Source organism: Adiantum capillus-veneris, chromosome 11, assembly GCF_014529385.1.
Source record: "Adiantum capillus-veneris isolate H3 chromosome 11, ASM1452938v2, whole genome shotgun sequence".
NCBI classification, from domain to species: Eukaryota; Viridiplantae; Streptophyta; class Polypodiopsida; order Polypodiales; family Pteridaceae; genus Adiantum; species Adiantum capillus-veneris.
Genome location: NC_140941.1, coordinates 118,093,249 through 118,165,337, shown reverse-complemented (window position 1 = coordinate 118,165,337; position 72,089 = coordinate 118,093,249). Strand labels below are relative to the sequence as shown.

General features: G+C 41.6%; 2 protein-coding genes and 1 pseudogene across 4 annotated transcripts in view; 2 read left to right on the top strand and 1 right to left on the bottom strand.

Moving 5' to 3' along the window:
- Positions 1-3,990, top strand: part of LOC147447904 (zinc finger (MYND type) family protein / programmed cell death 2 C-terminal domain-containing protein) — a 9,757-nt gene extending 5,767 nt beyond the window's left edge. For 2 of the 3 annotated variants that reach the window (XM_086523807.1, XM_086523809.1), the window contains exons 3-9: positions 734-867; positions 942-1,039; positions 1,136-1,224; positions 1,420-1,692; positions 3,264-3,334; positions 3,418-3,532; positions 3,609-3,990. In XM_086523807.1, coding sequence (XP_086379933.1) covers positions 734-867; positions 942-1,039; positions 1,136-1,224; positions 1,420-1,692; positions 3,264-3,334; positions 3,418-3,532; positions 3,609-3,755 — 927 coding nt within the window. In that variant the 3' untranslated portion in view covers positions 3,756-3,990. The remainder of the gene's footprint in view (positions 1-733; positions 868-941; positions 1,040-1,135; positions 1,225-1,419; positions 1,693-3,263; positions 3,335-3,417; positions 3,533-3,608) is intronic. The other variant, XM_086523808.1, reaches the window with a different exon arrangement.
- An 8,345-nt stretch (positions 3,991-12,335) lies between these two features.
- Positions 12,336-12,834, bottom strand: LOC147447903 (uncharacterized; annotated as a pseudogene).
- Positions 12,835-28,496: 15,662 nt separating this feature from the next.
- LOC147447902 (putative xyloglucan glycosyltransferase 5) lies at positions 28,497-59,798 on the top strand. Its single transcript, XM_086523806.1, has 6 exons — positions 28,497-29,033; positions 29,109-30,371; positions 30,546-30,854; positions 56,586-56,876; positions 58,481-58,594; positions 58,734-59,798. The coding sequence occupies exons 2-6, from the start codon at positions 29,655-29,657 to the stop codon at positions 59,373-59,375; spliced, it is 2,073 nt and encodes a 690-aa protein (XP_086379932.1). The 5' UTR covers positions 28,497-29,033; positions 29,109-29,654; the 3' UTR covers positions 59,376-59,798.
- The last annotated feature ends 12,291 nt before the right edge of the window (positions 59,799-72,089 follow it).

Below are 72,089 nucleotides of genomic sequence, written 5' to 3'. Positions count from 1 at the left end.
ACCTTCCTTTGGTAGATCTTCCTTATGCTTAGCTTTGAGCATGGCATTGACGTGAGCTTAGGCATGCCGCATTGGTGAGTCTACCTTCTAAGATGTTTTGTGAAATTTTTACTTCTGGAGTGAGCCTAGGCTCATCTGAACTAGTAGATGAAGTGCTCTTTTCAGTGTCCTTGCCTCATTAAGATATGCTGAATTTGTCTTCAGTGTTGTCCTTGTTCTAGAATCTAGACATCTAAGATGAGGGCTGAGGCACAAAGTTGAGTGCTCATGCCCCAAACAAAAACAATCATTTTACCCTTGCAGCATAAGTTTTTGTTTTCCATAATGGCTTCCTTGTTCAGAATTTGCTATACCAGCGCCCAACTTGCAAAAGTAGATTCAGCTTCCTTTGCGACCAAAGGTTAAAGAATGTGATCCTCCTACAAATCTAGTGAAGTTTGATGAGCACATGCAGAGTTCATGAAGACAGCACTAGCTACATTTCAGATACAATTGGACTTAGTGCTCCACTTCAAAAGCTCTAAAGGAATATTGGAAGGTTAAAGTGCTTTGTGATTGTAGTAGCTGCAACAACGAAAACGGACCAATTTCCGCAAGAATTTCCGCATTTTCCTTTCTTGGTTCTTCATAATACTGTTCCAGCTATCTTGTGGTTTTTTGGTACGTGTCCATGTATTGATAATCTTGCTGCTTCAGTAACGTAGTGGCTGTCTGGTTTCAAACAAGCTGCCAGGTTTATGCAGCCATTGATGGGAGGGAGGATGCCTTCCATCGGACATTATTCATATTCATGTGCCCAGATATGAGTTGCCTCCGACAGGACAAGGAAAATCAACGTGAATCAATTCAAGAAAAATCATGTCGCAGGTATATATTTTGTGAATGAGGGTCTTGTCAAGGAGAGTTCTAGGTTGTTATGGCTGACATATTAAATTGGAAAGCGTGAAGGTTTTCCGATGTCAGTTACGCCGAATAAATGAGTTTTATTGCAAAGATCCTCCAAATAACAATGGACTAGATGGTCCCATTGGTAAAGCAGGTAGAAGAGTTTCCTTTTCCTTCAGTTCTTTACAAACTGAAAGTATGGGTCTTTCAAGTAAAGCATTAATGAATTTTTTGGGTCCTTGCATGCTAGCGCCCCTTTGTAGCTGGTGTGGTACATGGAAAGGGGAGAAAATCTGTGGTGCCTGCAAGAAAGCTGGTTATTGCTCACGTCATCATCAGGTGCCAATTTTTGATGGCTATGTAAAATTAGTCCGAACAATTTTAATATGTTTTTGTGCACAACCAAGGCATGAATTTTCTGCATAGGATTTGCATGTATTGTACCCTTATCTGCACCTGCACTGGTTGTGAACACAGTTTGGTAGTGTTGTGTTTAAAAGATCACCAACTGTGGCATGTGTTTTCTGTATGTAGCTGGAACATTGGAAATCTGGCCATGCTGCTGATTGTAAAGCTGTAGCTAGCACACCCATTGAGAAACCGGAAGACAAGGTATCAAAGGCTGAGTCAAAACCTTCTATGGAGCAGGTTGATGCTAACCATCCTGCGTGCAACAAGCTATGGCCCGAGTTTGAGATTGTCGATGAAGAGGAGGGTAGTGATGAAGAGTCCGCACCATCTGGAAATATGGCATTAATTGGTAGCGGGAGAGAGGATGAGATTTCAAGACAATTTCAAGAGGTAGAGGTAAGTGTCCCTGGCTCCTTTGTCTGTCGTTGACATGTTGGTGCCGAAGAATTGTATGATTTATGTTTGTGAAGTGGTTGTGTTGTCCATGAATCTCTGTTTTCAAACAATTGTTTTGTATGTCTATAGTAAGGCGTTAGTGGCGACTGGATTTCTTTGGCTGATTGCCATGAACAATTGCTATTCGGGTGCACATCTATTGTGAGGCTTTAGTGGTGTTGACTTGATTTTTATGCCGGTTGCATGATTGAGTGTGTGTTTATGTATCATGCTTGTATACTTTTCTCTCTAACCTTTCTCAATTGGTGCCTCTCTCTCTCTCTCTCTCTCTCTCTCTCTCTCTCTCTCCCCCCCCGAGACACTTATCTTTTTGATATAATTTACAAGTGGGAAAAACTCTCTCAGACGCGCACACACACACACAGAAAATGATGGGCATGTTAGATGTAGTGAAATTGAGAGAAGGTAGAATTGAGCAATTGCACTATCAGAATCCCTTGTTCTTTCCTTGCGCTAATGAATGTAACTTTGCGTTATTGATGGTTCTTTTTAGATACTTGAGAGAGACAGAGAGATGAGGTAGAAATGTAGAGAGATAGGGAGAGAGGAGAAGAACCCAACCAACCCTCTCAAGGGCCCCCCACACTATTACCGATGTGGTATTTGCTTTAGATTGCATAAATGGAATGCAGTTTTTGAATGCAACAGGCTACTCGACTCGATGGACGATGGTAGTATGGTACTGCCTGTAACTCTTCGACATGAAGCACCACTAGGGCTGATTTAACTTGCTGATGAGTTCGGACTCGATGTGGGCTGCGGATGGCTACCACGGGGTAGATCTAGGTTTGCACACCCGATGTAAGAGGATTTAAGGGCTGAATGTTGGCTACAAAAATGTAGATCTGCAATGCTGAAAATGCAGCAAGTGTGGCACAAGAGCAACACTGAAAATGTAGTGGATGATAGAGCAATCGATGGGCAATACCGATTTGGCAAGCGATGGTGCCCAAAGAGAGGGCGCTAATGGCTTCTAGAAAGGGCTCATGAACTGCTGTTAGGGCAAGCGGCAGGATCTGGAAATTGCCAGGAAGAGGGGGAGGCAATCTTGTCCAAAAAGGCTGGAAGAATGGATGAGGGCGACGAGGCTTCCAAAAGTGCTAGGAATAGCAGCCTACAGGTGGAGCAGGGGGTTAGAAAATGTGTAAGAGGTGAGGGGACAGGGTGCCTTTATCCTGACTTGGTGACCCACGTTCAGTGGCTGCCCCAAGTGTGCAAATGTGCACAGTAGTGAGTTTCGGGCACTGTTTTGGCTGTTGCTCACTAGGTTGGAAATTGGACTGACACGTTCCTCTAGCCTAAATCTGCGTGTCGTCTTGTTAGATGCCCACTGAAGTGATGGGTGCCCTGATAGCGTGAAAACGTGTCAAACTTGATTCCCATCCTTCTCTCTCTCTCTCTCTCTATGTGGATGTTTGCTTGTATTGTTAGAATGCATTGGTCGTTTCTTTCTTGTTTCTTTCCCTGGTCATGCAATTGTAAGCACTTAACATTAACGCTGTTCACTGAAGCCATCTTTGGAGCAACAACATTGGGCTAGCTTTCAGGCTCGCATTAGCCGTGCTCCTGGTCAGGTTCTCAGGTGCATACTGTGATTCAAGTTACGGAACCAAGATTTGTTACAGCATCTGACTGACCTTTTCTAAGAGGAATGTCTGTAACCAGGTATTGCAGATCAAATGATGCAAAGCCATTGTGGGCCAGGCTGGATGAGAGACCGGCTACCACAAACATCCCACACTGCCCCAACTGCAAGGAACGACGAATATTCGAGTTCCAGGTTAGATTCTCATTCCTTTTGGCAGCCGCGACATTTTAGAAGAGAAATCAGTGTCTAAATTGGTGCATGTAAACAGGTATTACCTCAGTTGCTCTACTACTTTAGAGTTTCAAATGATCCAGATGCTCTCGACTGGGGTACGCTAGCAATCTACACTTGCGAAGCCTCATGTACATCATCAAAAGCCTATATAGAGGAGTTTGTGTGGGTGCAATCAGCTTAAAAGTGATCTACACTTTGTAGAGGAAGTTTTGTAGGCACAATCAACATTAAGGCAATATTCACTCACTTTCCCATTTATTTCGGGCAATTTCATGCTGTATTATGGCTTAGTGTGTACATTTTCTGTTTCCTTGTACCAGCCTGTTACGTGTTGAGTGAACTAATGTTACGATTGCTAGGTCTTCTCATGTTCAAACAGAATTGAAGATCCATTTAAGTACTTTTGTTCTTGATAATTCTGGTGCATTGGTCAATTTAACTATCTTGAGACTAGCAATTATTTCGTTGTCGCCCATTGTGACCTATATGTATTTGGATATGATGCTATCCAGTTAGTAAATGTAATGCAGTGCAGGTGTTGTGCAACCTTGTAGCATTGCACGTCTGCATGGCTAGTTTTGGCAAAAACTTTCAATTTTTTTGTTTTGTCTAAACCACCTAATATTTCTAGCATGAAGGTTGAACAAATTACCTTTTGGTTTAAAGATCTAGAACTGATTATTGTGGGTGATAAATATGGTGTGCATTCCAAGCTAATAATGGAAGAGTAAAATGTATGTAAGACAACTATCCATAGATGTACATGCAATGGCAATGGAGAAAGATTCCAATATCAATTAAGACTAGTCAAAACCCAAGAAACTTCCACCATCAATCAGGCATCCCAATGAACAAGATGCTGAATTGACTGATTGTGAGGAACAATTTTACTAGGCCATAGATGTGGATGTAGCTATAATGATAGGTCAAAAGACGTGACTTTGTGAAATTTATATGTAAGATGGGAACAAGACCACAATTATTTGTACATCTTGGGCTAAATTCCGTGGGGAAAAAACAACGAATTATCTACATAAGCTTCATCCACAAAACACAAACCATCTAGCATGGAAAGGCCTCGTGCTTGTTTGACCTTTGAGGTAAGCCGTGAAGGAGAAGCATACAAAGCCTAATATTAAGAGAACCACATATCAACCAGCAGTTACTTGTGCTTGTCCATGTACCATCATGCATTAAGAAAAATTGCATGTTGCACATGCAATACCTTGTATTTCTATCAAAGCCTGGAGTCCCTTAAGAAAGGATTTGGATGGGCAACACTTATCTAACGACGACTTGTGACTACCTCATATGGACCATTTATCAAGCTTACGCAAGTCTATCAGTAACAATACAAGATTTAACATCCATAATAGCTTCATGTTCTTTATCTCTTGAAGATCTAAGATGATTAAGTTTAGTGTGAATTTGCACCAAACGTCTAGTGGTTGCCACTATTTCTCTAAGATCTCCAAAATACATATGTTATTGATTGTCTGCACACAAGCAACAAAGAGGAGCTAAGCAACATCAAGATCCTCATAAATTTGTAAGAGCAAGGGATTCATAACTTGACAAATCATTGAAGCGAAAGAATGATGTTGTAAATAACTATTGTTTATAACTTGACGCAACACTATATGGGGCAACATCTAATTAATAAATGGATATGCCAAAGAATAACCTAACCATAAGGGTCGTGATCAGAAAGACATCAATGATTGTCTCTCTAGACCATACAAGTATAGGGACTCATACTAATGTGCAAATGCAATTGAGCACATTAATCATGCCATACATTATGACAAAATGTAAAACCACGAAGACCAAGCATAAGTGTCTCCCAAAGATCAGATGTTTGTAAATCCAAAAGCAAACAATTACATTCCATGCATTCACATGCCTTATCATACAAAAGTTTTACAGATGGTACCTTGACCCAAAACAGTTGTTGATTAAGCTCTTGAAAACACACTATATGTGGTTACATTTTATTTATATATGCAAAAAACAAAGCCATTTTGACAGGTCACATAGTCCCTGAATATATGAGGTATGTGCATGATGAAGAGGACACAATCTAAAGAATCCATTTTTCATAACTATAATCCCTCACTTTGTACACAACCTCAATAGTGACTACACTCATGAAAAGAACATACACAAAACAACAGTTGACATTTCACTAAAATTCATACTCTAGTCTAACGAAAAAAAAGCAGGGTGCATGCAATATTCCATGGCAACTATTTCTATGTGTGCTTGACATTTTTATAGCTCTCATGTGAAAAAAAAAATCATTGTGACTAGAATTAAATATAGAAGACCGTGTGGGTCAAATATGCAGCATCCTTTGTGTCTTCAATTAACAATTACATAAAAAATTTAGTTCATTTAAACATTCAAATTTGCAATGTCTTATGTTTCATATATACTAGGTCTATGACTCCATTGCTTAAGATAATACTAGTTGATGGTTATGCAAGCCACATTGATGATTTATAATTTTTTAAAATGAGAAATTACAAAATGCCTATTAGTTTGAAACCTTGAAAAATGCTTAATTGACAGGTGTTGGCCTATAGATACATTATAGACCTTAAGTTTTTCCCCACAACCTCATCATGTTAATGAAAGAGGCCTTGAAAGACCAAAATTTTCCTCTTAGTCAACGTTTTCAAGATTTGGCTTTTTTTAAGAGAGGAGACGCCCTTGGAGGGAGTGGATGCAAATCTTTTATTGAAAAGATTTAGTAGATCAAGACATTTGTGATGAATAGATTAGCACGATCTAAATGTGATTGCTAAATACGTTAGAATGATCGTGATTCATATATGAGATCTTGATGGAGATAATGATGTGATTGTTCAAATGACTAATGTCTTTTTTGCAAGTGCAAGATGTGTGTAGTCTGATTTATAGGACCATAGAGTCAATGCATAATGAGCTAGTTCTTGTCCTTTGTTTTTTTTGCAGGCATATTCGAGGGTGATTATGCGTGCAAGAGTAATTGAGGGCGATTGCTCTTCTTTCAAGAGGGGGTATGTCACAAATGTGATGATGTGGCATTCTAGTGAAAGAGGACTTGTTTAAAGCACTTAAAAGTGGTTTAGACAAATCTTTAACCTCAAAATATGATGATGTGGCACTTGTATGGACATCGCAATGGATTTTTAAAGAAATTCCAAAATTTTAGGAAAGTGTTTTTCTGGTGCTATCTTTTCATATTGAAGCTTTTTGGCCTTGGGCTTTGAAATAAGAGCCTTGGGAGCCCTCTTTGACCATGTACAATGCATAGATTGCAGAGGAGGTGCTCCTCGACTGTTGTTCTTTGCGAATCATCAATAAGAAGAATTATCAACAGGTGTGCCAGTCTTTGGGACCAGTGCATATGGGAACAGAACTCCATCGTATCATGTCAACTCTCTATTTGATCCATGTGGAGGGGCTAGCATGATCTTCAACAATCAAGGGAAGCTCTTATGAGATGCCTTCTAAAGTGAACTTGAGTATGAATTGGAGTGGTTGCATTTGAGTCTACAGAAGAAGGGTTGAGAGAGAAAGCAACCCATGATGAGGACCGATGCAGACAAGTGTCATAGTTGAAGGTTTGTGATTCAATCTCGGACATAGAGGGCCATGTGAAGTAAGAGGGAGTGAGATCAGCGGATGGTGGTGGCAAGGAGGTGGCGAGAGGGAAACTTGAATGTGTATAGGGTGGTTGATGTGAGGTAGCTTATGTAAACATGAGAGCCACAAATGGTGTGCAAGCCATGGTGGGATATGCAGCAGAGTAGGATACATGTGTAGTAGACAAGCACGGTGAGTGTAAGTATAAAGAATTGAGGAGTCTAGTAGGTATAAAAGCTATTAAGCTAATACCATCACATACCAACCGCTCACTAACTTTAATCTCATTCTTTCTTATTGATAATATAAAACAACAAGGAGCTCACACACACATAGTCCATGTAGAGAATGGTTTTCTACTTATGTGCTTCAAGGAAAGCTGTAGTCCATCTTGGAAACAATTTTGTGTGTGACATTGTAGGTATTGGTGATGTGCAATTGCGGTTTGCTAATGGATGTAGCTTCACTTTGAAGAATGTGAGACATGTTTCAAAGTTTTTGATCAGCACTGGGCAACTTGATGATGAGGGTTATCATACCTCTCTTGGAGATGCTTCCTGGAAGTTGTCTCTTTGATTATGGCAAAGGGTTTCAAAATGGAACTCTTTACATGTTTCTAGTGTTAAAAAAAATGTTATATGTATAGCCGACAGCCAAATACCTCTGTGTGGCATTGTCGGGTAGGTCATATGAGTGAAAAGGGAATGAGAGTATTGTCTTGTTTGGGTTATTTATTGGGTCTTGATTATTATATTTTTAAGGTGTGTGAGCATTGTTTGTATGGTAAACAAACACAAAGTTCTCACAAAGCAAGTGGCAATAGAAGAAGTAGACTTGATACATAGTGACATTTGTGGTCCTATGCCTAGTGTCTCATTAGGGGTGCTTCTTATTTTCCCACATTCATAGATGACTATTCTCGCAAAGCTTGGGTTTATCCTCCTAAGTACAAGGATCAAGTGCTTGATGCATTCAAAAAGTTTTGTATGTTTCAAAGTTTCTTCAACACTTTTGTGATTCAAAGGGATACAAACGTGAGTTGACTGCTCCTTACAATCCTCCACAAAATGTTGCAAAGAGGATGAATAGAACAATAGTAACTAGAGAAATCCAAATCTATGGTTCCAGAGATTCTTTGGTCTAAAAAGGTTAATTCTTATGAATATCTTTGAGTTTTCGGTTATGAAGCATTTTGCCATATTCGTAAGAATATGTGTAACAAGCTTGACCCCAAGTCAAGGAAATGTATATGCTTTGGTTATGGCGAGTCTAGTGAGATGGGATATCATCTTTGGGATCTAAAAACCAAAAATATTGTTCGAAGTAATGATGTGTACTTCAATGAGAAGAAGATGCATAAGAAACTTATACCTACTATTGAGGTTCGGTGTGTGGTGATTCAAGAGGATGGGATAGTGCATAACAAAGTATGTGATGTACCTGGAAAACAACAACCATGTGGAAAACCTTCATGTGTTCGAAGAAAGATTGGAACAAATTAATGTGCCTGAGTTTAGGAGATCTAGTCAGGTTTCTTGTCCATAATATTTTGTTCCATCTCTTGACTATGTGATGCTGATAGATTACAATGAGCCTTCATACCATGAGGAAGCTATGTCTACAAATAATAAGCTTAAGTGGAAATTGGCTATGCAATCTGAAGGGAATTCTTTAAAGAATAATGACACTTGGGACTTAGTACCTCTGAAAGAGGGCATTAGTGTTCTTCCTTGCAAGTAAGTCTAGAAAATGAAGATTGCTTCCATTGATGATCAGCCAAAGTACAAGGCTAGACTAGTTGCCAAGGGTTTTAAGCAGCAAAAGAGTGTTGATTTTGATTGATCTTTTCACCAGTTGTGAAGATAACCACTCTTCGCTTAGTGCTTGCCATTGAAGATATGGAACTTGTTCAAATGGATGTTAAAACGGCATTCTTGCATGGGGATCTTCGTGAATACGTTTATATACAACAACTAAAAGGGCTTGTTATTAAAGGCAAGGAAAAGATGGTTTGCAAACTTAGAAAGGCTCTCTATGGGACAAAGCAAGGATCCCGTCAATGGTATCATAGGTTTGTTGCTTCTATGAGGTCTCAAGGTTTTAGAAGGAGTGATGAAGATCATTGCCTCTACACCAAAAAGGCTATGGATGGTGGTAGTCTTTTCATATTGATCTTGTATGTAGATTACATGTTTATCACCGGGAAAAGTACAAGCACGATAGATGCATTGAAATCAAAGTTTCATAAGAACTTTGAGATGAAAAGGAGAAGCCAATCACTTTCTTGGTATGAGGATTGTCAGAGATGGGAGCAAGAAAATGCTTTATCTCAAATTGAGTACATTTCCAAGATACTTCAGCGTTTTAATATGGAGAGAGGAAAGGTATCTAATATCCTCTTACCTCCATATGTAAAACTTAGCCAAAATAAGTATCCTGAATTAAACGAGGATAAGGCTGAAAGAACAAATGCTTATGCTTTGGGAGCAAGGAGGCATGTGTAGAAGGATACAGGAATGTTGATTATGCAGGGAATATGGACAATAGAAGGTCCACTATTGGCTATGTTTTCACATTTTCTGGGGGTGCAATATCATGGAGATCTTGTTTTCAAGATTGCATTGCTCAATCAACCACTGAGGCAGAATATGTGGCTACCTCTAAATCTTGCAAAGAATCTATTTGGCTTGCTCGTATAGTGGGAGAATAGGGCATTAATTCTGTAATTCTAATGTTTTATTATGACGGTCAAAGTGCTAGCACAAGATCTTGTGTTTCATGTGAAGACAAAGCACATTGAGATCAAGTATCATTTCATTCCGAGATGCTTGATGACAAGTACATCCAGCTTGTTAAGGTACACACACATGACAACCCCGCTGGGCCTCACGAAAGGTTTACCTCCTGAGCATTTTTCATACTATCATGACGATGGGTATTGAGTAGAGCCATCATACTCTACTTACCCCTTTCTCCGCTTATTGGCACATTGGCCTTTAAGTGGGAGGTTTCTAGTGATAAAGGCCATTAGGCCAGTACCATCAGAGGCTAACCGCTCACTAACCCTAATCACATTCTTTCTTATTGATAATATAGAACAATAAGGAGCTCGCACATAGTTAACTCCACCAAAACCTCTCTCTCTCTCTCTCTCTCTCTCTCAAAATCCAAATTTCTCAGCTCTTGCATCCCTTCCACATTGCACAATAGACTCGGGACTGAAAACCCTTGATTTCGTGAGATAATTTGCTGATGTGGAAAATTCAAACATTGCAGATAAACTATAGGTTCTAGACATCCAACAAGAAAAGGCTGTTAATTTGTGACCAAGGCATGGGAGCCCAACCACTAGAACTTTCCCTGACCTTAAAGCCCCCAAGGCCTCATGACAATAACTCCAACCATCAAGGCTCCTCGAACATCATCAAACATCCTCCTTGTAATCAAACGAGCAAACCATGGTGGTCATCAAAGACAACATAAAGGCAATAAGGGCAATCACCATGCTCACATCCAATGCAATTTCTACCATAAATCTGGGTATTTAGAGAGAAATTGTCATCAAAGAAGAATTAAGCCAATCGCAAAATCTTTATTAGCTTCATGTATCAAAAATTCAATGCGGGTAACTTTGCACTATATAGAGCTCTTGCACTATGATGGCACCGGCGAACCTTTTTTGATGAAACCACCACATCCCATGTAACTCTATGCTAGCTTTCTTGGTGAGTCCTCTTCACATGATGATATCTCGTTTCTTAACATTGTTGCTACACATCATTTGACCTATTATCTAAAATGGCTCAAGAATATTACTATTCACTATATCTTTGCAAGTTAGCCTAGGAGATGATAGCACTCAACTTGTTCTAGCTTACGGTGATGTTGAGATTACTTTGTTAGGAGGTCGCAAAGTCGTCATTCCTCAAGTGTACTTTGTGCCAAGTCAGCCCAAAGATATTATTTTCACATATGATCTTATAGATCAAGGCTAGAAGATGGATTTTTGTGACCTTGGCTGCCACATTCAAGCTCGCAGCCCTTGTGGAAAGCTCCCAACAAGGTAAGCACTTTCACCTACTCAAAAATTCCTCCAATGTTGCATATATCTTTACTACACTATTGTGAAGGAAAAACTCTCAAGTGACACTATATGCTTGGACATATCTCTCAACAAGCTCTTCACTCATTGAAAGATCACAAGCTGGCACTTGCTCTTCCCAAACAACTCACCCCCATGAGGTTTTGAAGGGTGTATAATTGGTAAAGCCACTCAAAACCTTTCCTCAGTCCTGCTCTTGAGAATGGCAAATACAATGCCCAAAACTAAACTATATAACTATGGCACCAAACAAGAGCATGCATTCAACTCTAAAGGTCAAGAATCCGGACATCCAAGAGTTTTAAGGGGGACATGTCTACCTGCCCAAACCACATGTGTATCAAAGAGCTTCTACACAGCCTGTAAAAGGCAAGATGAAATAAAGATTGCGGCCCGCACACAAGTAAATCCAAGTGCACTCTTGAAGCCACAATGAGCATGCATGTAGACATAAAGGTGCTGATCTAAAATGTTGTTGAAACAACCCTCAAAAGGCTGATCCACAAATTCAAAATAAGTACCCTAAACCTTACTAGAAACCTAACGAAGAAGGGGTCCAACTGGAACCAAAACCCCAGTGAAACGGGGCATGGAATTTGCCCTACTAGCTGCACATACAAGAGCCCAATGTGGGGTTGAACTGGAGAGCCTTGATGAGAGTGGTAGCATAGTATGACAAAGAACTCATAGAATGAAAAGTGGTCAAATTTTACTTTCATGCGCCATTGTAGCCTTCATCGAGATTTTTTTAATGTGGGAGTTTTGCTACTGTGCGATTGCAAGGTAGGCTGCCATGTGCTCTTTTACTATCTTCTCCACAAACTCCCCCTTTGGTAGCACTCTAACCTGAGCTTGTCCCACTTCTTCATTGCTCAAATTTTTTTCAAACTTTGCCTCGTGTGTTTTTTTGCTAGCTTGTGCCATTGACCTTTACATTGCTCTTGATTTGGGTGCCTTAGCTCTTGAGCCCAATTCTACTTTGGAAGGGTGCCCTATCTTCACCATGGGGATGTGCAATTCAAGGCCGTGCTATCTTTTGAGATGTCTCTCCATCTGCCACTTGACCAACTCAAAGTGAAATCTCTCCAAACACTCATCGCTTGCCCAACATTGCCGTGCTAGTCTCCCATCTAGCAAGAAGACGTTCTACATATGGAAATGGCATCATGGAGGGTTACTTGCTACTTCAAACCCCTTGCTACGGTTCTTTGTGTAAACTTGCACCTTCTTCTTAGCATCTCCTTTCTCCTCATCGTTCTTTACTTTGTCCTTCTTCTTTGCTTGTTCAAAGGAAATTGTTGGCTCCTTGTTGCTACTCATGGACTTCACAACCAATTCCTCATCATCAACAATCCTTTTCTCCTCATGCACCTCAAACACATTCACGAGCTTTTCTTTTGGGTCGTGGATTGATCGAGGTTGGTGTTTGTACATGGTGTAGATCTACTCCATGAGGGGTGTCCTTCCCTCTTCCTCTCTAAGTTCTTTTTCTCAGTCGAGGGCTACTTCAAAGAGCCTTTGGAGGCATGCCATAATGATCACAAACCTTCCTCTCCTTTCATCTAGACAACAAGGATTGCAAGCATTAGTTCAATGTGAATATATCTCACTAAGAGTTGATCGCTCAGAATAGGTGTTAGGATAATGTACGACAAAAAAAAAAAGACATTGCAAGATAGCTGAGCAAATGCCTCATGGACTTGGGGCAAACAAGGCCCTTGGAAAATGCAATAAAAGCATGATGAGAAAACCAAATAATGGGCTACCAAAATTATTCAAACACATGCATACCTTTGTGACTATGCGCATTGGATTTTGTTCCTCGTAGACACCATGCAACCATGCAACAACTGATAGAGCTTACACATCTTAAATGCATTTCCCTACACAGTTGTGCTTCCCCTACCTTGGCTACACACAGTCGTTCGCACATAGTCATTGAACGATCTCCCGCCTCCCGACCCCCACCTCCCTCACTCATGCAACATACCTCCCTCGCCTTGTACCGGAGTCTTTGCATGCAACCCCTCAACCTCATGCAATGAGCTCATCCACGTCAATTGCCAAGGTGGATAAAAAACATCAACAATCGTGTCCTAATTTACAAAATCTGTTCGAGTTTACAAATTTGGACATGTGAATGGTGCTTGATGGCCTCCCATTCCACGCCCCAATTTCCATCCCTTGATCCAACCATGAAGACTTTATTGAAGACCCTAGAGGCATTATGAGAAGCAATGGAGGAGACGAGAGGAATTTGTTTTGGGGTTTTGTGTGTTTTGGGTTTTCTTTTTTTTTTTTTTGGGGGGGGGGGGGGGGATGCTTGTAAGCTCACTCTCTAGAGTCTAGCCTTTCCCTATTTTCTATTAAGGCACATTTAAATGTTAGATATAAATAAGATATAAATTTATGGTTGAAATTTGAAAAATTAAGGCTACAGCCTCCATCCGACCATCTTTTCATAATTATGGAATTAAACTAACTATCACATCATGCATAGAAAAGGGATATTTCAATATTGGTTTTAAATTCTTGCAAAATGACGCTGTCATCACCTCCGTCACTTTCACTTGGCAAAGCATCACAAACACAAGACAATGAAGGACTATAAGTACCAGTAAAACGGCGGCATGGCCCTTCTTAGCCTCAAACCCTTTCTCCTACTTAGCATCTCTCTCTCTCTCTCTCTCTCTCTCTCTCTCTGCATTGTTCCTCAGTTGCACGAAGACTACAGCTATTGACACAGAGAGATAGGAGCTGACCACACATAGGGGAAAAATCATTTTTCCAAACATTCTCAAAATTCCTTTCCTTGAGTTTGCCAAGAGGAAATTTTAGAAAATTAGGAGTATTTTTTGGATTTTTATACTATTTTTTTCTATCTTGGGGCGGAATTTCTCCTTTTTCCCTTGCCCTCAACTGGAATTTTTGAAATTGGAAACGGCACGATATTGAGTTGAGGCACATTTTTCCCAAACACTGCTTCCAGATCACAACAATTGAAGAGAGCATGCAACAGCATTACGGCTACCAACCTAGCTAGTAGCTTTACTCTCTTTAAGAGGAAGCAAAGAGCTCGATTTGGATTATAAGCTTGACATATACTCAAACACCACGAAAAAGACCAAGCCAACATTGCTTTAAGCCTCCAGGTGCCTTCACACCTCTAGGCTCTTACATGTATGGAGCATGTACACACTCTGAAACCTTCGTAGAGTAGAGACTTTTCAAAGGCAGAACCACTGTTCGGAAAAAATCATATTTCCAAACATACAAAATACCTTTGTTTGAATTTTCCGAGGGGGAAATTTTAGAAAAGCCTACTATTTTTCTCTATTTTGGGGCGGAAATTCTCCTTTTCCCCTTGCCCTCAACTGGCATTTTTGAAATTGAAAACGGTATGATATTACAAAATATTGAGTCAACACTAAGCAGCTGTCTTGCTGTCTTTTTGTTTCGCTGTCTCCAAAACCTATACAACCAACTCAAATTCTACTTTTAGCATCTTGTATTGATAGACAATCAGTCTTCTTACAAAAAGCTACAAATTTTTCAATTTTTAGAAATATTTAATGTCACAACCAGTGGTATCTTGGGAATTTTGGAAAATTTGAAGGGCATTTTGGGAATTCATGACAAATTATTAGAAGTATTTTGGAAATTTTTAAAATTTAAGGAGTATTTTGAGAATTTTCACAAATTAGAGGGGCATTTTGGGGAATTTATGACAAATTATTGGGAGTATTTTGGGACTTGGGATGCTTGGGGGGTGGCAATTGATTGGTGATTTCGGTCTCGAGAGTGCCATCTGCAAGAGGTCCGTCCAGGAATTAATATAGGAATTAGCGCGGAGACCTCTCCTGCTTTTGGGCCATGCTTCTAGGACTTGGGATGCTTGGGGGGTGGCAGTTGCGTGAAAGCCCAGGTCGTGCACAATATTGAGTCCAAGGCTGCGGCCATGTTTTTGGGACTTGGGATGCTTGGGGGGTGGCAATTGATTGGTGAGTTCGGTCCCGAGAGCGCCATCGGCAGGAGGTTTGCGCTTGAATTAATATAGGAATCAGCACGAACACCTCAAGAGAAGCCTCTCTCTCTCTCTCTCTCTCTCTCTCTCTCTCTCTCTCTCTCTCTCTCTCTCTCTCTCTCTCTCTCTCTCTCTCTCTCTCTCTCTCTCCCCCCCCGTACGGGCGAAGAATGCATGGAAGTTACCACTGACCAATGTTTGAAAAAAATGTGTCTCAGCTTAATATCGTGCCATTTCCAATTTCAAAAATATTGGGGGTACTTTGGGAATTCATGACAAAATATTGGGGGTAATTTTTGAAATTGGAAGGGTATTTTGAAATTTCCACAAATTAGAGGGGTATTTTGGTAATTTTCCCATAATCTCTCTCTCTCTCTCTCTCTCTCTCTCTCTCTCTCTCCCCCCGTACGGGCGAAGAATGCATGGAAGTTACCACTGACCAATGTTTGAAAAAAATGTGTCTCAGCTTAATATCGTGCCATTTCCAATTTCAAAAATATTGGGGGTACTTTGGGAATTCATGACAAAATATTGGGGGTAATTTTTGAAATTGGAAGGGTATTTTGAAATTTCCACAAATTAGAGGGGTATTTTGGTAATTTTCCCATAATCTCTCTCTCTCTCTCTCTCTCTCTCTCTCTCTCTCTCTCTCTCTGAGCTTGGGCCGGTTTTGCTACTCTTGCCAGGCCATTTTGGTAATTTTCCCATAATTTTCTCTCTCTATATCTCTCTGTTTGGCTCGATGCCAGACTCCAGATGTCTCTCTCTCTCTCTCTCTCTCTCTCTCTCTCTCTCTCTCTCTGGGCTTGGGCCCGGGGCCGATTCTGCTCCTCGTGTGTGGCCTAAGGCCTGATCACTGTCTACCCTCAAATCCGTGCGACGGCGTCCTCAGAGGCGCGCGCGCACACACACACACACACACACGTACGACGCCGCTATTGCCTGGCCTCTCAAACTCCCATGCGTGGTAGCTTCTGAAGTCTAAATGGCTTCTGACAGTGGGGAGGAGCATTGGTCGTGACCAATCGGATGCAAGAGGTGAGGCCACGTGGTGGGGAGGAGCCGGAATCCCTCCCTCTTTTATACTGATATAGATGGCTATACTCATTAATACCTAGCTATGTAAAGGTATGTTTTTATTGATTTTATGTATTTTAACAAATGAAGACAAGTCGAATTGTGCAATAATGTCCTCTTATAAAGTAGGTTATAGCCTATGGATGCATTGCGCCCCCCCCCCCCCCCCACCCCCCCCCCCCCCAAAAAAAAAACCACCCCCACACACACACACAATAAAAGCATCTCGAAAAATTCCTATAAAAAGAAATGAAAAGAACGTTTTGGGGACCTACATTGTAAAACATGTAAAAGAACAAAAAGGAAAACTATGATTCTGAACATAGTGAACATATGTTTAAAAAACAATTAAGTAAGTACCCTAAAGAGTTCCTAATGTTAATGTTGTCAATAACATAAGAGTTTAGTTTCAGCATCTTTGTGGCAAGTGGCAACCTCTTGGGCCCTTCAGGTCTTTACAGTTTTTGATTAGAAAGCATTTCCATGAGTGCATGTCTTATAAGGTCAAATGGCATCCTTTTCATAAAATGCATCTCTCAAAGCCCCATGCCACGTAGTGGTTCTAGAGGTTTTGCATAGAGTGCATCTCTCAATGCCCCATGCCACAGTGGTTCTAGAGGTTGCAAAACCTCGATGATGGGACCTTTCGTGCTACAAGCATTGCAAAATTATGTTTTATATAACAATTAATATAGCCAACGGCTTCGTCGTTTCTTTCTCTCTTTCTCTCTCTCTCTCTCTCTCTCTCTCTCTCTCTCTCTCCCCATCATTGTGTTCTCGAACGTTGCAAACGACACCCACCGGATTCAAGAGATGTTGACGTGTGACAGAGGGAGGAGCTCAAAATTCCCTCCTCCTTTATCTATTAGTATAGATGGTAGTATAAGTACTTGTAGTAGAAGTTAAGATAATGCTCGATCACGATCACTAATTGCAAAATTTTCTCTTAAAAATAGGCCCCGATAATATGGCAAGTATCCCTATTTTGAGAAAGCTCCATATGTGTGTCTCCTACAGGGACATCTTTTGTCAAAGTCTTTTGTCCTATTACTTAAGGTTACATGTGTCATTCTTTGAGAGCTTTGCGTTATTTGACCACAAAGAATCAATCACACATCATTAGGGTCTTAGATGCTTATTCTTGTGGAAAAAGTAGGTCATCACTTTCCACTTGGGCAAAAATTCTTGAAGAAATCATGTCTAACTCCAAGGCCTGCTTTTTTTTTTTTTTAAGGCTTTGTGGATTTGTCTTTCTTAGCCATGTGTGTCAATCAAGATGTGCAAGTTACCAATTCCATTTTGGGGATTGGGGGAAAGCACGTTAGATTTGATGTTAGAACGTGCCACCATGAAAATTTGTGTTTGTTGAGTGTCTTCACATCCAAATAGGCCTTGCATGGTTTGTGAAACACAAACATGAAAATACTCAAACATGCACTTTGCAAAAAAAAGTCTTCTGAAAAGCCTATATACTAAGCAACCCTACTACTAGATCATGGCTTCCTAGTGAATGTTTTTTATTGCCATTTTATGTTAGTAAACGTTAGTATCTCAATTTTGAGGAGGCTTATGGCTTGCTAATGTATTCAAGACCACGTTATGCTTGGCTCACTGTGTGCTTAAGTGGTTTTCTCTCCCAAGAAGCTCACATCTCTAACTTTCATTAGTATCAAAGCACTACTAACATTAATAATATCATAGAAAAAGCAATGCACGAGTAGAAAGTTGTATCGAGACTGTTGTCTGATGCCATGGCTCGGTTGGAGCATGACTTTTTAACTATGTAGACTTATGCCAAAATTAAAGATTTTTGTGGGGATTTATAACTGAAGTGCCACATTTTCCCCGTCGAAATTAAGGTCGCACAAAATTCAAATTGGGTGTCATAAATTTACATTCCAAACTAGGTTGTGTGAGCATGGAATCGAGGATCAAAGAGCCTTCCTTTAGCAAATTGGGTGTACTATCAAAGAGATAAAAAAAGCTTTTCTTTTTAGGTTTATATTTTCCATCAAGGAGGATGCAACTACAAACGATGGTTGATGCTAGCGGTAGATCGGCAAGGGTTGAAACTAGAGGGACATGGGGACAAGGGTGAAAAACCTCGGGTAATGGTTAAAGGCCAAAAATTAAGAGGTTGAAAGAGTAGAACTAGTCCCCCTTAAGAGGCTTGTTGAGGTTGAAAATGATGTGAATCATCCTTTGGTAACCTTGGGAAGAACTTCAGAGGATACGAATCCCCCCCCCTGCCCACCACAGCAAGGATAACGGATAACCTTGGGATGGACTTAGCTAATTCTTATTTTTTTAAACAATGAGCTAATTCTTATTCCTGTAAAAAGATGAATTAATCCTTATTCTTTTGAAAAAATGATGCTTGATGGAAAAATAACTCTTTTCTTTTGGATGCAATATGAACTTTTTTTTTTTTCCAAATCTCACATTTTGTGAGAGGTTTTATTAATAAAAACCACCACCAAGGCCATGCTCAACTCGAGCTAGAAGGGGAACCACCGGCACAGAAAATGAGAACAACAAACATCGTCCCGAGGGCTTTTATAGGGAGCCCTCAAACCCAATATATGAACTCTTCTTAAAGTATCAAAAATAGGTGTATCAAATTTTGCATACAAGAGAAGCCTTAAGGATATTTGAAAGAAAGAGAAGGGAGTCTGCTTGCAAAACTATTCCCCTTCGGAATACAAAGATCACAAAAGTGAGATAAAAAGTTAAAAAGATCTTATTTGGAGTGGCCCACAAGAGTTTGGTGACGTTGGACTAGTTGTCAAAGTAGTCTTCACCATCACCATACTATACAAAGGGAGAGGGTGAAAGTGATGTCCTAACTACACCATGCTAGTGGCGCTTTATTTAAACGTTAGAGAAATTTGAGGAGTGAAACTAGGAGACAAATGCTCAAGGTGCTTAGAGGGCTCCCCCATATGCCCCTTAATGGGCATTCAATTGGCGGGCCTTCATCGCTTTCAGCGGCCCAAGAAAGCAAGGTTGAGTGCCCAATATGACCAGCAAATTACCTCAATGAGACATTGAAATTCCGGCGCACAACACAAGTACTTGCTTTCAACTTGGAGCAAAATACCTCAATGAGACATTGAAATTCCGGCTAACAACACAAGTACTTGCTTTCAACCTGGAGCAAAAAATGTGATTCGATAATGTGGGCCGGGGGGGGGGTTGCACAAAGCAACAACCATCGTCATTTATGTGAAACGTAGCCAAGTGAGAAGGATGTGGCACCCACTGTTCGCAAGGGCCCATTACCTTCGCCTTTAAGGGGTGTATGGGGGAGCCCTCTTAAGAAATTTTTTTTTTTTTGGGGGGGGGGGGTGGTGCTAAAGACCAAGAGGGTTGCAAATGCACACATGATTGCATCCAAAAAGGAACACCGTGACATAGAGATTCTCTCTCTCTCTCTCTCTCTCTCTCTCTCTCTCTCTCTCTCTCTCTCTCTCTTGCATGCACAAACCAAGTTAGCTTTTTGCATCTCGCAATTATTACACATATATAAGAGATTTCGGTGCCCCTATTCAAGCTCAATGAAAATACATAAGATTTAATTGAAACGAGAGAAATGAAAGGGGCTACTTCTTCCGCTTTCGAAAGTGCACCACATCTAGCATACAAGCCAATCAAAGCATTTTCAGGCACAATAACTAAAAACCTCTAACTAACCATGGACGATCTCATTATGAATTTGACTGTTCATGATAAGGGGCATGGTACTTTCTCGATCTAGTTTGCTCTCATGATCTCATCAATGCTCTTTGTAGCCACTTCCATTCCCTTTTGTTGGGTTTTGGACAATGAATGCAATTATGCAATAGAGAAGAAATAGCTATTACAGACACAACATAGCAGGCAAAATTGAGAAGAGCCATTGATAGTTATGCATCACTAGCTACCATCTAGGAGGCATATAGCTATGTCGTCTTATTATCTATTGAAAAATAGTTCATAGCTCATTGGTTAGCTCGCCCTAGGCATATCCTCTTATAAGTGCATCTAAAGAGATACCTTTCAGTACACACCCTCAATCCCCTTCTCCAAAGGCAACCAAGTGCTTCCACGATTTTCCCATCCTGAGCATATGCTACTCCTAATACAGTCCACGGAAACCTTTTGAATTTGTTTTATCATGTTGATTTCTTGCGTAATGCCACATGCATTCAAGGTAGCTATAAGTGGTTGAATACGGGATAGAAGCTTTTGCTTTGACTCCTCTACAAAGAGCTAAAAAATCATCACCATCCTCTATAGGGCACATTTGGTACATTGCATTCCAAGTGACAACATCCAAAACAAGAAGCTTGCCAAGAAGTTGTTGTCCCTTGAATACACTACACCTGGCATATATGTAGACCAAAGAATTATTAAAGAAACTATTTGTTTCCAAGATCCATTGACTAACAATGTTGACATGCATTGTTTTGCCCATGTTAGCTTCTTAAACAATTTCACATGCCTTCAAAATGCAAGCATATGTGATCACATTTGGAGGACAGCCCTTGCTTCACATCCTATGAAAGTAGCTCAATGTTTCTTGCCTCCTATTATTGAACTCACCATGCTATCACTATAGTCCAAGAGAGGACTTCTTGAATAGAAAGCTTGTCAACAGATGTTGTTCTTTTGAATCTACACCACAACTGACATATACATCAACCAAGGCATGGTCAAGAAAGACTAACCATGTCTCTCTTCCTTTTCCTTTAAAATGAATCAAGCTTCCTTAGATCTCACTATTGGCAAGTTCTATAATAGGCATGTTCCAAGAGATGGAATCTCATATAAATAGCTCATAAAAAACTTTTTGGCCTTTGAATAGACCACATTTGGTATGCATGTCAATCAAAACATTGTGAATCACACATTTTTTTCCGCAGGAAGCCCTGACTAACAATCACATTCCCTCAAGGTGCAAAAGTTGTCTTTGGAGAGAAGCCCTCACATTGCATCCTTTGTAAAGAGCTTAGAGCTCATAGTAACCATCTCATTATGAGTTAATATTTGCTCATGTCAACTTCTTACATAATGCATCGTCTTTGAGATGCAAACATAGGTGATTGATTTTAAACAAAAGCCCTCACTTTACATCCTCAAAGAAAAGCCCTCATCTTCTTCACCCTAACTTTGTGGGCTTATGTTACAATAATCTCATTCTAAAAGATGACACTATGCATAGAAAATCATCAAGACCACAAAGAGAGAGAGAGAGAGAGAGAGAGAGAGAGAGAGAGAAGTGAAGGGTGAAATAGAGTACATAGACGACATAGGAGAATGAAAAATGAGAATCTTTTAATCTTTTAATGCCCCATCTAAATAAAATAGGAAAACCATGAATTAATGCTTGTCAAAATCTGGGTATACCATAACTTTAAAACCACAAATGACTAAGTAGAAGCATCAAACTCTCTGTGGGATCAATCGGTCTACCCATCCACAACCACTTATACCATGGATAGAGAGAATTTCGCTTCGTCGACAGCAAACTAAAACACCTCCAACTTACTTGAGCTAGACATAAGCCGAGACTGGTTATGCTTTTTATGCATCTATGTGATCATAAACACAATGTATGCATATATTAGCATTCCAAACACAATGAAACAAACATTGAGCATCCTTGTACCCTTTTGGCAAGCCCAAAGCAACCATAGAGAGCGTAGTTTTCCCAGAAAGGAGGGTAGAGAGGGAAATAGATGATAGCTATGGAGTTTAGAGCTTCTTACTGTGAACAAGAAGTAATTATCAGTGATTGAAATTCTTCTTGCTTTGCTGCAAGAGAGTGGTGATAGAGAGCTACGTAGAGGATTCCGCCACAAAGTTGATATAGAGCACGTACATCGTGAAAAAGAGAAGAGAGTGCAGTAAGAGATTAGAGAGAGATGATCCTTCTTCTTCCTCCTGAGAATGAAAGGAATATTCTTATGTAAATGGTGATGGACATTTTGCACCACCTCCGCATAATACATATGTAGAGTTTCATTGCATTCTATGCAACTTCCAACCCCCAAAAATGAGCTTTATTGCTCCTTATATGCTTCTCTTGTAGCTTGGACTGTCCCAGGGCGTCCCCTCTCTTGCCAAAATATCCTAAAATCTTGGAAAAAAAACTCCAAATTTTGTTAAAAACAAGATTTTGCTTTTAGAAGTTAACTCTGGCCAAACCATTCATTTTTCCTGCAAAAATCCACTCCTTCAAATGGTATTAAGCAACTAATGAGAATGTAAGTGAACTAAACCACAATGTGGTGCCTTGCTATAATCACAATACTTATTATACCACCTTGGCGTATTTGCGGTGCCGCTTTTATAAAAGAAATTCCCGTGAAACTTCCCTTTAATCCTATTTTTTCATCGTATGTCCGTTTTTCACCCACTATGTGACCAAAAATACTTTTTTTGGGTTTAAACGATATAAAAAAGCACACTGCTCTTCAAGGAAGCCAAAAAGCACGAAAAACTTTGAAAAAAAGGAAAATTTTCTAAAATTTCATATAGCCTACCTAAACTAGAAAATGAACCTGCTTTTTACTGAAAAGAACCGAAAAGCACGAAAAGCACGAAAAAAACAGATTTGTACAAAATTGAATCCAAGCTTCCTTTGGCCTTGTAGATTATGGTTTTATCCCTACTTTTCACAAATTAGCACCTAAGGGCACAAAAAGCAAGAAAAAGAAATATTTTCCAAAACTAAACCAAGTGCTCATCTAACCTACCCTAACATGAAACGACCTTTCTTTCCACTTTAAAACCTCCCAACATTGCAAAAATAAGTATTTTAAACCGAATATTAAAGTAATGTACACTGAAAAATCTAGTTTTTTAAATTTTATAAGAGACCTAAAAATTGGGGATCTTACACCTGTATATAGGTTGACCAAAGCACAACCATTTTTCCCAATTTTTTCTAATAACGATCTCTTCATGAATTTGTTTTTCCACCTCAACTTCTTACATAATTCCATACATTAAGTCTATGCAAGCATAGGCCATTGCATCTAGAGAAACAACCTCACTTCACATGTCTAGAAACACTTCAAAGTTTCTTTGTGGTAGGCCAAATTTGAAAAGAGCAAGCTCATAACCATTGGAGCCATGGCTACAACTTCTACCTTCCTTGAGTAGGCGACATTAATGGATTCGGATGGATAGAGCAAAGAGGCATTCATGGTTTCATAAAGAGAGTAATGAGAGAGCCTAATTGCACAATAAATACTTAACGAACTTGACTGAAAGACTAGATGATTATATTCTTGGACAAAGTCTCCTTCTATAGCCATGAGATAGGTGTTCACGCCTAGTACATTCATGTAGTAACATGTATCAAGTAGTACAATGCATCTCCACCTACAAGAGGGGTCGACCCATGAATGTAGGGGGACATAATTGGTCTCTTGTGGACTCATGCATACTCGTGTGAAGACTCATCATAATCATCTCATAAGAGAAGTGTGGTCATAGGCTAAAGCCCATTCTTAACAAACCTCCCCTTGGGTTTTGGACTATGACATGGTGAAAAGAGAAACTCATATGCCAAAATGGCTCATACTCGGATGCCTAATGGCCCATGATCATGAGTGCCTAATGGTTCATGATCATAGGGTGGTCACAATGACTCGTTTTCATGAGGCATCCCCTCAAAACAATGACCATAATTGAGATCAAGCACGCCTAGTCTATCTTCAAAATGCTACAATTGAGTAAGGTAGATGGAAATCATAATGTGCTCTTTACAAAACTCATAGCTCACCTTTGTTTGGTTGCTTGTCCACCTTGGCCTTCTTCTTTCCTTTTTTTTCTTATTGACCATTCTTTGGTTCATTTATTAAGCACTTCAACTTGTCTATGTCATGGATCACTTTTCGCTAAATATTTATGCCTTGATAGGCATGTCATACATGTCTATTATGCACGTGTTTATGTCCTTTGAGGAAGGTATTACTATCTTTGAGATTGTAGTGTCTAGTCCTCTCACAATATGCATACAAATCATATAATCACAATTCATACCTCCATACCTTGTTTTTTATTTTGGTGCAAAAAAGTGGCAAATCTAAAAAAAGAGGGAGATTTTTCCCTTTTGAAGGTTGTAGAGAGCTTTTGCCACTCTAATGTTGCTTTGAAGCTTTGCTTGTACAATGATTTGAAATATAGAGACTCTCCGAGGAGGATTTGGATCTTTTCATGCAAAATTTTGTGTGCTCACTAGGTTTAGTGACGTGTCTAGAGCACAAACTATTGAACCACTAAAGTTCTTTCATGTTACCCCATGGTTACTTTTGCATTCAATTTCCTCACAAGCATGTCATGTTATGTATGAGAGGAAAAGATTATAAATTGATGCTAGGAACATAGAACAAAATACGATCTTGTAGTAAGGAGAGTAGAGAGAGATATGATGCAAACAAGTGGCGGATCAAAATTAAGATTAGTACTATTACAAATTGATGGAATCATCTACCCATGTGCTCTTAAGGTAGAACTTAGATGGTGATATAGACAACTAGAGCTAGTAGGCAGGAAAACAAGGGGTTGGTTATCCTTCAATACAGGATGCCATGGTTCATGGAGATGATCTCCTTAAATAGTGCTTCAAGTTGGTGGTAGATAAGTGTGTGTGTGTGTGTGTGTGTGTGAGTGTCATGTGTAATATTGACTATGCCAACCCATCGTCTGCTCCCATTGACCACCGACCACTGGCCATAGTCTAATGGCATGTACATATGGCCTAATATCACATGGAATATTCTAGAAATATTCTTTCAACAATTTCTCTAAAGACCTCATCAATTTGTAAGTTGAAATCCACCAAATATATGTGCATTATTGGCCTCTCCTCATATGGGGGCCTTACAAACTGTGTAACATACATGATGGTGGGAAAAACTAACACGTGGACATTGCTGAAAATTGCATATATACCACAATCATCAAACGTGTGAAACATTGGATCCTATTTTCACATGCAAATTTGGGCTCCGTAACGACCATGCATGTTTTTTCCATCTCAGGCTTTGACCATGGATAGCCATGCAACATAAATTTGGTCGAGATGCAAAGTTTGCTTATGGTCTCCCACACAATTTGAAAAGTAGGACCTCAACACAATAAACATGCTCAAAGTTGAAATTGTCAAATGGTTCATAAAACAAAGGAGAAGTCAAACTCAATGGCTCTTCTTCATAAAAGAGTCTTAAGAATCATCTCATGTGAATTAAGCTTGTGGATTAAGTTTTAATAGCAAGGCTCCATACCATACCATGGACTAGATGATGAGTTCATTACCTTAGAGTTAAGGGAGCATGATTTCATCTTTTGGCTGCAAAACACACAATACCATCATGATATCATATTATGCTAGTGCTATCACTAGGGTGCTTTTTAGGAGATCCCCCCCCCCCCCCCCCCCCCTACCTATATACACCCATCACTCTAGGGCAAGCCTTATCTTTGTATTGGAACACTTAGTAACACTCATTCTTGTGTTTTGTGCTCTTGAGCTTCTCCATCACCTTCTCCATCTTTGCAACCTTGTGATTCTTGTTCTTCAATTGAGGCAACTTTTGGTGAGCGTTCGCAATGCAGCATAACCTTTGGGAGATATTTTTGATCTTGGGATGTCTAAATTTTGTTTCGGACTCGTTCCGGCCTCCATTTTTGCTTATTGCACATGCAATTTATCCTTTTGAGCGACTTTTTTGATAGTACAATGTTAATGAGCAATTAACTTATTAGATAATGGTCAAGATGTGAAATCACTTGTATGTGATTATAAAATAGTTGGACTTGGACAATGGTACTGAATTGTTGTCCTACAATAGTGGTTAATTGACAATGTGTCGTAAACTGGAGATTGATACATGGAGATTGGATAGAGGGTTGAACAACATAACTTCATGATCAAGAGTCAATCATCATATGTAAAGTTTATGAAGGTTAAGTGCTTGCTATCTAAGGTTAAATACTTTGTAAGCCTTTTAGCTAATTATAGCATGCATGCTAAGTTGGGTAAGAGGAGGCTATACAAAGTAGTCAAAATCTCTAAAAAGAGAGAATCAAGGACGTTTTTGCATGTCGAGGACGCTCCAGATCATAGAAGAAAATTGTCGTACATGCAAGACAATACTTCGCAAAAAAAGCCATAACTTGAGCTATGATTATCTTAGAAACCCAAGACTCATATGAGCTCTACGCATCTATGATATAAATTTTTTGTTTTAGGAATGTATAATTATATTTACAATAGCATCTTTTCTCACCAATTATTCTTGGTAGTTCCAAAAATGACAATGGAGAAGTTATTTGTCATGTATGAGGCATGTATGGAATGCTTCCAAAGAATAAGAGCTTTCTATTCTTTTGTGATGCTTCTCTAGGATGAAGAACAAGATGTCAAAGGAAGAAGAAGATGATGCTTCTTTCTAATGCTTTTGCAAGTAGGAGGCCTGCTCTTGCACCTGCTTTTTCTTCAAACAACAATAGGTCTGAAAAATCTGGTGATAATGACAAAAAGAAGTTGAAATGTCACTACTATAGGACAAATGATCATCTCATCAAGTATTGCCCTAAGCTTAAGGCTAAAGAGGCTTGGAAGAAAGAGGCAAATGCATATGCTTCTTGTCATCTAGATCCATCAAACGTTGTGCAAGAAGTAGAGTGGGCTTTTAGTGAGCAATATCTATACGACCCTCATATTCAAGATACATGTATGAGGAATTCGCATAACATATTAATACGTTAAATTACTATCTTACAAATTCATAGTATGTGAATCATAACTATCCTTTCAACATCATTAACCAATTTGGAAATCAAAGGTGTAAGACACACGGCTCTTAGAACAAAGAGGAAGTAGACACAATGGCTATCTATGGACAACGATATTCTTCTCTTACCTGACTGCTATAAAATTATGGATGATGGGGAATGATCCTCATTTCTAAGCATGTTGAGGTCTTCTCGTTAATGCATCATTAAACTTCTACACTAAAGCTGTGTAGAACGGCTCGATCTCCTCAAATTTGGTAATGAGTTCATTTGATCATAGTCAAGAGGGGATAAAAGCTTGTAAGGATAGGGTGCAACACTTTATACCTCTCCTTGTTGATGATGCTACGAGTTGTCAACCTCGTGCTATGTATAAATTGTTTAAGGGCTTTTTTACCCTACCCTTTTCACGGTCTACTTTTCTGTTTGAAGGGCCAAAGATGTTGGTGGTGATACATCAATCATCTGTCTCATGGAGATTGTGAATTTGACAATGCCAAAGAGGTCTTTCAAGTGTTTCTTCTCCCTTCTATTGCAATTGCTTATTCATCTGTCTCATGGAGATTGTACTAAGTGGATTTGACATTGCAAAAGTGGTCTTTTGCGTGTTTCGTTTCCCTTCTGTTGTTGCCAACTATGTAGCTCTTATACCAAAGGTGGACATCATGGTCTTGAAAATATGCCTTTAAGTGGCAAAATCAAATTTTCCTTTCCATAGTTGCACCCATTCATCATATGTGAGGGGAAGAGGGCATGGCACTAGAGGACGCCTTCGGCTAAGTGGGGACAAATGGCTTGAGATACTTGGTGAATTTCGACTGTTCAAGAGTGTTTTTGTTGAAACCAAAAGCTTTTTAATGCTATTTTACCAGTGCGTTAGTCCATACGTTCTGATTGGTAGGGTAGAAGCACTATACAAAAAGTGTATGTTGGGGCTTCTTGTTGTCATATTTTAAACACAATCGACATAGAAACACACACAACATAGAGTTCAAAACCATTGGTGCATGCGCGGGTTACACAAAATTGAGGGCTGATCCCTCTGTTTTATGTCCTTTTGGTACATTAATGAGAGACTCAAGGAAGAGGGTGCAATGGTGCATGACGAAGATGCACCTTGAGTTGAAGCTAAAGGTGACATGTGGAGGGGAGGGCCACACACACGTTGGCGTGGCTTGTTAAATTTTTTAGAGCCACAGTAGTGATGCCATGGGATACCTAGCGTAGGTGCGATTTCTGGATGCTCGTCATTCGGCTTGTTGTTCGTTTTATTAAATGCCTGCTGCTTTGCTTTCATGTTACTTTGCTGTTAGCTTTCCTTTACTTGTGATATACCCCGCCCCGCCTCGCCTCTGATGTCTCCTCTCTCTCTTCGCCCCCCGCTTTCATCTCCTCGCCTAAAATGGTGCTGCTGATACTACGCTGTTGTCGGCAGTGAGCCGCGCTCTCTCTCCATCTCCTTTGTGGGTCCTCATCCTCTCCCGATACCCTCCATTCTCCCGTTAGCCCCCCCCCCCCCCCCCCCCCCCCTCTCTCTCTCTCTCTCTCTTCTCACTCATTCACTCACACACACACACACACACACACACACACCCCTCTACACACATTGCGCAGTTTGGTGATTCTTCGCGGTTCTCTCTTTGTTTTTCTGTGCCACCCCTTCTCTCTCTTGCTGCGCACATTTCAGCGCGCGCGCACTCTCTCTCTCTCTCTCTCTCTCTCTCTCTCTCTCTCTCTCTCTCTGTGGCTCGCTCTCCATTCCCCACAGAGGGGGATTAGCTTCTGTTTATCAAATTTTGAGCTTTGGTTTCATGATCATCTCTTTTGCTGTGGAGGTAAGCTACTGTCGGTTTTGATGTTTGTGGATGCCTTATTTTCATGTCTGCATTTATCCATCGTTTGCAATGCAGGCAAAGCTCTTTGTATTTAAGCTGCATTGCCCGTCACAACAGTGAAGTGCTGATTTGGCTTCAGAGATCTTCTCATGATTTATCGAGGCCTTGCAGCCGCAGTATTTGAACGGTTAGAGCCCTACCGACTTGGCTTTGGGTGCATGAAGTGAAATACGAACTAGGTTTTCTGCTGCACGAAAACACCATCTTCAGCTGTGTAGCGGGGCGGCCCTTAGTTTATGATTTCTCCAGTTTGCACATACATTCACAGCTGTGGAATGAGATGAGTTTTGCAGATTGGCACACATTTTAAGTTTTCGCAAGCATCAGATGAGCATCCTCTTGCCTCGGTTCATGTTTGCTCTTGTAGCCTTGGTTGCGGGCAAAACCGCTTGGATTGGAAGCTCTGTTTGCAGAATGTGGACAGCATTTACTCAAAACGTGAGCCCAAGGAAGCAAAGTCTTTGACAATCCATGTTGTACAACGAGATGGTTTGCTCCAAGCAATAGTGCGTTGACAAGTGGATTCTGAACCAGTTGTATCAGGTTTCCACATTGGGGGAAATGCCTCCAAACTTTGATTTTGTAGAATGGTGGAACAAGGAGACTCGGAAAGGCACACCGGTAGTAGTAAAGATGGAAAATCCCAATAATTGGTCCATGTTAGAGCTAAGGAGCCCTGAGGATGACTTCAACGGAGACAAAGAGAAGAACAAAAATGCCAAACAGCTAACTTGGGTGGTGCTCTTGCGTGCCCACCAAGCAGCTGGTTGTGTCGCATGGCTTGCACAAGGTCTACTTAATTTGGTGTCAACAGTAAAAAGTCGTCTCATTCTTCGAAAGGGTGCAGCTCTAAATACCGACCAATCATATAAAGGGAAACTGTACAAGTTTATCAAATTCTTTGTGGCTTTGGCAATCTTCATGCTTGGATTTGAGGTTGTTGCACACATGAAAGGATGGCATTTCACTCGGTCCCACTTGCACATCCCGAACTCTACTGATGTACAGGGCCTCTTGCATTCAACCTATTTAGCATGGATGAGTGTAAGGGCCAACTATTTAGCTCCCCCTTTACAATCACTAGCAAATGCATGCATTTTGCTTTTCCTTATCCAGTCTTTGGATCGACTAACGCAATGCCTTGGCTGTGTATGGGTTAAGCTCAAGAGAATTAAGCCTGTGCCTGCAGTACAGTCTTTTGACTCGGGTGACGTAGAAAGTCTGGACTCTGGATATCCAATGGTGCTTATTCAAATCCCTATGTGTAACGAAAAGGAGGTATAATGAATTTTCTGTGTAGAATGTTTATTCCATAAAGAGACTTGTTTTTTAGCACGGAAGGTTTTAAGAATGTGAGTAGCGCATGAAGTCCATAAACCTCTTTTTTTGTCGGCAAACTTTACAAAATACGGTTGTGGGGTTTACAGATTTTATTTGTACTTTGTTATGCAGGTTTATCAGCAATCCATTGGTGCCATTGCACAAATGGATTGGCCAAAGGACAGATTGCTAGTCCAGGTCTTGGATGATTCGGATGATCCTGAAACACAGATTCTTATTAAAGCTGAAGTACAAAAATGGCACTACAAAGGCATCAATATAATTTATAGGCATCGCCTAAACAGGACTGGTTACAAGGCAGGAAATTTGAAGTCTGCTATGAGCTGTGACTATGTCAAAGATTATGAGTTTGTAGCCATCTTTGACGCAGACTTTCAACCACAGCCAGACTTTTTAAAGCGTACAGTCATTCACTTTAAGGTGCCATCTCTTTGATTTCTTTTGATGTTTATCGTGTACTTTATCCAATACACTATGTACAACATTCAGACACAGGCACACACGCATGCACGCACGTAGCTATTAAAGACTATATGTTATTTTAGACATAATTTTGTATACCCATACCTTCATTCCTTTTAGTAGCTTATTATAGGAATTAAGGGATTGTGCTTTTGTCTCCCATCTGTATTGATGTCAGTCTTTGGAGTCAGAAATCAATTCGTTGCACTACCTCATTTCCTTATTTTGAATGAATTTTTTGTCAAGCTTTTGTAAAATATAGGTGAATTTCGTTCAAGTAAGCTTCTCATCTTGTTTGCTGATCTGATTCGCATAATCATTTTTAAGGTTTTCTTCTTTCGTGCAAGAAGATCCTTCTAGTAGTTGTAAAATATGCCAAATGGGCTACATCACGCCTATCATGAAGGTAAACTGTACAAAGGGCTGAGTATACAGAGGCTACATCAAAGATTGGGAGGGAGGAGCCAGTGCAAAGAACGGATATGGCCACCACAAACTGATGAAAGCCTATCGCAGTCTCTTAGCCTTGCTTGAGCTGTCCTATATGCTGGCGCATTGTCTTGTGAGAGTGTGTGAGGCTTAAGCTTAAGCCGAAAAGTGCTAATCATCATTGTGGGTGGTTTGGGCTGAGGAGGCCCTACATGAGGTCTAATGGCTAAGTTGTTCAGCCTTGTTTCATAGCCTAATGCTAGCCTAGAGCTAGCTGACCATGGTATTGCCCCAAGTGACCATATGTGATAGGATGGAAGCCCTTTACCCGAAGAATCCTAAACCATACCTACCACACCTATGAGCAATCCCATAAGCAATGACCGTAGGGTGAGCCAGTGTTAAGAGTTTACCACCACGCTGGTTGACCCTGGCAGAGTTGCTAGTGCCCCCGTATCGCTCAGGGGCTGATCAGGAGTGGGGGACTGTTTTATGGTTGTGCCCGGCCTATTTGAGATAGTTTTCTCATTTTCTGTCTGTTGTTGCCATTGTTTTGCCCACCTTGTATTGCTAGCGGTGTTAGATAGTATGCCTCGCGGTGGCACGAGGTCTAGGGTTTTTTTGCATCTACCCTATGCGGCTCGTTTCCCACCTATGAGCCCCGTTCCATATTTTTCCGAGTTCATGCTCCTATTTTAAGGTTGTGGGGTTTTTATAGGAGGTCCGACAACTTGGATCTCACCTATATAGGGAGGGGTGTAATTGAGTTGTATCATCTATTTCTCATTGCCAGTGTAGAGCCAACATCTTTGGGGTTACTCTCCCTCGGTCTCTCACAATCATGTTCGGCAGCGTTTTCTCTCTCTAGCATCTGATGGCAGATCACCCCCTCCCCGGCTTGTGTAGTTTTGTAGGTCCTCTTCCCGTCCCCTCTCCTTCTCTAGGCAACCTCCTCTTGTAGTATCCTTGCAGATTGCGGCGATCACGGCAACGGGGTTGCTCTTGGAGGTTCCTCCTTCGGAGGTTCCTGCTGTCCATCATCAGAGATTAGAGGTTGTACACGTGTTGCTGCTGTTTTCAGCCACACCCGTCCATCTTCCAGTGCCCTTCTGACATGATATTCAAGCTCCGGTCTTAGATCCGATCTTGGAATGTAGCTTGCGGCATGTTTCGGTGCTTTTCTGGCAGTTTCGGAGAGGAATTGGACAAAGAACGACAAGAATTTCTGCACACATGCTGTTTGTTTCTCAAAAGGCCTACCAAGCAGTTACCTCCATCTCGTCCTAAGGACCACACTATTGATCTAATCCTTGACATAGCTTCCATTGAACATTATAGAGCTCTTGAGCAAGTTTAAACTACTTTGAAGTTGTGCAAAGACTTGAAACACCAAAACAGACGGAAATCTTCAAGACTGGAAAAAAAGGGATGGTAAACCACTCACAGAGAGTTCAAACTTTGTGAAACTCAATGGAAAGACTTGAAACTACATGTAAAAACCTAGGAAAATCACCTTGGGCAAAAATCTCTTGAACTAGTGAAATTCACTTTGGCGCTCTGAAGACAACAATTTTATCTTTGGCGGTCTCACATTTGACCTTTGGCGCTCCAAAGATAGTTTGTTATCACCAAGGTACATGCGATTGCTAGATTAAACTTTTCAGAGCCATAGTTTTTCATTGTTTCAAAGGGTTGCAATCAATTTTGATGCATTCGAGCTAGAGTTGCCCAACTCTTGTGTCTAGAAAGCATTCAACTGCCAAATTTGCTTTGGCACAAGCAATCTTTTCGATGTGAGGAGGAATGTACCATGCAATAATAGAATCTGCAAGAAGAAAGCTTTACAGACCAACACAACATGGACTCGAATCAAGCCGAGAGTTCAAGCAAACCAAAGCTAGTCAATGGCAATAGCAAAGACATAAATGCAATAGAGCAAGTTTTACAGCTCTATGGCTACAATGGAGATAAGGTTTTGTATATAGATTTAGAAGGCCATAGGTATCTTATGAGAAGCAAGAGTAGCACAGGAGCCACGATCCTATCGATCAAAATGAAGCAGATCCAGAGAACTCGCAGACGTTTACAGATCTCAGTGGAGCCATGTAATATTTCGGTTACATGGCATGCCTGAGACAATAGTCTCTGACAGAGATCCTTGAGCCACGAGTTTGTTTTGGAGGGCTATTTGGGAGAACATTGGCACACTGTTGCAGTTCTTGTCATCTTTCCACCCGTAGACAGATGGGCAATCTGAGATCGCAAATTTAGTTGTTTTGGATTTGTTGAAGTCTTACATCTCTAATAAGAAGACTCAATGGGATTTTTTTTTCCCTTTGGTGGAATTTGCCTACAATAACGCGGTTCACAAGGGACCTGGACATTGCTTTTGCCAAGGTCTGTGAGGCTTTAGAGAAGTCTCAAGTATGACATAAGAAGGCAACAGATCAACATCGACGTGGCTTGAAATTAAAGGAAGACGATTGGGTGCTATTACGCCTTGAAAAGGCTCGCCTAAGGAAACGAAAGGGAAAGGAGCGGCTTTTTCCAAAGCTGAGCATGAGGTATTATGGCCCTTTTCAAATTAAAGAAAAGATAAACGACGTCTCCTTTCGACTCAAGTTGCCAGATATTTGGAAGATTCAAAATGGATTCCATGTGAGTCTCTTGAAACCTTTTAAAGGTGAGGTGTCAGTTGATGGGGAGCTGGGGAGCCTGATGAGCAACCCGAAGTGGAAGAAAGCGAGGAGATACTCGTTCCTGAATAGATTTTTTGGCAGACAAGGAAAGAAAAGTGAAATCAAAGTAATTTAGCGGTTCTTAGTTAAATTCAAGAACTATCCGACATTGGATGCGACGTGGATGTAGGAGGACGACCTAGCAGATTCTTCTCAGATTTTGGAACTTTACCTTGAAGCATCAGTTTAGTTGTGTCTATTCCGAGAGATCTCGTAGATTAGCAGGGTTGAATCTGGTACAGAGGGATTGCACAAGAGGGGAGTCACTCCGCTCCTTTGTCACATATTACCTTGATTGAATAGAGGCACTGATATTTCTTTGGGTTTTAGGGATACTGCTATGCTGACAGTATTTTGTTGTATGACTTTATGAAATGGAATTCCCAAAGTTGAGCACGAATGATTTTGACTCTCTCATGTGACTTGTTTGAGTGCATGAGCTGAAAGACGAAATGACTGCATCATTTCGGTCTTATAAATCTCTATAGACATGATCGCAATAAGGATTAGTTAATCCGACATCAATGAGGTCCGGGATGGATCTAGATGCGGTTACTAAATACATTGCTAGCGATCATGGTCTAAGAATTGGAATGAATTTTTCTGTGATTGATTTGTCATGTGATGTCATGCGCAGTGATGTGACTGTCATCTTTGTACACGTACTAGATGTGTCGTGTATAGTGCGTCGTTCAGTGTCTGCTGAAATGGTTTATGGCCTCTGTGTTTCGCACGCGTAATTGAGGGCGATTACAATTCTTTCAAAAGGGGGGTATGTCACAAACTGATGCCGTGGTAGTGCTATCCGAACACACAGCCGTCTCATGACGTGGCAGACAATACGAACATCCACAAATGGCGATGACAGGTTGTATGGCGCTCTGTCGTGGTAGCTGTACAGACGTCCGTGAAACACGTCGATTGCTGACGTGGCAACGTGTACGGAATCTTGCTTTTTGCACTGACTGTTGACGTGGCAGAATTATATGGAATTCCGCAAATTGCGTTGATGCTTTTTGCTTGCAGATTTTGACCAATTGATTTTGGGGTTAATGCTTTTGAGTTTACGTGCTTTTGGGGCTCTACTTCTAGCATCCCTTGTAAGTTTATAAGGAACCCAAGGGCCTCATCACTTCTCAGAGGATCTGAACGCAGAGTCTGAGAGCTAAGAACCTGCGGGAGTTGTACTTTGCTCAAAGATTAAAACAAAAAGAAATATCGAAAGGGGCGCCGGTCTTTGGGGCCAATCTCTCTTGGCACGGAACTACGCCGGGCTGTGTCGACTCATTAGTTGTGAAGTGTTTTAAGTGAAGCTTTATTGTGTTGCGACAGAACCCAGACTCGGGGTGTCCGAGTTTGTTACACCCTATGTGCATGTGGACAAGCTAATTCTTATTTCTAGGGTTTAGGACAGCCTAGGAATTGTTCAGGCATCCTTGTGAGCGTGTACACATGATGTGCATGTCCAGACACTCTAGGATAGTCGCATACCCTCTGATTGCACATGAGCAGAGCCAGTGTCTGCTAGTGTTGGCACTCGGGAGTGTTCCCATATAGTTGCATTAGTACTAAGCTTAGGTAATAATGGCATAAGAAGCACTTTTTATTAAGAGTTCCTGAACTTATTAATAAGTGACATATTAGCATTATTGTAGCAACTTGTGGGATTTTTGAGATGTTTGCTCGACCCAACATGAAATCCCTATATAAGTGACCCTGGGGTCACCCATTAATCATATCCCAACACCTGCACTACCAGTACCAAGCATCACAAGTACCACTTAGCGTTTTTGAATGGTATATTCAACACCCATAGTGTTTTCAGCCTGTAGTACCCGATCAGCCCATGAGTACCAGCGTTTTCAGTTTTCAGCCCAAGACAATAGATCAGCCTTCAGATTTCAGCCCATCTTCACCATCAATAACTTCCGCTGCACATTACACCCTCACTTGCACAATACAATCATAAAGTCCCTTAGCATTTGAATAGTCACTTATAATAATAACTGATAAAATTCTCATTAAAAACCCTGTCATGGGAGGCATGAGACTTCTCGACTTTAATGTGGAGTGGAAGTGATTGATGGTGAATGCCCAGGATGAGAGCTCGGTGCGTACTCGAGGTTTCTTTTACTGAATGAGAGAGTTTCTTTTACTTCATGAGAGATGTGCAAAGACTAGAGGGAAATGAGAGAATGATTCTGTGAATGAAGGTTCAGAGAGAGAGAGAGAGAGAGAGAGAGAGAGAGAGAGAGAGAGAGAGAGGACTGACACCAAATGGGCTCCCAAACCCCCCTCCAAGGGTCCCCCTCTCTATCGCTAGAGAGGTATTTGCTTTAGATTGCACAAATGCTGATACAATGGTCCTAGATGTCGAGATGCTACTGGGATCTTGTGGTAGATGCTTGGATTTGCGAGGCTAAGCTCTGAAAATCCAAATGCTAGGGACGTTGAATGGGGCAACTGCGAGGAGGCTATGGGTTGATCTGCTGTCGCCGATGTCAATGATGGGCTGAAAACTGAAAAACGCTAGCTGAATTGAGAGCTGAATCTGAAATCGCTGGCTGATCTGATATCTTGGGCTGAAATTTGAAGACGTTCGCATCATTTGGTGCTTGGGCCGAAAACTCTAGGGCTGATCTAGTATTGCGGGCAGATGGTGCAAAAACGCCATGATGCTGAGGTACTGCGGGTACTGGGTGTTAGTATTGAGGGTGCTGACTTATCGTTGATAAGTGATTTTTTGGCATACAAGTTAGAAACTGTTAAAATTGAACAACATTACAACAGGTACAAAATACTAAATAGACACTTTTATTAACTATCAAGACCCAAATAGACATACATGATGCAATAACATTGAACATTCAACAAAATACTTTACTAACTTGAATCTTCAATTGTCTGTAGCTTATTTATGAACTTGAAAGTTGTGTAGCTTATTTTATGAAGTCTCTGTACTAGGTACTAGGTATTTTATAATTTGCAGGCGAATATAACGATAAATTCATGCACGGCTGTCCAGAGGTTGGAATTGCAAATCGTAAAAAAACTATGCCTGTACGGTACAGAAGGTACGTTGTACAATACAAATGTACCGCACCTTACGGTAAGGTATATACGTATCTATCCAGCCTTGGTATCCAGTAGCACCTAGCGTTTTCATTAGCTTCATTGCGAGCACTTCTTGCAACCCTAGTGTTTTCAGTAGCAGATCAGCACCTCCCTTAGTGTTTTCGCCATCGGCATTTAGCCTTGCAGATCAACATTTTCAGTATTCAGCTAGTATCCTCAACATCAACACCCCCAGTACCAGCATCAGCCCTCGCGTTATGTAGACCGTCAACATTTAGCATTCAAGATTTAGTCAATGTATTAGCATTTGTGCAAGTAATCTAAAGCAAGTACTTGCTCTGGCAAGAGAGCAAGGGGGTCCTTGACGGTGGTTGGGACCCGATATGCGGTATTGTCTCTCTCTCTCTCTCTCTCTCTCTCTCTCTCTCTCTCTCTCTCATTGTGTTTAGTTGAATTTCTCTCAAGTGAAGTAAAGTAACCTTGTGTTTGTGCGAAATTCTAGAGCTGAGCTAAAATCCTCAAATCCTTATGATGCACCAAACAGACTTAGAGATGTACGGGCTAATTAGGAGCAGTTTCTTTCAAGTATCCGAGCACACCACCATGCGCTTCATGTCCACATGTCGGTAGGTGACACAGTTGGTGAAGTTGTTGGATCATCCATAAGTGCCATGTGGGAGCAGTATACAACCAAGATAGATGACAAGACTGTGAAGATACTAACCCTATCGAATTCATCTGGATGGCATCAACTATAGAACCTAGAGGATGAGTCATGATGATATTGGCAGTGTTTGATTCGTATGTAGGCTTTGCTAAGGAAGCTGAAGCAATTCCTTGAGCTTGCTACAAAGAGAATACAAAAGGCTATCCACATCGAAGTCTCTGAGCACAACCTTGGAATCCCCCTATAGAACTGCATCACCATTTGGAAAAAGTACCTTCGAATAAAAGATAGTTGGGCTAACGGACTGGAGACCATCCGCATCAAGCCGATTCAAGTAATGCTTCTGAACATAACCTTGTATGTGTAATGGGAGGGCACCACATGCCAACGGAAAAGAATAGACTAAACAGACTTTAGACGTTTCAAAACAACAGACTGAAAGAGAAACATGGCATACGTGGCGGAGTTTCACCCCAAGAGAGCGCTCCCCAAACCCTTGCGTCCCTTTTGGTATTTCTTTATATTTCTTGTATCTATACTACGAAGGCACTTCGTTCCAACGGAAAAGAAAGGACTGAACACACCTTAGACGCTTCAAAACAACAGAATTGAAAGAGAAACACGGCACACGAGACACGAAGTGCGCGGGGTTTCACCCCAAGAGAGCACTCGCCCCAAATTGTGGTGCCCCTTTCGGTATTTCTTTATATTCCTTCAACTCAGTACAATACTTTGTGGCTTTGCTCTGCATTTGTACGCAGTAGAATGCCAGAGAGAGAGAGAGAGCCCACAATTCATATTTAAAGTCCCTAGACCATCTAAAAGCAATTTACATGAAAAGCATCAAATCCAAAAGCATCTGGTGCAAAAAGTTGCCGTCCAAAGCTGCCTTTGCAATTCGCGTAAGTCCACACAGCTTGCCACGTCAACAACGTAAAATGGGGGCGTTCTACAACTGCCACGCCTTCAATAGGTCAGTGCCATTTAGGGGCTTGCAACGTCAGCATTATTTATGCAAGTCTTTTGTGCGTGTGTGTTTTCTTAGCTTTAGGCGCCATCGGACAAGGTGTAATAACTTATAAGTTTGGGTTGGGTTAGGATTTGATAATCTGAACCCCTTGTATTTTTAGGCCACTCGGCAAGAATTTGTAAGTTGGTAATTCCTTCTTCTTCTTCTGCTTTTGCTAGGGTATAGGCCCCTCGATGGGGAAGGTTTAGGCTTGGGGAGCTCCAATCCAATCTATCTTTAATGACATTGACATGTCAACAGTTTGTGACATCCCCCCTTCCTGGAAGAAGTGCGACTACATCTACAAAACAACTCAAGTTAGCTCAAAAAATGTCCGAGGGTCATTCAATTTTCTCATATCGGAGTTCTTGATATCTCGGCGTAGCAAAATTAGCCACGGGAAGGTAGACATCGAGAAACCTTTGGGTATAGTTTTCCATGGTCTCCGTGGTAAGCATTTTCAAGTTTCCCCATTGTGATAAAATTTGGACTTCGAACAGGGAGGTCATATAACTGCGTGCAAAGTAGTCTTGAAAGCTTGCCAAGTCCTTGGAGCATGCGGTTGGGTAGCGATTGAACTTAATCACTGCATAGCATTATCTCTGAGATATTCCGCAGCTCGAGAAATCTTTGATTCTTCTGTGTAGTTCCCCAAAGCATAGATGTTGTGAAATTGTTGGAGGAATTGCAAGGCTTTCTTTACTCCAGAAAAAGTTGAAAATTTTTACTATGGTTTCTCCATCCTTGAAGTCCTTTGGTTGTTTAAGTGCAAACCCCGGAGGGCTCCAACCTTTGTACCTAGGTAGCGGTGGTGGTGGCAACGGTGGTGGTAGAGGCGGTAACATTGGATCAAGGTCAGATGGTTGCACCATGTTCCTACAAACACCCCCAATTGGAACAGAAGGCTGAGAGGGTTGTAGGTTAAAGGCTCTTGCACTTCCTGGTGGCGGAGGAGGTGGTACCACTTGGGGCATCAGAGGGGGAAACATGTAATTCAAGAACTGTTGGAAACTCTACAATAGCGGGAGATTCTGTTGAGGATCACGCAAAAGTATGTCACAAAGCTCGTCGAGAAGAAAATGCAAGTACTCTATAGAAGCCAGAAATGCCATTGTGCTTTGTCAGTTCTTTGTAGGATTGGTGTGCTTTCAGAAAAGCACATGACTGGAGCTCTAATACCATTGTAACGATAGGTCACCATGTGCCGATGGAAAAGAACAGACCGAACAAACTTTAGACGCTTCAAAACAACAGAGTTGAAAGAGAAACACGACACATGAGACACGGAGTGGTGGAGTTCCACTCCAAGCAAGCACTGGCTCCAAACCTTGGGGCCCCTTTCGGTATTTCTTTATGTTGCTTCAGCTTAGTACAACCCATGTGGCTCTGCTCTGCATCTGCACACGGTAGAATGCCAAAGAGAGAGCCCGTAGTTTATATTTAATGGTCTTAGGCTATCTAAAAGCAGTTTTCATGAAAAGCATCAAATTCAAAAGCATCTGGTCCAAAAAGCCGTTGCCCAAAGTTGCTAGCGCAATTCGCGGAAGTCCGTACAACTTGCCACGTCAACAACATAAAACGCGGGCGTCCGTACAACTGCCACGTTATCAATAGATCAAGGCCATTTACGGCCCTCTCACATCAGCATTATTTATGCAAGTCTTGTGTGTGTGTGCGCGCCTGCGTGCGTGTGTGAGTGCTTAGCTCTAGGCCCCATCGGACGGGGTGCGGTAAGTTGGGGTTGGGTTAGGATTTAATAATCCTAACCCTTGTATTGTTAGGCCACTTGGCTAGAATTTGTAAGTTGGTAATTTCTTCTTCTTCTTTTGCTTCTGGTTGGGTTTAGGCCCCTTGGCCGGGATCTTCATGTTGGCTGGGTTAGGCTTGGAGAGCCCTAACCTGAGTCGGTCTTCAATGGCATTGACACATTAACAGTTTGTGACAGTATCCCACATGTAGAATAAAGAACAATAATGGTTCCATTTCCCCAAATCTAGAGGAATTAACAATCCTTGTGGGTAGGAACTCTGCTTCTAGACATGCTGTTTGTGCAAGAGGTACTAACGCCCTTTGGTTGTAAAGTACGAGACACAAGTAGTGGCAATACCTCCCAGTTAGTATCATTAACCCAACTATTCCAGTTCAGCGTAGGTAGCAGGATGATCCTCCCTGCTACACAATGTAGAAAACTTGGAAAACAAGCTCCTACAAAATCCTAAGCACACCACCACCTATCACCAACAGATACTCCACATGACACCAAGAGGCCACACATGGTCGGATAGGACACAAATCATCACCTTCCTAGGAGAACACATCCTAAACTTGGAAAACAAGCTCCTACAGAATCCTAAGCACACCACCACCTATCACCAACAGATACTCCACGTGACACCAAGAGGCCACACATGGTCGGATAGGACACAAATCATCACCTTCCTAGGAGAACACATACAAGGATATAGACAACATCCAAATATCCCAACCATCTGAGAAGACCATGCAAACTCACTGCTAGTTAGAACCACCATGACTTTGTTGGTATAGTGCAACATAAACTCTCCACTATGCATGTGTGACATATCAAGTCAATGCCAAGGCACGAGAGAATATCCATTGTAGGAAGGTGCAAACAGGGCTCCAAGGTTACAAGCAACCTCCTATATAACCCATGTCAAATAAATGGGAACATAAAAGGATAAAACTAGGGCGCCCATAAAAAAGGCCACAAGTGGCACGCCAAACAAAATTTGGGAAAAATCCCCCATAATGCCCAGACTCTAGAAAAGCATCACAATTTAAGGCATAGCTGCAAAGAAGTCCTCTCTCATTAGAATCTAGATGGGAAAATTGAAGAGATGGCCTCCAAAACTTTCAATAGGAGACGCGCCCCTCCCTTATAGAGGGGTGGAGCATGGCTGTGTGATCCCACAAATACCCCACGACATCATAATCTGAGGAGACAAGCCATCAAAAGGATGCCCCCCCCCCCCCCCCCCCCCCCCTCCACAACATATAGGAGTGGAGCATGGCTCCTTGACTCCTCAAATACTCTACACGACATCATAATCTTGGAATATGAGGAGACAAACCATTGGGGCGGGGGAGGGGGGGGGGCACCCACTGTTAATGACCTAGAAAATGGCCAAATTTGACGACCACCATGCCCCACCCTAGACCTATTCACTCAAGGTGTGTCAAGTGCAGTGGAAAGGTTTAAGGATTTTAACTCAGATCTAGTATTTCGCAAAACTCAAGGTCACTTTACTTCAATTGGAGAGAATTGTACAGAGAGAGAGAGAGAGAGAGAGAGAGAGAGAGAGAGAGAGAGAGAGAGAGAGAGAGAGAGAGAGAGAGAGAGAGAGAGAGAGAGAAACAAACTGTTGACGTGTCAAAGCCTAAAGAATGGAGTCAACGTACAGATGTGGCCGAGGGGCCTAAACCCTAATGTCTGCCAGAACCCCTAACTACTGAAACCCTAATGCTGGAAACCCTAACCCTAAAACCTGCAAACCCTAATGCTGAAAACCCTAACCCTAAAACCTGCAAACCCTAATTTCTGCCAGAAACCCTAACCCTAAGGCAGCAGACAAATTCCGAAAATTGCATTGACATGATGACGTGGCAGGCTGTACGGATATCCGTAAATTGCGCTGGCAGCTTTTTGGCTTTGCTTTTGAACTAGAAGCTTTTGAGTTTTAAAGGCTTTTTACTATAACTGCTTTTCAGGCCAAGTGCCTTTAAATATGAGGCTAGGGCTCATTCTTTGGCATGCTTCCTGGAGAAGGTGCAGAGCCTGGAGTACCGGCCTGTACTTTGATGATGCAATATAAAGAAATACCGAAAGGGGCGCCAATGTTTGGGGCCAATACTCTCTGGGGTGGAATTCCGCCACTCCGTGTCGCGTGTCGTCTCTCTCTCCATTTCAGTTCAGTTGTTATTTGAAGTGCTTAAAGTTGTTCAGTCTGTTCTTTTCTATTGGCACGTGGTGCCGGCCTTGTGACAGAGAGAGATGACCCCCCCTATTCGACTTTCACTGGTTTGGTTCATATGCTTGTGGATTCACTAAACACACTCAAAGACTTGTAGAAGGATAGCACTATTGCTCGACGTCATCTCAACACAAGGATGACGTGGTTGCTCCTTTCTTCAAAGAGCCTAATGGACCTATCCACCCTTTGGAGGATGGTGTGGTAGGCAAGGCAAATGTTGTACATTTTTTTGATTCTCGGTCATTGAACACATGTATGTTGATTTCTGGTATGGAGAGTCGGTTTATGGAGCGGGTTGGCTCAATTCATCCTTGGACGAGGCACGACTGATGTTAAAGCTATTGATTGCATGCCCTCATGGCATAGTGTACAGAGATGAAGCTCTAGTTTATATAGCTAGCATAGGCTTCCAAGCCTGGCGGTCCTCGATGACACCGGTGGGCCTTGTTGATTTGCCACTAGTAGACCAAATTGTCTATCCGGGTGCCTTGCAACTTTCTCTTCAAAGACTTTGATCCTACGATGGTCTTTAATGTTGGCTACCGGACTTGTTAGATTTTTTGAATATTGCTCATGGCACCCAGATCCCTAGGTTAGTTGTATGCCAAGGGCTTGAGAGGGAGGGTCATCTCTTGGTTTTCTGCCTAGATCTAGGGAGAGTGCTTCTTTGTGGTGGCTATCCCTCGCCCTTGTGAGGCTCATCTTGGCACATTGCACTCGAGCCACGTGGACAAGCTACTACTCAGGTCAACATCAATCTTGTTAGTATAGATTAGGATCTACTCTGGCACCTGTGAGCCTCTAGAAGGACATGCCTGATCAGGCAGGTTATAGTTGCATACCCTAACTTGCATAGTAAAATCACTTAAGCATATAGGCAAATAAGTGACTTTGACATGAAATTTATAAAAAGTAGGTAGGACAAATGGCGAAAACCTATAAAAGAGTCACTTGGCTTTCAATTTTTAGGATATCAGAATCCAGTACCCACAGGGCCATCCAACACCCACAACGCCGGAGCACCTAGCGTTTCCAGCGCCAACACCCCAACATCATCCACATTTTGCATCAGTTCAACCCAACGTTTTTGCAAGATATTAGCATCAACATCAAGCATTCAACATTTAGCCATTCTATCATCATTTGTGCAAGTAATCTAAAGCAAGTATTTGCTTTGGCAACAGAGCAAGGGGGCCCTTAAGAGTGGTTGGGCACATATGACCTATGGGACCAAAATATGCGTAAAAGAAGAGTGATATGATGCACCGTGGGGAGGAAAAATGGTTGCTATTTTCGGTCAGTAAAACTAGTAAGTTCCTAGTGGCTGCTAGTTGGATAAAGACACCCTTGACAACAAGGAAAGAAAAGAATCTAAATGTCAAGGGGTAGCATTCGATGGTGTTGTAGAAAGCTTGAGAGATTGAAACTTGTGTATGATAGCCTTTCCTCCGCGATATATTGCCCATTTGCTATTGGCTCGAGCCGCATCTACTTTCTTTAGCTCTTCGCGTTTGCGTTTGAGTTGTAGCAAGGTAAGTTTCTCTGCAATCCAAAACTTGGTGTCTTTGAGAAAACGTGTGTGGGAGTAACTTGAGCTGACCTTCTCTAGTCCTGAATTCATGAATAGCATGTCCACTCGGTATGGGCTTGTTGGACCTCTGGAAGTAATACACTCTAGCATGTGGTAGTCGATCTTGACTGGCTTGAGGGTCTTGTTGAGGAAGTTGAAGCGCTTGGAGAAGTCATTCTTGGTCTTTTCCGATGGTGGGGGTAGCCCACCAATGCGAAACTTGAGGTCGTTCGCTTCTTGGAGCCGTCACTCTTGGAGCTTTGTTGTCACATAAGTTTCCACTTTTGCAAGTGTTGCCCAGTGTGCTCGAACGACCAAAAGCCTCAACTTACTTCACCTTGTCATTGGTGAGTAGAATCGAATTGTGCTTCAAGATCGCTAAGGCGAGTTTTGAGATCATGATTTTTTTCCGTGACTCGATCGAGGGTCGCTTGGAGTTGCCCAATGCAGTTGAGCTTGCTTGAGGCTACCAGGATAGCTGCTAAGCTCATTCGAGTTCTCACGAGGGTCTTTAGGGACTTGTTTTTCTCAATAGTTGCCATGCCTGTGATGGTGGTGAGCTGCAAATGACTAGATTCGAGTGCCCTAGGTGGGAATAAGGTCTAGGGCCAGCTTTTACCCTATAAGGACTTTGGGCAGGGACCTCAAAGTTCGAAACCAGTTCAGTTCAAACATTTGCAGAGAGTGTGTGCGAGTTCTAGCTTGTGAGCTTGGGCGGAGATGAAGACCCAATGGCCTACAAAGTTGAGTTGCGAACAGAGTTGGCCTCCAGAGTCGAGCTACGAGCAGAAATTGAGCCGAAACTGTTGTTTGCTGGGATTTCGAATTGCACGCAAGCTGAGATTGCTTCGTTCTTGTCAAGGAGGGGTACAGTTAGGGCTAACGTCCCTGCATAGGGTTGCTCCTAAGGGAGGCCAACGATGGTGGTGGGAGAGAGAGCTCTCAACGTGTAAGGTGCAGCGGAATGAATGTTGTATTTTCTCAAGATTAGTGATCTTTATTGCTCAAGGTTCCAGAGAGCTTTCTATCTTATGGAGTGCTGTGGTCACGAACAAAGTGAGTGGATATTGTGCGTGCACGTGAATGAGACTGAGAGAAGGAGAGAGAAGAGATACGACACCGAGAGGTTGTAAAACCCTCCTCCGAAGGCCCCACTCTCGTAAGCGAGAGTGGTCTAACTTGATTGCACAAAGGTGTACAATGCAAATGCAATGGACTGATGCAATGGGACTATGCCGATGACGACGACGGTGGCGACGACGACGACTCGATGGCTGAAATTTGTAGGCTTCTAATTGCTGAATTCGGGGACTGTTTCGGTGGCTGATACTGACTGTTTTGGGCTGCGTTTTTCGAGGCTAAATTTGGGGAACAATCTGCAACCTGATTGGGGCTGATCTGCTACTGAGTCATGACTGAGAGAAGGAGAGAGAAGAGATACGACACCGAGAGGTTGTAAAACCCTCCTCCGAAGGCCCCACTCTCGTAAGCGAGAGTGGTCTAACTTGATTGCACAAAGGTGTACAATGCAAATGCAATGGACTGATGCAATGGGACTATGCCGATGACAACGACGGTGGCGACGACGACGACTCGATGGCTGAAATTTGTAGGCTTCTAATTGCTGAATTCGGGGACTGTTTCGGTGGCTGATACTGACTGTTTTGGGCTGCGTTTTTCGAGGCTAAATTTGGGGAACAATCTGCAACCTGATTGGGGCTGATCTGCTAGTGGGTCATGGCTGAAAACTGCTTTTGTAAAGGGCTGAGATCTGCGTTTTTACCCATGCTGAAAAACGCTGGACAGGTTGAGATTCTGCTGGCGTTTTTGCTGTAGAAAATGCTGATGAAGGGCTGGCGTTTTTGCACTGAAAAACGCTGGGCTGAGGATGCTTGGGCGATCATGCAAGGGGAGGAATGCGGGGGAATCTGATGTGGTAGGAATCGCCAAGGCTGCTGGAAGTTGGCGATGGTACTGCTAGAAAGCGCTAGGTGCTGAAGGGGGGTACTGTTGAGAAGTTGCCTGTTGAGCGGGAAGCTCCTGCTGCCTCTTCTGCCAGAAAGTGTGAACTCTGGTTTGCTTATATATTAACTTAGCAAAATTGCCCTACCTACTTTTGTTGGAAAGTCACTTAAAAATAATAAGTGAAAATCCCAATAAATAGGAAAATAGGCTAAATGCACTGGGAAATTCCCCTAACTGATGCTAATGGATTCTGATGGGAATTCCGATGGTCATGCTGTGTGCAACCGGAGGATATGCATCTATGTTAAGTGACTGGGCATGCACGGTCTACGAATAGACTCACAAAAGTGCCAGATCACTGCTAATCTAAAGTGATGGACTGACTGAACCCTGCTGTGGTGTAGCTTGTCCACGGACACATAGGGTTGGGATGTGTCACGTGACATCCCCTCCTTTTCAAAGTGAGGTACTAGTACCGAACTGTATGGCGTCGAGGGAGATCGCCAACAACATCCGGAATCCTGGAAGGGACTCTTTGCCGGCCCACTCTGATGTGTGGGTCGTGCGGTACTTGAACTTCATAAAGGTCTGCAACGCTTGCTTCTTTGGGCCGCGTCGAAAGCGACACAAAGTCTTCAGTGGCTCCTTTGATGCTTCAATTTCGTCTAGAGTCCGGCTTCTTTTGTCTTCAAGAATCTCCATGGCTGAAAATTCTTGAAACCATCTCCAACACAAAACCATGAACATACCCATTCCATGTAAAGTGAAGGAAAAAAATATTGTCTTCTCTAAAGACTGTGTATGCAATGTAGATGAACATAGAGACGGAGTGACAACCCGTTGATCAAACACATGCAAACAATGCGATCGAATCTTTTCTGTATGATCGAAATCAATCAATTGTGGCAAATCACAATGGAAATGCCCATGCTTGGTGCTCATACAATCATGTGCTCTTTCGGAAACTGTGTCATGCCAAGGAACAGATATGGAATGCACCTTTCTAACATACAAACTTTTCAACTTTTCATGAACAATCCGCATACATCCGTGCTAATCCATAAGAGAAACGTGCTCAACATACAACATGTCATGCCTAATAAAAAGGGATCACATACCGATGCTGACTAAAATACAGGAAACCTTCATGAATGAAACACTCGAACAATGCGTGCGTATCAATCATGCGAACACATAATACTTCCTGTGAGGGTTCTTTGGACCAAGGCTCGAGAGCCAAGATCGGTTCTTCTTGAAGGGGTTCTTGGGACCCAGGCTCGAGAGCCAAGATCGATCCTTCGTGATTGATCGAATCTGCAACGAGGTTAGCTTCGCTAGAAAAAGCATCCACTAACACATCATCCTTGTGAACAATCACATCATCTTCATGCAATTCATCATGCTTGTCTTTTCCATCCAAATCATCATGCAAATCATTATCATTCAAGTCATCATGCTTCTCATAATCATGCAAATCCTGTGTGTCATGCTGTGGAGAAAAAGAGACTGAGAGAGTCTCCTTATCTCGAATTCTTTCAACCTTGTCCTGCATATTAGCAACGAGAGATGGAGAATGAGCAATGCCCTCTCCATGAATGACAATAGGAGAATCACTTTTGACATTGAGAGTTATAGTGTTAGTCAGAAAATCCATGAGAGCGTCATTATCACGAAACCATCGAATGCTCAAAATCATATCACATCCTGAGAGAGGAGAAACAACAAATCTTCTAGTGAAGGCAGTCTGTTCAATTGCAAATAACACATCAAGGCATTCCTCGGTGATGAGAGCGTCCATACCAGGACGAAAGCTAGAGATCTCGATAGGAGATCTCGGACTAACTTCGAGGCGGGCTCTCTCAACAAGAGAGGAACTGATCACATCATGCATACTACCTGGGTCAAACAATATGACAAAACGGTGCCCCGACGTACGACTATAACATTTAATGAGAGAATCATCAATGGGAGGGTCCTGAGAAACTGTGGGCACAATCGTGTTATCATTCATTGCATTGACAGATGTAGTGGGTGCTGTGGGTTCTTTAGATTCATTCGATTCAAGCTTAGGACATGTTCTTTTTATGTGACCCTTAATGTGACAATGAATACGACGACCTTCCTTAGAATAAGTGCTTTGTTCTTCCGAAGTGATGTAACCTCCTACAATTCCTTGTGCTACCTTTTCATATGGAGTAAGCTTAGGTTAAGCAGTTGTGTTAGCCTTACCCTTAGATTCATTGGAAGAATTCTTTGATGAGATATTGTTGGTAGATTGGTTAGAAGAGTTATCATTCTTACCATTCTTACCATTCTGAGGGTTCTGAGAAGTCTGCGAGGTACTTGTGGAGGTCTTGTTCTCCTTAGGCTTTTCCTTGTTGTGCTTCATCTCCTGTGCGAGAGCAATCGCTACCGCCTTATTGAGATCGATTGGATCGAATACCTCGACATCGTACTTGATATACTCGTCCAATCCAAAGAGAAAAGCCTCTTTGCGCTCATCATCCGACATGCGTAGTTGGGTACCTAGCTGCAAAACACGATTAGAAAAAGACATAACCGGCATACCATTTTGCTTGAGAGCGCGCCAATTGTCCTTCAATCGTGCAAGGTACTGAGGTGGCATAAACTGCGCCTTGAGCTTGTCTTGGAAATTAGCCCAACTAAAAGAGAGGGGTGTGAAATCGTCGGCTGCCTCTAGGTGCGCGGCTAGCTGTGCCTCTTGCCATGCGTGGTACCAATTGATGGCATCACCGGCAAGGTACATAGCTGCCGTCAAAACTTTGCTATTTCTTGTCTTCTTAGTTGTCACAAAATAAGCATTAAATTGATGCAACCAAGAATGAATAACGGTAGCATCCATCTTACCGTCATACTTACTGAAAGTAAACTTTTTTGTGACTGGATGGTTGGAATTCGCGTCGTGGCTTGCGCCACTTGACGAACTTCCACGATCTTTGGGTGGTTCGGTCTTCGAGGCTAGGATGTGGGAAATAAACTCTTGATGACGAATCTCTCTTTGAGCCTCTCGTTCATCGCACTCGCGTTCGAAAGCAAGTCGATTTTCTTCTTGTTTTGCAGCAAGAGCAATGCGCTCACGCTCCTGAGCAAGGCGATTTTCTTCTTGTTTTGTATGCGAAGTATCCATTCCGCTTCAGGTGACGACCATGCACTATAATCTTGGGTTCTGAAGTTCGCGAGGAACTTGGGTTCTTGAGGTTCTTGAGTCTTGAGGGTCTTGGGTTCTTGGGGTTCTTGAGGTTTTCTTTTGCTTGCAAATCGCGTTGGAGAAGGATCTTCTCTTCACTCGAGTTCTACCCTTTTCTGTGGGCGCACCCCTTGGCGGCCTTGCGCTCACACCAAGGTTGCTTTTTCCCACCTCACGTCGATTGGCCGGCCGCTAAGTGCACGGTCCGCTCTCAATGAGTGAAAAGAGACACAAGGGGAGGCTGGACAAGCCCTTCTTTCTTGGGATTCCTGTCACTCTTCAACAAAACACGATTAGGAATCGCCACGCCCAAGTAACTTGGATTCGTGCGATCGCAACAAGCAAAAAAAATCCTTGTCGTTCTTTCCTTGAGTAATGCAGAACACTTCCAAAGCTCTGATACCAATGTAAGGTGCAGCGGAATGAATGTTGTATTTTCTCAAGATTAGTGATCTTTATTGCTCAAGGTTCCTTTTAGTTCTTAGGGAAAGAGAGAGCTTTCCGTCTTATGGAGTGTTGTGGTCACGAACAAAGTGAGTGGATATTGTGCGTGCACGTGAATGAGACTGAGAGAAGGAGAGAGAAGAGATACAACACCGAGAGGTTGTAAAACCCTCCTCCGAAGGCCCCACTGTCGTCGGCGAGAGTGGTCTAACTTGATTGCACAAAGGTGTACAATGCGAATGCAATGGACTGATGCAATGGGACTATGCCGATGGCGACGACGGTGGCGACGACGACGACTCGACGGCTGAAATCTGTAGGCTTCTAATTGCTGAATTCGGGGACTGTTTCGGTGGCTGAAATTGACTGTTTTGGGCTGCGTTTTTCGAGGCTAAATTTGGGGAACAATCTGCAACCTGATTGGGGCTGATCTGCTACTGAGTCATGGCTGAAAACTGCTTTTGTAAAGGGCTGAGATCTGCGTTTTTACCCATGCTGAAAAACGCTGGACAGGTTGAGATTCTGCCGGCGTTTTTGCTGTAGAAAACGCTGATGAAGGGCTGGCGTTTTTGCACTGAAAAACGCTGGGTTGAGGATGCTTGGGCGATCATGCAAGGGGAGGAATGCGGGGGAATCTGATGTGGTAGGAATCGCCTAGGCTGCTGGAAGGTTGGCGATGGTACTGCTAGAAAACGCTAGGTGCTGAAGGGGGGTACTGTTGAGAAGTTGCCTGTTGAGCGGGAAGCTCCTGCTGCCTCTTCTGCCAGAAAGTGTGAACTTTGGTTTGCTTATATATTAACTTAGCAAAATTGCCCTACCTACTTTTGTTGGAAAGTCACTTAAAAATAATAAGTGAAAATCCCAATAAATAGGAAAATAGGCTAAATGCACTGGGAAATTCCCCTAACTGATGCTAATGGATTCTGATGGGAATTCCGATGGTCATGCTGTGTGCAACCGGAGGATATGCATCTATGTTAAGTGACTGGGCATGCACGGTCTACGAATAGACTCACAAAAGTGCCAGATCACTGCTAATCTAAAGTGATGGACTGACTGAACCCTGCTGTGGTGTAGCTTGTCCACGGACACATAGGGTTGGGATGTGTCACGTGACATCCCCTCCTTTTCAAAGTGAGGTACTAGTACCGAACTGTATGGCGTCGAGGGAGATCGCCAACAACATCCGGAATCCTGGAAGGGACTCTTCGCCGGCCCACTCTGATGTGTGGGTCGTGCGGTACTTGAACTTCATAAAGGTCTGCAATGCTTGCTTCTCTGGGCCGCGCCGAAAGCGACACAAAGTCTTCAGTGGCTCCTTTGATGCTTCAATTTCGTCTAGAGTCCGGCTTCTTTTGTCTTCAAGAATCTCCATGGCTGAAAATTCTTGAAACCATCTCCAACACAAAACCATGAACATACCCATTCCATGTAAAGTGAAGGGCTAAATGCACTTGGAAATTCCCCTAACTGATGCTAATGGATTCTGATGGGAATTCCGATGGTCATGTTGTGTGCAATCGGAGGATATGCATCTATGCTAAGTGACTGGGCATGCACGGTCTACGAATAGACTCACAAAGGTGCCAGATCACTGCTAATCTAAATTGATGGACTGACTGAACCCTGTTGTGGTGTAGCTTGTCCACGGACACATAGGGTTGGGATGTGTCACGTGACACAATGAGAGAGAGAGAGAGAGAGAGAGAGAGAGAGAGAGAGAGGAGAGAGAGAGAGAGAGAGGAGGAGGAGGAGGAGAAGTATCTATGTAACTTATAGCCTACAATTTGCTATAAGTGACAAGAAGTATTGTTCCCCCTTTTGTTCACTCTCTATATGAGAAGTGTATACTGTGATTGTGCGAGACATGTGCATGAAAGAGGGCAATAGAGGAAGGAAAAGCACCAAGAAATTTGTGTGAAAATAGTTGTCAAATTGTGTTGCTTGTAGCAAAGAGAAGACACATCTTATGTGCTTGAAACAACATAAAATAATAAATAAATAAAGTAATCATGGCCAATAGAGTATTTTTTGTCAAGCCTTTTACTTAAGGCATTTCACAAGCAGGATGAAATGTTTTTGCCATTGTGTGTTTTAGGATTACTGAAATGTGTTTTGCGGTGACGCTAAGATTCCCTGTTGTCATTGGGTTCTTCATCCCTCAAAACCATGGGTGGGATGCTTTCATGTTCTTGGTCAGATTCTATGTTAGAATCCAAGCCGTGTGCTGCAAAAACGAACCAGACCAAATCCTCCTTCGAAGAAAAATCAACTAAAGCTGTGATACCATTGTAACCTACTTGTCACTTTCACGGTGGTAATTCCATAGCAAACACACAAACATAATTGAAAATTGACAACACTTGAATTTGAAAACAAATTGTAGTCACGAAACGAAGTGATGGAGTTCCACTTCTAGATGCACTGGCCCCAAAGTGTGGCGCCTCTTTTTGTACTTCTTTTCATGTTAGTAATCCATAGAGTACAATTGTCGAGGAATCACACTGCAGTCTGCTAGCAAGCAATGATTTGCTAGAGTAGGCCCCATGGCAGTAATTTATAGGCATTGGTTGCAGAAGCGAATGTTACAATAATTGTACCTCTAAAACCTTCAAATCAACTACTTCATATCTGATGGTTAAAAAGCCGTGCCATGCCAGGACCATATGGTTTGGGTTTTATGGTGCGGTCCCACTGCGAATCGTGGTGTGATTCCCAGGATGCTGTGTCATTATCTCGGGATGTGTCGCTTCTCTTTTGTCCGGATACTGAATTGACATGGCATCACTTTGTGACACATCATTGAGTGGAGTCGGGGAGGAGCCCTGGAGGGTTAGGGGAATTGGTGGGGGTGAGCTTGTCATGTGCACATCTAACCCTATGTGCATGTGGACAAGCTAACTCCTACTTCAAGGGTTTAGGTGTCACCAGCCAGTGGCAATTCCATTTTTGTTTATTTTCTCTTTCTTTGGGGAATTTCGTTTTTTTACCTTTTGGAAACACCCCTTTGGAAATCTAACTGCCCTGCATTGCATAGCCAGTGTGGAACTGTTCAGAGAGAGTCCAGGCTTGAGGGCTAAAGAGCACTAAGGTTGGACAAGGACTATGGTTAGCCAAAGTGGGGTCATTGGCCAGCCAAAGCGGAATCCTTTGCTACATAGGCTACATTTCAGTTCTGGGTGTGGCTGCAGTGTACAAAGAGGGTCAGATGACCTAGAAGAATGTAATGGCAGAAACTCCTAAATTTTAGGGACTGCTATTTTTGGACGGCAAAATGTCTTCGCGTCATTACGTGCAGTTTGACATGGGGATCATTTTGTTACTGTGTGGCCAAGTCAACAGAGGGTGCAGGTGAGATATTTTTAGACCCGCGGGTCTAAAGCGGGAAAATGCACAAATGAGTGACACTTGGCACTCTGAGGCCAGTTTACTACTTAAAGAGAAGGCAAAAACGTGATTTTCAGCTGTGAGCTTGTTTTTGAGTGTTGTCACAGGTGGGAGAGCTTCAATGGAGTGCTAGCTTACCCTCTATGTACAGTGAGGTGTAGGATGTCATGACCTGTATACCTCTCACTGCTCTCTCTCTCCCCTATTCTTTATGGTTATGCCCCTCTAGTGGGCTTTTCATTTGACCAATGTACAGTTATGTGGGTTCATGCGCGATTGCCGAGGCAAGAGCCTCTTGCACAGGTACTGGATTAGCTAGTGGCTAATCCCCCGCAGGTACAAGTGATTCGGAGAGGTTTACGTGCGAAATCTCGTCCGATTCAAAGGGCAAGTGGCCCTACAGGTGCGGGAGCTCGAGGACTTGCTACGGATGCGACCGGCACGCGAAACGGAGCCCGAAACAGTGAATTACAGCCTGCTGTGTATTTTTGCAGGTTTAGGGTTTCGGCCCTAAACGGACCCTAATACCCCCGGGAGGTTCGGGGACGCGAGGGGACAGCTGTACAGGTGATCTGGCGCATTTTCAGGGCAGAAAACAGAGAATTCAGCGTGCTGCAGATTCTTACCAGGTTTTGCAAAGTGTCCGTATGCGTCGGAAAGTCATCTAATGCGTGGGGATATTGAGTGTGAAGGGTCCTAGTACAGTTATGCTACCGAAATCGGGCCAGAACAGAAGAAATTCAGTCCAGATTGTGCGGGGCAGCTTGTAGGGAACCACAGCTTTTATTCCCTCTTTTAAAGAATAAAGAAATACCGAAAGGGGCGCCTATTTATGGGCCGATCTGGTGTCTGACTCGCATACAGATGCATTCTAGCATCTGTATCCCATTCCCTTCTCTTGTGTCATTATAGCACAGGTAGAATAGACGACTAATAATGGGTGAAAGCTAAATCAAGGTTTGAAGTAAAGTCTACCGCCCTTTTTGAAGTTAACAAGCCGGTTAGGACAGCCTAGGAAGTGTTCTAATTCTAGCACGTGAGTGTGATATGCAGGACGTGCATGCCCGTGCATTTAAGATTAGTTGCATACCCGTTGATTGCACATGAGCATGTCTGCTAGGTTTAGGCACTGGAGAGTGTCCCCATACAATTGCATCAGTACCCAGCCTAGGTATTTATCTGCATATAAAGCACCTCTTATGAATGAGTTATAAGCTCATCAATAAGTGACATTTTTAGGAATCGTGGGATTTTTATTGGCATTGCCAGACCCAGCTTTAATCCCATACATATAAGTGACCCTAGAGGTCACTTCTCAAGCATAAGTTAGTACCCTCAATACCAACACCAATCACTTACTGTACCTCAACATCTCTAGCGTCTTTGCACCAGATCAGCCCATCAGCACCAGCAGCCATAACCTCGCCGCACCGTCGCAAATCCAGCTATTAGTACCAGCGTTTTCAGGTTTCAGCCCTCATATCAGCCAGCGTTTTCAAATTTCAGCCCTAGCCTCATCGTCAGATCGCGGCCCCAAGCCAGATCAGCCCTAGTGTTTTGCATTTTCAGCCCTTAGCTCTCAGATTCAAGCATCAATAGCAAGGTACCATCAACATCACCACATCTAGGACCATTGTATCAGCATTTGTGCAATCTAAAGCAAATGCCTCTCTAGCGATAGAGAGGGGGGCCCTTGGAGAAAAGTTTGGTACCCCCCCCCCCCCTTCTCTCTCTCTCTCTCTCTCTCTCTCTCTCACACACACACACACACACACACACACACACACACACACACACACAAACCTTCATCCACAATATCATTCTCTCTTTTCTCTCTAGTCTTTGCACACCTCTCATGAAGTACAAGGAACCTTGAGTACACATTGAGCACTCATCCTGAGCATTCTCCATCAATCACTCCCGCTGCACATCACACAACCCCCTCTGATTGCAAATATTTACCGGCACAGGTGTAGCTCCGTCATGAGAGCCTCAAGCCTTTCAGTTTAAATAGCAAATCTTTTGTTTCTCAGTGTTCTTTTTCTTTAGTGGTGTTCTTTGTCGGAGGCAGTTCGGTGTTGGGGACACATGACTCTTTTAGGTTCTAGACTGTGATAAGCCGCTTCTTTGGTGGACAATACTCTCTACAGCTTCTGGGTTGCGTAAGCCGCTTCTTTGGTTGGGAATCTTCGGGTCACCATCTACAACTTCTGGGTTTCTTTCGGTCTGTTCATTGGGGGTGAGATAGCTCTTTATCATGGATTCTGATGGTCTATCTATTGGAATCATACAACGGATACACTTAGTTCCAATCACAATTTATTGGCTACTTAAGAGGCATGCTGTTTGGTATGCAAAGTGGTTGGAGAGAGGTTGTCAAGGAGTCAGCTTCTGGACTTTCTTAGAGCTACCTTTCTGGTGCCACATAATTTGATTCTCTCTCCACTACAAGGGTTCAGTTTGTGACATCGGACGAGGCTAGTCTAGCATTGGCATTGAGTCCCCTTATCTTCAACAGAGCATATTGTTAATTGTGTAGATGGAGGCAAGAGATGGATCTAGCTAGCCTCAACAAGTGTCTAGCAGCTACAGTTAGATTTCTAGGACTAATGGTAGAGTTTCCAATGCGTAATACAGAGATTACTAGTAGTATGGGTGCTGTTTGAGTGAGGGTGGTGCACCGCTTGATCCTCCTGCATACACCCCCACTGTTAGATTGAATCTTCATCCCTCTCTTGTGAAAATCATCCCTGATCCATCTCTCCTACTGTACGTGGAGGAGACTTTAAACAGTCTTCTTCATTGGTTTACCAGATTAATGGTTTGTATGTGGTAGAGCATGTCATATGGTAGTCAGATGCACTAGGAGGATAGGGCATCTTGAGAAGATAGGTTGTAGGAACAATCTCAAGAGACCTCAAAGATTTATGCGATGAGTCTTGAACTCAAGACCTGCTATTCAACAGAGAACTAGGATAACCAACACACACGCAGACGCGCGCGCACACACACACACACACACACACACACACACACACACACACACACAGAGAGAGAGAGAGAGAGAGAGAGAGAGAGAGAGAGAGAGAGAGAGAGAGAGAGAGAGAGAGAGAGAGAGATGAAATGTCATATTGTATAAGGGTAGCTGGGTGTGTGTTGGTTTCAGAAAATCAGACTCTAATTTGAGTATGGCTGTGTGTTGCAGGGGAATGATGATCTGGCACTTGTTCAGGCTAGATGGTCTTTCGTCAACAAGGATGAAAACTTGCTCACAAGGCTGCAGTACATTAATTTGTCTTACCACTTTGAGGTTGAGCAGCAGGTCAATGGTGTTTTCCTCAATTTTTTTGGATTCAATGGTACTGCGGGTGTTTGGCGCATCAAAGCTCTAGAAGAGTCAGGAGGATGGATGGAACGAACTACTGTGGAAGATATGGATATTGCTGTGAGAGCTCATTTAAATGGTTGGAAGTTTACATTTGTGAATGATGTCAAGGTGAGCTGCACAAGTATACCAAGTGTTATTTGTTTTCTGCCATCTCTCTCTCTCTCTCTCTCTCTCTCTCTCTCTCTCTTTCTCACACACACACACACACACACACACACACACCCACGCGCGCACACACACACACACACACACACACACACACACACAGAGAGAGAGAGAGAGAGAGAGAGAGAGAGAGAGAGAGAGAGAGAGAGAGAGAGAGAGAGAGAGAGAGAGAGAGAAAGAAAGAAAGAAAGAAAGATTTTTAACGTCTATGTCAGGCCGAAATCGGCCTATGAGACAAATCAAATGTACATGGTGTGTATGTCATCCGTCTATCGGAAAGACAGATGAAACAAAACTGATACAAAACTGAACTGAATGTAGGTAGGTAGGGGAGTATCTGAGGAGGGATGGAGCTCTATCTCTAGGGGTATATGCATGTCTATATGCTCAAGGTAGTACAATCATGAGAATGAGAATGCATCAAGCTATCTAGCTCCATCCTGTACAAATGGGGGGATGTAAGATGTGGTACATGGGCGGGGCTGGTGCCAAGGCTACCCGGATGAAAGCTGTCGGGTCGGCCCTCATCTGAGCTACTCGCTCCTCAGTGGCACGGCGCTCCCGGGCTCGGATCTCCTCGATCTGTCGGTGGTGGGAGCACAAGCATGAGAGAGAGAGAGAGAGAGAGAGAGAGAGAGAGAGAGAGAGAGAGAGAGAGAGAGAGAGAGAGAGAGAGAGAGAGAGAGAGAGAGAGAGAGAGAGAGAGACGTGCTCGCACGCACACATATACATGGGTGCACATGCATTTGCATGCTTGTGCAGACACAAACATGCACACATTTTTTGGGTAATCGTGCCCGTGTGCACACACACACACACACACACACACACACACACACACACACACACACACACACACACACACACACACACACTATCTCTGCACGCAAACAATGCATATTCTGCGTCATTTGCAAGTTTTCACGTGCTTACCGACATATCTCCTTACCTTAAAACTGAAGTGCTTAGTGGTTACATGCACTAGCTGATGGGAGTAAATCTGTAAACACCATAGCCTTTTATTGCCTTCTGAAAGGGTCCATCAAGCTTTATTGCAATGTCCCTATGCTCCCCATCAGTTTATAGAAGGATTGGAAATGGTAAGTTTGGAATGGATCTGCATTTGGAAACTATAGAAACAGGTAATTATTCTTCTTGGGTGGGCATGCACGCATTTTCTGACAATCTTTTCTAAACTCTCCGTTGTACTTATCAGTAGCTCTTTTACATTCATGTATTGGGTTGATTTTTTGCACGTGAAGTTTGTCAATACATGAATCATAGGGAGGAGAGATCAGCAGTGTAGAGTAATATTCTTCCAGCCCTACATGGATAACAAATTTCTGATCTTAAATGTTTATTTGATAATCCACCACCTTCTCATGCTCTGTCAAGGCAACCAGGTCATTTGGTTGTTCATTTCTCCTTGCTTGCGGCTATTTTCTCCTTGAGTAACATCCAATCAACAGCTTCTTAAGAATGTATTTGCTTATGTTATTGAGGTACCTATGCATGCTAAAATATGCTTAACTTGTTGCACTTTGCAGTGCCTCTGTGAGGTTCCGGAGTCTTTTGAAGCCTACCGGAAACAACAACACCGCTGGCATTCAGGGCCAATGCAGCTATTTCGGCTCTGTCTCCCCGACATAATCTCTGCAAAAGTAAGGACAGTGCAGTTTGCTTTGTGAGGCAAATTGGGCTCTTAAATATCTTTATGGGAAACACTTTTCGTGAATATTATCTGTTGTCGTGCACAATATTCTTGAAGAGGTTTTTTACGATGCCTTTACTTTTGTGCAGATCTCCATCTGGAAGAAGACAAATCTCATATTTTTGTTCTTTCTGCTGAGGAAGCTCATCCTGCCATTTTATTCTTTTACTCTGTTTTGCATTATTTTGCCATTGACCATGTTTATACCTGAGGCTCAGTTGCCGGCATGGGTGATCTGCTACGTCCCTGCACTCATGTCTTTTTTGAATATCGTTCCGGCACCGAAGTCATTTCCTTTCATAGTTCCCTACTTGCTTTTTGAGAACACAATGTCAGTTACCAAATTCAATGCCATGATATCGGGTCTATTCCAGCTCGGAAGTGCCTATGAATGGGTAGTCACAAAAAAAGTTGGGCGATCATCGGAGTCGGACTTGATGTCTCTTGTTGAGGAAGTGCAGTTGGATCAAGTAGCTGGTCTGCATCAGAGGGGAGCTTCTGAGACTGGCTTGGATGTGCTCACACAAAATCTCAAAGAGGAGCCTCTCAAGCCTCGAAATAAGAAGGCCAACCGCATATACAGAAAAGAGCTTGCCTTGGCTCTTCTTTTACTGATTGCATCGGCAAGGAGCTTGCTTTCGGTGCAAGGTGTGCATTTTTACTTCTTGTTGTTTCAAGGGATTACTTTTCTGGTGGTTGGCCTTGATCTCATTGGCGAGCAAGTGAGCTGATGATGATACGAAGATGGTTGGTGCCAAAGTCCCTTTGATCCTCTTCATGCTGGCTGGAAACCCAATTGGATGTATACAGCAGTTGACTCCAATAAATCAGATGCAAAGTTTGATTGCAAGCCAAGGTGCTGTCAATATGACCACCGTATTAGAAGCTACTAGAGTTTAGCTTCCATTTTTCTGTCGCAACGCTCCAACAGTGGCCTTCCGGATGCTTCAGTTTTACCGGAGTGGCGACCATCTGCAGCAGCTTTGGCATGTAGATGTGTCAGTACTATCATGATTGACTAGGCTTCTTTCCATGTGCCCCGTTTCGAATCCAATCTAGTATGTAGAAAGCTCATTGATTGTATTGATTTCATAAACGCTTAATTGGTATTTGTTTCGGAGTCTTGATGAAAGAGAGGCGGTTACTGAGTGCCATCCATTTTGAAAAGAATTTCGGTGTGCTGTTGTGGGAGCTCCATCCTTCCAACTTTTTTATCTTGCTACTTGTCTATGCTCTTTCCATTATTCCCAACCTGGCCTTTGCACCCTCAACAATCACGCTCACTTCACAAGTTGTCAGAGTAAGACATGTATTTCGGTGTGTGATGTGCTAGAGAACTCATGGCTTACTCGAAACTTGAACCTTCACAAAGCAAGATTGAAACCACACAGGTTTTGGATGCAACGTTTCTGACACTTTTCCCAAACATCTTTTGTGGAAGAAATGGTTTCTGGGAAACTATGTCCATGAGGTTTCTTGCACCGATAGTTAATCGACCTTGAACAAGAAGTTAGCATCAAGACTATTTTCTGATGAATTGCTTTGTGCAATTCCAATTTATCACATTAAGATTGAATGAGTCCAAGGTAAGGCGAGGACAAGCGATTCAGGTTTTCAGGCTTTATAGGTGAGCCTTTTGTGCTGTACGATGGATGTACTCTTCCTAGTCTTGAAGTAGTTGATAAGAAGAATATGAAATGCTCGTCTTCAGGACAATCTTTTTCAGTGCAACAGAACAAAGTACCTCTGTTTTGTAATATTTGATGCGGCAAATCATAATGTTTGAAAGCTCATAGACATATTGAAAGAAATTATAGGTCCAGTGTAGAATGCAAGGTGTGAAGATTGGGACATGTTGTGGGCCTTGAGTGTATGCAGTCTGTCATATTTAAAAGCCAAGTTTAGGGCCTTCACTGAATTTAGAAAAACAAAGCCTATATGGCATTGCACTTTTTGGCAGGTTTAAATATGCCAGAGGAGGAGAAAGGCGTACAAATTTCTGAATGCCTTTGTTTGATTCATAGGTGGGCTCCTTCATTCAAGGGCCTCGTGGGTTTTATTCCACCTTTTTGCTTAAAATCTTTACAGGTTGGAAGAGGTCTCTTCTTTAAAGGGCCTTAGGACATCTTTCTCAACTCTAACTTTGTTTTAAAATGCTAAGGCGAGCCTTCACCTTGTTGAGGTTCATAGGATATTTAAACATTTCTTTATGCCTTAAGAGCCGATTTAGTAGCTTTAGTTGAGAGCAGATATACAAGTATTCAGAGTAGATAATGGGGCACTAATCAAGTATTGCAGATTTTGTCATAAGTAGATAGTGATACTTGGGTTGCATTGTATAGAGAAGGCTTTCTATCATGCTATGCTTCATATGGAGTAATAGATTGCAAACCTTTCGTAGGACACCTATTTAGTACATAAGTGGCACACATGATGCCCTCAAGCCAAAAAGAATGCGGCAAAGCTTTACTTTTGACCATACATCGTGCCATTTCCATAAGTGACCTGTTTTTCTTCTCAGCAACACCATTTTGTTGAGGTGTATAAGGCACTCTACATTTGTGTTTTATTCCATGACTAGCAAGGAATGCATTAAATTCATGAGACTCCGTTTTAAGCGGAAATACCCATGCATGCCTAGAGTAATCATCAATGAAAGTCACCAAGTAAAGGTAATTGCTTAAGGACGGAGTTTGCATGGGTCCACAAACATCACTATGCACAAGATGCGACCTGCATGTGGTCTGAACTGAACCATCCTTTGAAAACTTTGAACGTTGCATCTTACCCAAAATACAGTCTTCATAAACATGTTTGACACGTGCTTCAAGAGGCGGCAAAGAAGTAACCATATCAGATTTCTGCAAACGTAGTAAATTAACAAAATTCAGATGACCAAAACGTGCATGCCAAAGTTTTGCATCTGAAATAGCCCTTGAATCTGCAACTGCATTTGCAAAGTTTTGTCCACACTTGTCATACAAAGTGAGCTTATATAACCCATGACACAAAAGCCCAAATGCAACAATTTCATCACCAAAACTGAGATCATGAACTGTATATCTGTCATCCACAAATTTGACTACAAGTCCAAGTCTAGCAAGTGCAGATACAGACAAAAGATTCTTCTTGATCCCAGGTGCATATACTGCATGAACAAGTCTGAAAGAACTGCCATTTACAGTAGTAAGCACAATCTTTCCAACTCCCTGAACTGGATAAGAGGCATTGTTGACACAAGTGATTGAATTCCCATGAGGGACAGACTCGAGAGAGGTGAACAAATCACGATGTGAGGTAATGTGCTTTGTAGCACCACTCTTGAAATACCACACATATGAATATTCAGCAAACAATTGACAGGCATGCATCATGGACAACAGGATCGTACGTGCACTTTGCACTAAAAGCCCATTCTGAATCAACATCAGTATTACAGTCTCCTTTTTACAGAAGACTCAACAATGGTTGTATTTGTAGTGGAATCCTCATTTGCAGTGGAACCACCCTCTTTCTTTTTAGCCTCTTTGGCCTTCAACTTAGGACACTGCTTGATCAAGTGATCATTAGCTTTACAATAATGGCAACACATCTTCTTTTTGTCCTTATCACCAGAATTGCCAGACAAAGTGATGCCAGCAGAAGCATTGGGAATAGAAGTTTTGTGACTCATAGCAGAACCATAAGAAGTGGATGCATTGCTGTTACCACTTTTTCTTTGAGAAGCAATAAAAGCCTATTCAACTGCACGCTGTCTGGTCCTGTTTTTTCTGGAAAGTGACTCTTGCAACAGTAATGTGCATAATGCATCAAACCTGACAACTTATGGATTTCCTTGGGTCATAAGTCTCCAAGTACTAGCAAAAGTCTGGTAAGAATCTGGTAAGGCATCAAGAACAGTCTGCACAAGGGAACTGTCTGAAACGACTTCACCTGCAGAAATAAGTTGCTCATTGATATCCTTGACAACAACAATAAAAGTGTCGATATCATCTTCCTCATGCATAATCTTCGACTCTAGCTCTTTACGCAGCAAAGCAATTATAGCCTCATTGCGGCTTGCATAAAGGCTTGCTAGAATATCCCAAGCTTGTTTTGTAGATTTTTCTGAACGAATGTGAGGAACAATGCTGCGCTTCACAAACAATGCAATCAATGCTTGAGCTTGCGCATCCTTTACATCCCAACGAGATTGTTTTGCCGTAGGCAAAACAACTCTAATAGCAGCAATCCTTGCAGCAAGACCTGCAACATCCTCAGCATTGCCTACATCCTCAGAACCAGGATGTACATCAATGCCCTGCACAATATTCCATACGCCCTTTGACACAAGAACATGTTGCATCATGTAAGCCCACATAGGGTAATTCTCCCCATCCAATCTGTCCTCAGCAGCAAACATCTTGAACATAACTGTGTTGTTGTCAGCCATGGTCAATGCTGCACCTGATGTGAAAACTGCCCGAAAAGAGGAGTAACGAAGTGGGAATAACACGTGCTATATAGAACAAACCGTAGAAGACTGTAAGGCACCTGTTATGCAGAAAACTGCACTAACAAAAATTTTGCACAAAATGACGAAATTGCCTGTGCAGACGTGCTTGTAGTGGCATCGAAGAAAGTGAGTAGGCGTGTGCTGGAGCAGTTGGCGACTAAGCTTGGGAGGACGCAACCTGCTCTGATACCAATTGTTGGAATTAGGGTTGCAGAGAAATGCACACAGCTTGAAGAAGACGAAGGAAGCTCAAGGCACAGAATAGAGAGTGTATTACTTAGTGTGCAATGCAAAGATAGATAGCCCTAGAGTGATGGGCGTATATACAATGCACGGGAAAAAAAAGGGAAAAAATGCCCTGGCGGTCCTAGTGTGTTCACACATATCACTACGACATGTATATGATGGTTACAATATGTTTTGAAAGAATTTGTATTTTTTCGAGATTGGGGATACCTAATGGCCCATTTCTAATTTGAAGGTACCAAATTTTGTCCTTGTATCCATTTTTGTGTTGAACCTTTAGCATTGACCTTTAGGTGCCATGATATAAGTAGCACCATCCATTTTGATGTCAGTTTGGGTGTGCTGTTTTTTGGAGCTCCTCCACAACTTTTTCATCTTGTAGCTTGGTCAATGCTCTCTCCATTACTCCCACTAGAATCGATTATTTTTTTGGTGAGATAGAAACCACTTGCCTTTGCTATGTGCGTGTCATTCTTGCCCTTATTTACATGCCTTGTATTTTGTCTTTAAAAGTGGTCAATGCCAATTGGATTTTCATTCATAGCCACAAAGTGGAAAAGTCTTTTACCTAAAAATAAAAGTTTGCGTTTTCTTATTATTCTTTGACACTTTATTTGCATAGCATTGCTTTCTTCTGTGCAATGAGTGCTGTAAACATCAGGGATGCAAAGTGAAGTGACACTTCTTTCTAGTTGGGCATAAGATTCACAACATTGAACTGATCTATGAGATGTTTTGCAACCAAACATTCATTAAAGTCAATTTTTATGGAATAACATCGAGCTTATCCATGGGGTATCTATCAACGATGTAAAAGAAGTTGTTGTCAAGACAAAGTATCTACTATTTCCAAGTTCATCATATTCAGATTCATAGGATTTACATTAAGGTGAGAAGAGTGACATTCATGCTTGAGAGGTAAGACTTTTGCGTTGTATGAACTCCAATGATCTCAGTCCAAACAATATTGTGGAATCCCTTTCAAGGATACTCTGCTTAGACATGAAGTAATTGATACAAATACCAAATGCTTTTCTTGAGAATATATTCTTTGAAGTGCAGCAGTACCTAAAATTTGTAATAAGTGATGTAGACAATCCATGACGTTTCAAAGTGCATAGACAAGTTCTGCAAAATTATGGAGCGATTGTAGAATGCAAGGTGTGAATATTGAGATGACATGCTTATGGGCCTTTGAGTGTATACAAATTGTCAAATTTAGAAGCTAAGTTTAATGCCTTTACTGAATTTAGAGAAGCAAAAAGTATATAAGGTTGTACTTTGTGGCCTTCTATGCATTAGGGGAAGTTTGAGGTATCTTTTTTGCCTTTTTAATATTTAGAGATGTTTAGGCCAATGAGAGGACTTCAGTAACGGAATCTTCTTTTAAAAATTTCTTTTGATTTTCTAAAATGAAATTTCTTTGAGCCACTATTTGAGGTAACTTTCCTTTGTGAGATCTTTTTACCTCAAAAAGGTCTCTTTCGCCAACCAGAAAGAGTTTTTAAATCTTCTTAGGGTCTTCTTCTCTCTCCTTCCCAACTCTTTCCTAGTCCCACCACCTTCTTCTTCCTCCTCTTCCTGTTTCCCTCTCTTTACCTTCATCTTCTCTTTGTTCTTTTCTCCTCAAGCAATGGAATTTACCCAGTCTAAACGCCTTAATAGATCCATTGAAACCATCATCACTTATGTCATGTTAAACGAACACGGCCAATGGATCACAATATCCATAACCAAGGGTAGCTAGATTATAGTGCAAGAGAGCAGGAGAATAAAACCTCATCCAAAAATTCATTCTTCTCATGTTGGAAAGGAAGAGTGAAATATTTTACACTTTTTGGGCTAAAAAGACAATGAAGAAGGTTTTAGTGTACCATGTTTACATGCACAAGGAGCTTCAGATCCATCCTTCCTGAGAGCTCATATCTGGCTATGCACACAGCTGATTGTAAGTGCTTCATATGTACACACTAGATCATCGATTGTTATTTTCAGTTTCCTTCGGATTTTTTTGTGGTTCTCTACTCCTATGATTGTTATATTTTTTGTGCTTGTTTTGTGTTATCATACTTTGCTTTGAATTATTTTGTGTTATCATATTTTTTGGATGTCTTGCATGGCTTCTTTGGCGAGGAGCTTTACAAAGAGAGAACTCATAAATAATTTTTTATGATGATTTTTATGTTCCACCAAAATCCATGAAGGATTGGGGTACTATCTCCAAGCTTGCCCTGCCTGACTTTAGGAGTGAAGAGTGGCCACTACCAACTTCAACAACAAGTGAAAGCTACACGTGTAAGATCTTTTATGATATCAAAGGCTAAAATTTCAAGAAGACAGAGCAAAATTTCAAATTTCATGCTCATCATTGTATTTGTGGATTTTTTTGCAAAGGTAGGTATGAAAGTGTTTAAAACAATGATGTTAGCTAAGTGCTTAAACAATGAAGATGTACTAGAATTTGTAGAAAAAGATTGGGCTAAAAAATTAGTCAATCGCGTTATTCACAAAGTGAAATCTAGTTCAATTACGTGTAAATACATGCTCCATACCCAATACTTTATTATATCATCTTTTATAGTCGGTCGCATCATGTGGATGGTGAATTGGTTCCTTTAGATCAAAACATGGATGATTTTCATGAGAACCCCATCCAAGTCATTGATGTATGGATGAACAATGAAAACTTGGCAACTTTGAAGATAAGATCCACGTTCACCATCATGTGGATGGTGAATTGGTTCCTTTACATCAAAACATGGATGATTTTCATGAGAACCCCATCCAAGACATTGATGTATGGATGAACAATGAAAACTTGGCAACTTTGAAGATAAGATCCATGTGCACATTGCACCAAGAGAGGCAAGATCTACACAATGAGGAGATAGATTTTCTTCCAGATTTTTCTTTTCAAATAGCTAAAAAGAAGGTGTGTAGCTAATGATTTCTTTGTTTCTACCATTCGTTGCTTTTGTGAATCATAGTCTTATTTTCCTTATTTTTTTTTGGGAAATATCACTTGTAGGTCCCGAGAGGGATTGAAAAGAGATTTCTATACCAAGAAGTGCCAGGAGGGATTGTGCATTTTCTTCTAACGCTAAAGCTTTCTCCCTATTTAGAGCCCTAGTATACTACAATTTCATTGGAAGATTGTATCATTGATACCTAAAATTGAAATTTTGTACAAAATATCTTCATATCAATGACAATTACTTGCTAAGTGAAAATGTCTCATCGTGTTGGTTTTTATTTCTGTGGTTAGATGTGAAAAGGTGTGCCAATGGCATGCCCTCAACATTGTATGATTTCTGTATGTTAAAAAAAATAGAGTACAATCTTGTCATCCACTAGCTTTACAACACTATAATTAGCTAAACCTAGTTTGGGGTTGTCACCCTTACAATGAGCAATAGGCCAAGAAATATGGGTAAGGATTCTGGTTCCTCTTCCTCACTTCCTGTGATGAGCAAGAAGAAGGAGAAGAAACAAAGGAAAAATCCCATGAGCAGAAGACCATAGAGGAGGAGAAGGTAGAAGAAGAAGTGAAATAAAAGCTAGAGCCAATTTTCATTATCTCCACTTATCTTAAATAACTCACGCCATGGTTGGTAGAGTATTTAGGTCTTTCATGTGTAGGGTTGGAAGATGGCAAGGAATATGCTTTGGGTCTTGACATGATGCTATCAACACAATTGGACTAAGAAAAACATGCAGAGATAGATATAAGGGCTACCACAATTACACCGGAAATTGAAAGACTACATTGGGAGCTACATGAGAGGTAGAGCCAATAAAAATTTAATAGTGGAAACTCAATCTACTTGTATTTGCTCTCTATTCTCAGCTCTAGAATTTACAACGGGATGTAATGTGTGCTCTTTACAAAAATGTTGGTTCTCTATAAAATGTTCTCAAGAAAGAATATGTGATGTGTTGTTCATAAAATGTTGGTTCACTACAATATGTAATGTGCTTAAGGTTTTTACAAAATGTTCTTGAGAGTTCTAGGAGCCATATGACTCTTCCTTGTGGTCGACTCCTATGTACTTCCTGATCTCTTTCTTGGAGTTTCCTCTACTTATCTTCCTCCCTTTTCTCCTCCTTAGGTTGTTCTTCCTTCCTCTTCTTGGGCTTTGGCTCTTGTGGTGTCTTCTTCTTCTTCTTCTGGTCATTTTTTATCTTCTTCTTTTGATCTTGGTTGTAATGTGTTTGTGTTTTTCTAGGGCTCTTTCTAGGGGCGATAGGCTCCTTTTCCTTCTTCTCTTCCTTTGGAGTCACATGAACCTCCTCTACCTTGGGCTTCTCCTTCTTCTCTTTGTTCTCCTTTGATCTTTTTTGTGGGCTTGTCACCTTGCTGTCATCTATAGTGACTGGCCGCTTCCTTTGACTTCTTTGGCCCTTCGGGTTTCCTTTGGTGCTACTATAAATAGTTGCATCTGAACACCGATCATATATCTAATAAGTGTGGCTCTAACCCACCAAACATGGTTTTGGGTGTAGCAATTTCTATTGATATGTCCAAGACTTGATGAATGTGTTAGCTCTTGACAAGAGGATTTCAACTAACATCTATATAAATATGGTCACATACTCACCCTAATATTCTTTTTTGGGTTGCAATCGGTGTAGTCAACCACTAGCTTTTCATTTGTGACCACTCTCCAATCGCATGACAAAGACTCATCTTGCAAGGTCTACACAAACACAAGGGAAAGCATTCATTCACTATACAAACCAATATTTACCTTACAACCTAGCAACATCATACCTTCACATTAAGATATGCATATCATCCATGAGCTTTGTGCTAGGAGGACATTGCTCAATTGCCTCTGTCAGTCTTGGGACAACCCTATTAATAAAGATTCACAAAGCATATGTAGCATGGTCTTAACTATAAAACAAAAACACAAAAAGTGGGAGCATTGGCTTAATTATAGGACAATACACTTACAGGCTAGCCATTCCATGGTGGCCCTCAAGAGAGTTCAAGATGACACATGTTTTATTAGTGATATCAACTGCTATAAGACTCAAATGTGAGACGTGACAAGAGAAAATGCCTTTGTAAAAAACCTCAAAGAGTAAACCCTTATACTTAACTAAGCTTGCATAAAATACTTACCTCTCATGATAGGGCCAAAGTAGAAGCTCACAAGTCCCAAAATCAATATTGGCTAGTCAATTCTTTATGTCACTATCACTTCTCAAAAAGTCGGAGATGGTTGGATTAACCATATCTGTTGTGTAATGGGCATCTAACTTATAATCATGCATCAATAATCTACAAAAAACACAAAGAAGAGTTATTAACTGTCAATTAAATTTCTCAATGTAAGCAATTGGGTGGGAAGAAAAACCTCAAAAATGCTAGGACAATAGAGTCATTGATCTCTTTTTGCTAGTCTTTGAGAATGTCAACACCCTTAGCATCTTGGACCACAAAATCTTTCCTTTGAAGAAGGTTATCCTCTAAGAAGACACCCACCTTGAAGCCATAAGGATTGACCCTTCTTAACAATGAAGGGAGTCGAGATTCAGTCTGCCTAAGCTACTTTGGTTTTACTCCTCCCTTTCAACTTTCATTAGCTCCCCTTCTTCCACATCATCCTCTTCCCCTATGATCTCCTCAATCACCACTTCAGGATCTTTTGGATTTCTTGATGGAAGTATGTTGCAAATGTTGAAGGTTTGTTCAAGAATTTTGCTAAATGTATACCTTAATCTCCTCAAGATAATAATATCTTTGTCTATTAGGGTGACTGTGAGATTGGGTTGCACATATGTATGCATCTTGGAAGAGCTCAATTAGGAAGTCTTTAGTAGCCTCTTGCATACAGTCCAAAGCACCTCTTCTCCACCTCATATCAATCTTAAAATTCTATGCTACCTGCCTGCAAATCCTAAATGGAAAGGTAGTTTAAGAAATTCAAGGGCCTTCTATGTTCTTTTAGTTTCCCTCAAACATTTCACCTTTTGAGAAAATCTCCTCTTCTTTGTAGGTGATATCAACTCTCTCTTAAGTGGCTCTTTTTTTAAGTGCAACCATTTTCCCTTTCTTGTACTCTCTCCTTTATCTGGGTCACCAAGTGCTCCTTTTTTTTGCCATCTCCTTCTTGGTGATTGATCTTCCCTGTAGTTTGTTTGGTCCTCTTTATAATTAAAGGTCAATCCCTCTTTGATATGTTTTGCATGTCTGTCTTGGTGTCATCTGTGGTGCTTGGCCTCTTCCTTTGGCTTCCTTTGCCCTTTGGATTTTCCTTTGGTGCTGCTATAGATAGTGGCATCTAGACACTAACCATATATCTAACAATCTTGACTATAATCTACAAAACATGGTTGTGGGTGTAGCAATTCATATTGATTTATCCAAGCATTGATCGGAGTAATCTACAAAACATGGTTGTGGGTGTAGCAATTCGTATTGATTTATCCAAGCATTGGTCCATTGCTTTGCATTTATGACCACTCTCCAATCACATGAGAAAGACTCCTCTTGCAAGGGGGGTTACAAAAACACAAGGGGGGGCATTAGCTCACTATACAAACCAATGTTTACCTTACAGCTTAAGAACACCATACCTTCACATTTAAGATGTGCATGTCATCCATGAGCTTTGTGATAGGAGGGCATTGCTCAATTGCCTCTATCAATCTTGAGGGAGCCCTATTAAAACAAAGATCCAAATCATATATAGCATTGTCTTAACTATAGAACAAAAACACAAAAAGTGGGAGCATTGGCTTAACTATAGGATAAATACACTTACAGGCTAGCCATTCCATGGTGCCCTCAAGGGAGTTCAATATGAAACATGTTTTATCAATGATATCCATTGCTATAAGACTCAAATGTGAGATGTGACAAGAGAACTTTCCTTTGTAAAAAACCTCAAAGATTAAAACTTCATATTTAGTTAAGCTTACTAAAAAACTGACCGCTCATGATAGAGGCATAGTAGAAGCTCACAAGTCTCAAAATAAATTTTGGCTAGCCAATTATTTATGTCACTATCACTTCTCAAAAAGTCAAAGATGGCTGGATCAACCATATCCATTGTGTAATGAACATCTTACTTATAATTATGCATCAATAATCTACAAAAAACACAAAGGCTAGTTATTAATTGTCAATAAAATTTCTCACTACAAGCTGGGTGGGAAGGCAAACCTCTATGATGCTGGGACAATAGAGTCATTGATCTCTTTTTTTCTATCTTTAAGAATGTCAACACACTCAGCATCCTGGACCACATAATCTTTCCTTTGAAGAAGGTCATCTTCTAAGAAGACATGCACCCTAAATCCATTGGCATTGACCCTTGTTAACAATGAAGGGAGTTGAGCTTCAATCTCCCTAAGCTACTTTGTTTTTAGATCCTCCTTGTCAACTTTCATCTCATCCCCTTCTTCCATATCATTCTCTTCCTCTATGATCTCCCCAATCACCACTTTCGACTCTTATGGATTTCTTGATGGAGGTATGTTAAGGATGTAAAAGATTTGTTCAAGAATGTTGCTAAATCTTTACCTTAAAGACAAAAATATCTTTGTCCATTAGGGTGACTCTATAAGAGTGGGTTGCACATATGTATGCATTTTAGAAGAGCTCAATTAGGAAGTCTTTACCAAGCTCTTGCATACACTCCAAAACACCTCTTGTCCACCTCATATCAATTTTAAACTGCTATACTACCTCATATCAATTTTAAACTGCTATACTACCTCTTGTCCACCTCATATCAATTTTAAACTGCTATACTACCTGCGTGCAAAGCCTTTGAAAAGGTAGCTTAAGGATTGCAATTGTAAGGACCTTCTATGCTCTTTTAATCTCCCTCAAACATTTCACCTTTTGAGAAAATCTCCTGTTCTTTGTAGGAGATATCAACTCACTTCTTAAGTGGCTCCTTTTTGGGTGTTACACTTGTCCCTTTCTTTGAGCTCTTTCCTTTATCTGGGTCACCAATAAGTCTTCCTTCTTTGCTGCCATCTCCTTCTTGGTGGTTGACCTTTTTTGGAGTTTGTTTGGTCCTCTCCATAATTGAAGGTCAATAATGTAATTACAAAAAAATATAAGAGAAAAATACACTTGAAAAAAACTCACATGTATTGATGAGTGTTCGCCTTATTAAAAAACAGAGTGTTCAAAGTCTACTTTGGCTACATTATATTGGTGTAAGGGGGACACAGGTAAGAAAATTTTCTATAAAGGATTGAGTATCCTCTTTGTGCAAAAAATGAGTTGGGGGAGGCTTTTTTTAGTATCCATTTTTTTGCATGACACGTGTATTAAAATTTTCTACAAACAATTGAGTGTTCTCCTTACACCAAAAAAACAAGTAAGGGGTACCTTGTCCGAGTACTCTGGATTCGAGTAAGAGAGACACATTCATAAAAAAACCATGAAATGGTGATATAAGATATAGTACAAATTCGTACCAAGTTAAATGTTGGAAATTGTAGCATCCAAGATTTTGAAGATGATATTGGAAAGTGGTTAGGTGCCACTGTCAAAAACCTGCTATACAATTCAAGCCTATGATAGAGCGTGTAGAGCTTGATCGAGACCCGATTGAGAGTGTAGAATTTGAAGTACCCAGAAACATAAAAGAAATTATTCTGAGCAAAAGAAATAGGTGCCCAAAGAAAACTTGAGCAAAAATGAGTAAAAAATGTTTTTTGCGGGTGCTCTCTTCTT

Coding starts and splice junctions, on each gene's coding strand:
- LOC147447902 (XM_086523806.1), top strand. CDS start 29,655: ATGCCTCCAAACTTTGATTTTGTAGAATGGTGGAACAAGGAGACTCGG. Junction 30,372..30,545: donor CTATGTGTAACGAAAAGGAG/GTATAATGAATT, acceptor TTTGTTATGCAG/GTTTATCAGCAATCCATTGG. Junction 56,877..58,480: donor CATTTGTGAATGATGTCAAG/GTGAGCTGCACA, acceptor TGCACTTTGCAG/TGCCTCTGTGAGGTTCCGGA.